General features: G+C 38.8%; 1 protein-coding gene and 1 non-coding gene across 4 annotated transcripts; one reads left to right on the top strand and one right to left on the bottom strand.

Annotated features, from left to right (window-relative positions):
- Positions 1 to 42718: 42718 nt before the first annotated feature.
- Positions 42719 to 70213, bottom strand: LOC145785506 (jouberin-like). 3 transcript variants are annotated; one of them, XM_082597157.1, is made up of 32 exons: positions 70107 to 70213; positions 69452 to 69518; positions 68408 to 68447; positions 67667 to 67824; positions 66672 to 67277; positions 66025 to 66228; positions 65544 to 65653; positions 65100 to 65204; positions 63952 to 64186; positions 63062 to 63314; positions 62550 to 62648; positions 61889 to 62089; positions 60732 to 60884; positions 59896 to 60028; positions 59318 to 59441; positions 58701 to 58807; positions 57873 to 57986; positions 57385 to 57491; positions 57107 to 57225; positions 56778 to 56908; positions 56481 to 56621; positions 56007 to 56084; positions 55474 to 55550; positions 55267 to 55368; positions 53134 to 53268; positions 52733 to 52859; positions 52441 to 52562; positions 51821 to 51986; positions 51394 to 51488; positions 45225 to 45319; positions 44411 to 44616; positions 42719 to 44186 (listed from the first exon to the last, which is right to left on the bottom strand). In XM_082597157.1, the coding sequence occupies exons 1-32, from the start codon at positions 70114 to 70116 to the stop codon at positions 43687 to 43689; spliced, it is 4920 nt and encodes a 1639-aa protein (XP_082453283.1). In that variant the 5' UTR covers positions 70117 to 70213; the 3' UTR covers positions 42719 to 43686. The 3 variants fall into 3 exon arrangements, with proteins under 3 accessions (XP_082453283.1, XP_082453284.1, XP_082453285.1); XM_082597158.1 differs by lacking the exon at positions 55267 to 55368; XM_082597159.1 differs by lacking the exon at positions 66672 to 67277.
- Trnad-guc (transfer RNA aspartic acid (anticodon GUC)) lies at positions 48266 to 48337 on the top strand. The gene has a single exon. It is a non-coding gene; the product is annotated as a tRNA-Asp (tRNA).
- Positions 70214 to 72089: the final 1876 nt, after the last annotated feature.

The raw sequence follows: 72089 nt of genomic DNA, 5'->3' as shown, positions 1-72089 counted from the left end.
CCAAGAAAATGGCGATACTTGGTTGGTTTGGTTTTGATTCTTCATCCTCGGACTGACAAAGTCTCTGAAAGTTTTTTCTTGGCAGTATCGCATAATTGCAGAGGCTTTGAACTACTGACGTTGGGCCGGTTACCAAGATTGGCAGAGTGAAGTTTTCGATTGTCCGAGTGTTGTTGTCGTGTGCATTGTTCCATCACGTAAATGCCGCTGAACGAAGAGCAGTCCTCAAAATGCGTTGGTCAAGCGCACACCCAGAGAGTCGAACCAGCGCCGCTTGATCTTCTGCGGTTGCTAGCACAACTTCTTGTTATCTTATCAAGCCTCTATTGCCATTGCGGTAACCAAATGTTTGGGGTAGTGGAGAAATAGGTCTGGTCACAGTTTTATTCAAACGCCATGTTTTGCTTTCTGGTTGCTGCAAAGCATCAATAAAGAAGGGTAGATATGTTTGTCGTATTATGCTTGCAAGAGACATTTTTTTTCTTTGCCCGTATGTTGGCCAATTCTTGTTGGCTAAGATAAAACTTTTCTACATCAATAAACAAAATCCAGAGAAATAAAACAACTTTCTAATGTCTTCGTCCATTGATGACTATTAGAGGGTGGGGGTGGATGCAAAGAATACCCAGTGACGTGGGGAGAGGTTTGTATTAGAAGCTGGTAGAGAAACTAAACTAGTCGCTTTTATTCTTAAAAACAATTGGTAAAATAAGATTTATCTATGACCCACACAAACTAGACGAAAAGTAAAGAAGATTTAACAAGGTTTAAAAAATGTAAAAGCAACTTCACATTGGAACGGCAACCGTGACTTTGGAAAGACGTCTGCTGATGTATAGAGTATCTGAGTATAATATTTTCATCCATTGACAGTCAGCTTGCGAGCAAACTTTTTTCAGCTCCTGTTTCTAATCTTTGCGTATGTCATGAAAAAGCGGTCCGTTGTTTACTTTAATTCGATCGGATCAGTGAATGCCAAATCAAAGCATTTGTCTTTTTATCAAATTGATGAAAAAATAGAATGAAGGGAAGCCTTTCGTTTTAACTCGCCGACACCATTTTTTAACAAGCAAAAACGAACTTTTTCTTTCGTTCATTGCCCCTTCTTATTTTCACATTGCTTTGAGCACCGAAAAAAATTCCAGGTTCTTAAACAAATGCACTTCTTGACTAGATTTTAAATCATGTTTAAAAAATACAATTTGGTCTGTGACAACTAAATTGTTTTCACAAATTTCAAAATTTATGACACGTATCTCAAGAAATAGGAAAATCGTAAACTTGGGCTACAACGGGTTTCAAGGCATGGTTTATAGAAAAGATTTAGAACATTAATTATTCTGTGTCTAAAAGTCGTTTTAACCTATGCTTGAAACGCATTCTTTTGAGGTATCAGGAATTTGCTTTACTGGGAAATGTAGTTTGCTTTTGAATATACAAATAAAGCATGTTAGTTGAGGAAGTGTTTGGCTTCCGTGCAAATATTGACGCTGCTTCACCTTTGATCTAACGTGATTTCCCGTTTTGATGTTCCTACGCATTTTCTTCTTGTGCAAATTATTTCTCTTCAAAATTGATGTTCGGTATACAGTGAAATTCACAAGCTGATGGAATTAACACAAACCTACTGCGTTGAACACAACCTCTTAGTGTTGGAGTCAAAGCTATGCTTTTAACCCTATTTTGAATATCGATGTCAAGTGAATAATGAACTATTGAAATGTCCATTGTCCAAACCAGAAACGTGTCGGAACAAAAACATGTTGTGATACAAAATTCTATTCCTTCAATTTTGTTTTGAACTTTGCTTTTCAGTAAGAAATTCCATGTGAATCTACCCAAATAACATTTGCTTTAAATTTTGGAAATTGAATGAGAAAATTTTGAAAATTGAATTTGCTTAAAATTGTATTGCAAGGTATACGGTACGTGCATTGGTTTGGGTCATGGTATTACTGTGGAAATGTTACCATGACACTGTTAAATTACTATATTGGGATGCTCTGAAGGAAAATATTATTAGTATCTGAACGCAAACCCTTGCAATGTTAGGCGCAATGTTTGTGGACCTCACCCTGATTTCACCAACAGGAAGTATTCATAAAGAGAGTCTTTAGACATGAATTCAATTTCTCTTATCATGCATTTTTTTGCTGCAGTTATGAAGTCAAATATATCCTCTAACTCTGTAATTTTTGACCCCGCTGTGTGGACATTTTCCAAGCTTCAATTCACAGCTTTGCTTTTTAATTGAGAAATAATTGATGCAAGAAAACTCAGCATTTTGAATGACTCTTCTCAGAAGCAAATGAAAAGAATTAATTAAATTCCAGAATTTAATTTTCATCAAATCAGAGCATATCCATTCACATCATTTCACTCTAGTGGATACAAGACAATGCGGAAAAGGATCAACGTAATTTCCGCCTTTGATTATTATTCAAGCGGAATATATTCTGACGGATAAGCTGCAATTTCATTGATTGATTCAAATAAATCTCGATAGGGCAAAAGCTTCTTACATCCACCTCGGTGAGCGGCAGTACTGTATTCTTGCCAATAAGATCCCAGTCAGAACATTTGCATATTACATCGTTTTAACGTCGCCAGAAGAAATGTTTCGAAGGTTTGAGCTATGTTTAAATGATTATATCCTGCTCACTTGCAATGCTGATATTGTTGGCTAAGAGTTTTCGTGAACGAAATTTCGCGAAAGTTGACGAAACGAAATTGTGTTTTCTGGGGAAAATCAAGACAAATCATTTTGTGTCAGGACGGATGTGTCAATCTTTTTTACATTCATTCAACGTCTACTGACGTTAAATTAATGCAAAATAGACTAACTAATTTGCTGGCTGGATGGTATAAAAACAGGCACATAATTCCTCATCCCATCGTCGAAGCAACTGCAATATTTCTGTCGAAATTTTTTGCTAGATAAAAGCTTGAAGGCAAATGAAACCTTTGTACCTTATTTAGCAATAACAATGCAGCCTAGATAGCAAAAGTTTTATATTTTTGCATTACTTCAACGTCCAGCAATGTTAACATAGAATGTTTATTCATCGGGAGATGCCTTGTCCATTCCTTGGGGTGTTTTTTGAAGATAAAGTTTATCGGTTTGTCTAATGTACAAAGAGTCAATCGAACGTTGCACATGTACGGTTGGACAGTGCAAGGCAGCAATTCAATCGTTTTTGCATTGATATAACTTCAGCAGACGTTAAATCAATGTAAAAATGGCAGATTTGCTGTCTAGGATGTTAAAGCTATTGTTAGATGCAGCTTCGAATTCTCTGCTATCACATCAGTCCTTTTTGCGTTAGTGTACCATCTGTAGAGGTGAATTTAACGTGAAGAGAATGACTTTATTGGCTGGGTAACATCTTGATTGATCTTACACGTCGCCGGTTATCGAGTGAATTTCAGATTCCAGCCACAAGATAAGAACTCATTGACAGACATTGTACCACACACATGATCACATGACGCGAATTTCGGTGCCACTCAAATGGGTCAGTTCTTCCAACAATTTAACGTTAAAATACAAAACAAAAGCAAAACCTGGTAGGCCTACTGCTATTTTGCATTCATCAAATGCTGGCATTTGCACAACAATCTAACCTCTTAGTGTAATTTATTAAGAATCGATTTCGCTACAGTAATAGCATCTTCAGCTTATTCAAATTAAGCGAAACTTGAAAAGTATTGTAGAGATTCACCATGCTTGTCAAAATTAAACAATTCCTGTGACACGATAATTGTATATATGTTTATATACAGTAGATATACAGTAGACCTGTGTTTGTGGTGAATGTCAAACAGCACAGCGGTCAGTGATTTTCAACCGGGGTTCCGCGGAGCACTGGTGTTCCGTGAAAGCTCATCAGGTGTTCCGCAAGAAATTCATTAGTTTGACTAGTGTTCTATGGAACACAGGTCGAAAATCAAAATCACAAGAGCTTAGGATTTGTCTTTCTGCAATTTCTGCCCGAATATTAATTAGTGAACATCCAAACAGGCCCAGTTGTCACACTGACAAAAACTAAAAGTAAATGAATTGACGTTGTGTTGTTTATTTTATTGCATCATTACAAAATTTGGTTTGTTGTTCCGTAAGATTATTTTATTGCAGAGTGTTCCGTGACTCAAATAAGGTTGAGAAACAATGTCATAAATCACTGTCCAGTGTTTCGACCTGCAGAACATGTGGATCTCATAGACCCTGATATGAAGACATTGCACTGGTTGCAACAATTGGGAGATGTTGCCTGAATTACTGCCTCATAAACAAGAAGAAGACGACACAGCAGACATAACAAACAAATTTTCTTTTCCAGCATCATTGAACTTCTTTGCCCAGCTAGCAATATGTTACTATTTTAGATTGATACAACGTTAGCAAACGTTGTAAATTGCAGAAACATCAAATCATTGCTAAAAGAATCCATTTTGAAAGTTGCTTGAGAACTGATCTGTAAGACTAAAGTACAAAAACGTAATCACTGGACGCAAATGATTCCAGCTTCTCTCTAGCAGCCACTTCGGCTGGGATTGTTGATTTGAACGTTTTATTTTTGCGCGTAAAACAGATTTTCAAAGTTTGCAACAGGTGATGGATTGCAAAGTTAGATCTTCATTTGCTTTTATTGCTATTCTACAATGACGTGATTAAATTGACTTGAATTGACACCATTTTTTGCAAGACATACAACTGAGTCGTTTGTATCCAGCATTCCCGTAAGGTTGGCCTCTCTCTGAAGATATCGATTTTTTTATTTATAGATTTGCAGCAGTCACAAACGAAGACGATACCATAAGTTAAAATCACCACGAAAGAAATTAAACTTTTAAGTTCAAGGCGTTGCAACTACAACCCGGTGCCTGCGGAAGTTGTCTTACCACCATGAAAGTTGCGCTATGCGATCGTTTTAACAACATGTCAAATAAATATCTTGCGGCTTTGCCAATCATTTTTTCCCACAAGCTCTGAGACGTGACGTCATATGGCTTCTTGGCAGCATTCTTTCGCGTATTGAGCGATTTCTTGGTTCCGTCTGCAATAAAATGGCTTTTAAGCTCGCAAAAGTTGATATTTTTGCATCGTTTTTACGTCAAGTGACATTTAAATGTTGTAACGCGGCAATTCTGTAACCTGGGAGTGAGATTTCTTCTTAGCGGGGAGCCCGAAGTATTTTGTTTTCCAGAACTGTTCTATAGTTGGTAAGTAAGGCAATTTTTCAATAAACTTATATCAGACTACATAAAAGTGATGATAGATTTCTGATATTGTTGGCTGTTTTTAGATTTCGTTCACATTAAACAAAAGTTTAGATTTTAAACTTGAAAAGTGCCTGTCAACAAACTTCGAGCTAACATAAGTTTTAGTAAATTAAAAGTCACTAAACTTTTCAGAAAAGTCTGGTTGCTTTTCTCTGAAATCCGATCTTAAGTAAGGCGGCTATTATTTTGGAAGGAATTCTTCAACTTTTGTATGTTTATGTCTTGCTACGTATTAAGTTGTACAAGCTGCGGGATTAAACCTATCACAGACAATCACTTTCAAGTGCAATTTCAAGTAGTTTAATCCAAAAAAAACCCAATAAAGTCTAAACGATATTTGTAAAAGCAAGCCTTGACTAGCCCATAAAATCTTAATGATATTTTCATACATAGATATTAATATTTTGTCTTATAAAACAGCAGAGAATTTGTTTTGTTTCAGCGTTTATAAGACAATTTTCGCTTGACTGAATTTTTAAGTAGTGAGATACAGGGCACAGGCCTAGACTTGCCATACATTGAGCTTTGCTCTTAAGGAGATGCCAGCTTCTTTTGCAATCCAATTTTGACTTTGTTTATGATTAAATTTTGCTGTGGACATTTTAATGATAATGTAAGGGTTTATTCTCGGCCACATAGCAGCGTACACCAGGGAAGGTCGTTGGGAGGATAATTTGGGCTCCGTACTAACGAGACCTTAGAACCCCAAATTAAAACACTTCCAAGAAAAACCCACTATATCCAAAAAAAATCGCGACGGCTTCTTCAAGTACCCGCCCCTTGGAAAGGTTACAAACCTTAAAATCGTCCCAGGTAGGAACCAAAAGCACCCCCTGGACCTCTTTGTCAACGCTATTCTTTACGCACGGTCTTGCATTCAGAAGGTTAGAGAAGATATGACCCAATCAAGTTTCAGACAAGTACGTTGCTGCCATTGTCAAGTAATCCTACCGGTTCTTGAATTTTAAAGCCCCATACAAGCACACGCATATAACCCAAAGTTTGCCTCCTCCAATGTTGTTTTGCCGCTAGGACTTCGTATGGGTAAAGAAGAAAACACACGATCGATTGCATTGGCAGGGAAGGCTTTCTTTCTGCAATGGCCTGCAATTGGCGATAAATGATGATGGTGCTGGGGAAATAAATGATCCGCCCCTCTACTGCAGCCAATCAAGCTATGTTTAATTGAAGAATAGGACAACGCCCACTTTTGTTTCATGACTTACGATCGTTGCGAGTCTTGTATTTGACTTGGGTTGGGGTAAAATGTAGGTGATTTAAAATGCAACAGAATTAGTCATGGATTACTTTTAAGAAGTTGATTATTTCTGCCTTTTTGTTAAATAGGTTAGGAAAGTGCCACTTTTTTAACCTGCCCACTCAAATGACAAAGTCCTTTACTTCTACATCGTCACCATGTCGTATGACCGATGCTTATCCAACAACTTCTAAGTTGTATCCCAATTAAAAAAAATATGCAAAACCGGAAAACTGGTGTTTTACTCATCGTTGGTAAACTCAGTTAATGAAAACCACCACTTCAACGTTAAAACAATACGAAAAGGCAATTTTGTCAACCATAAAGAATGAAAGAAACCGAGGAGATTATTTAAAGTCCACAGCAGCTTTGCTCACTTCTGACAGCAAAGTGGCGAACCGGTTACCAGCTAATGTTTTTCGACCTCTTTTGCTCAAGGCTGTGGCCGATCTTTTTGCGTCTTTTTAACGTAAAAATTATAGTTTATGATGTCAGTGGCATAGCAAAGTGATGACATAACCCTCTTGTGGTTAGTTTCATTGAACTTGATGGCTCCTATGCTTCGAAAACAAACAATGATATCACGTTATCTGATGTTAGATCAATGTGTGCGGCCCACTGGCAAATGCTTTATATCTCTTGTGTTTTTTGTCATCGATGAAATTGCGAAAACTTTCCCAAATCATTGTTTGAATGTCATGGGAGGAAATTCTCTTTGCCGGTTTGTGACGTCATAAGTCATCTCTGGAGACCGTCATGTTGTATTTGCTTCTTCAAGTCATTTGAGAAGAATTTTGTTTTCAGTTTAAGTCGTTGATTTGAATTAACGAGGTTGCACTAACCGGCGAGGTCATTTGTGAGCTGGAAGCCCCTTATGAGATTCTAATGAATTCAACTGCACCTAAAAATTAATTTTGATAAACTTTCTTCTGAGGCAACTTGACGACGGCAGTGACGTTCGCTTGACGCCAGTTCGAAGCCCACCAAGAGCACACAGCGGTGTTTTGTCAACTTTTTCAACCAGAAAATCAGATTTTGTTTCAGTGATTCAATGTCTGCAGACGTCATTTCAATGCGAGAAAAGATTGATTTGCAGTCTGAGTTGTGCTGACATACTTGAAAGTTGCATTTGAAACCAAAATGATGGCCTCGAACTACTTCACTGCAGACGTTGAATCAATGTAAAAACGACTGATATGCCGTATAGATAGGTTAACGTGAACTTCGTGAACGAAGAAGCTTCAAGATCAAGCGGCGCTGGTTCGACTCTCGGGGTGTGCGCTTGAGCAACGCATTTCAGGACTGCTCTCCATTCAGCGGCACCTAATAGATAGAATAAATCCCCGGCAATAACACTTCAACAATCGGAAACTTCACTCTGTCAATCTCAGTAACTGGGTCTGTGTCAAGAGCCTTTACGAGTATGTGAAACTACCAGGAATAACCTATCAAGGTTTGTCAGTCCGAGGATAAAGATTCAAAACCAACCAAACCAAAGTGTCGTCTAGCTCGGCGTCATTGTCTTCATTGTCACTCGATCTAATTTTTTGATTAACAGTCATGCTCTTGGATACGACTCACACACACACACACACACAAACACACACACACACACACACACAAACAAATCTTGGTGAATTACAAACAACAAACCAAACTTTCTGTTATTTCAATCAATATATTCACAGTGTTTTTTCAAATCTGACGTTTTGTGATCTTCGCACTTTTACACTACATTCTTTAATTTTGCCTGACACATAAGTTTGACATTTATTACTCTACTTTCCCTTGGCTTAAAGTGCTTAAACTCAGCTCAAGATAATTTGTTATTCTGGTTTTAGTAACAAGATGTTTATTTTGTTGTATTTGCTTGTAGCTTAACTTGGTCATTAAATGGGATGTGTTGATGTGGCTTCACTGGTGTGACACAGACCGTAAATAATTGTTACAGTTTTCTGGCTTCTTCAAGTAACGCTGACTTTCTTTGTCACACAGTTATTATGTCTGACGTGTTTGAAACATAAGTTGAAACTGTTTTCTAGCTGCTAAGAGAAATCAGTCTTTTCGTTGACTTAACGCCTGAACAATTTGCATCAGAGGAACCAACTTCTTCTTTATCTACACTTGAGCTGCATCCAAAGTGATGCAAAGTTTTGTACATTTTTGGGAATTAGTAATTTTAGAAAGTTTAATTAATATTTCTTGTATTCCGTTGATAACTACGGGCCGTGCTGCCACAAAATGTTGGTAAAAATGATGATAATAATAACATTACTGGGGCGATCGCCCCCACCCCCTAAAGCACTGAAAAGTAACTTTATTTACGGTGTATTTGCAAGGTCGGATTAATGTAAACCTAGACATTAATCTGTTTTGTTGAAATGGCCCCCTCCGGCTACTAGATGAATCCGCTCCTGGTGTGTTTTCATATAAAGCTGCATCCACCGCAGATATGCGTTGCCCTCATTGCTTTCCAGGGCATGTACTTTAAGAACTTTTACAACAGACAAAACGGTATATATGGTACAATAATGAAATAGAAACTTCCGTCATAAAGCTGGTAGTAATCGACCTGACACCTTGAGGTGGCCTCAGGACTGTTGAGAGATAATTTGGGCCGGGTACTAATGAGACTCTCAGACTCTAGATCAAGGCACTTCTAGAAAATAATACGTGATGCTTTTTAAAGCTCCTGGAGCCTTTGGAAAGTTTACTGGTCCAAAAAATAATCCAGGCCTCGGGTCCCAAAGTATCTCCTTGACCTCTGTCAACGTCACTGGGTAGCCTCGTCTACTTTTATCAACAGTACGCAAGAAATTGAAAGGTTGCCCGACAAACAATCGCATTCTGCATTTTGAAACTTTATGAAATATTTTGAGCGGAAGAAGTCTTACTCTTGATGACGCAGTTGTAGATGTTGCCGGTCATTTTCTTTGGTGGTAAACACATGTTCAGGTTCATGTTCTGTTACTGCACAAAAATATTCAAAATCAGCTGTATTAGGACAACACAAAATACTTCGCTATTTCACCGGGAATGAAAGAAAACACGACTGAAGACTATTGAGTTAAAATAAAGAAAATTGTGATAATACTTTTGTTTTAAACACTTGTAATGTTGCACTTAAAGTTTTGTTTCTTGATCATTTTTTAATGTGTTACTTGTAAACTTATTTACCTATATTGCTCTGGTTTGGCATCTAAATCGGCTTCGTACCTGTTTTTGAAAATGAAATATTAAAACGTTTGCTACTACGTAAATCAACATAAAAATTACATCAACATGAAAAAATTTAGTTGGCAATGGTCCGTGAAGGTGTTGAAGGCAAGTGTTGTGCTAATTTCCCTTAATGGGTCATGTAGTTGAAGTCACCCAAGAGGCTCTGTTTGTTCGTACTGCGTGTGGCCTCAAAAAAAGGAAGACAATTTCTCCGTTTTTGTGGTAGTTGAATGAATAACAAACGAGTTTTCGTTTTTGTGCTATGAATCAACAATGCAAAAAGCCATTTTCGCTTCGGCAACGAATAGCAACTTTAGCCATGACAGGAGAACAAATATGATAAACTTTAAAATAGACGACAGGAGAATTTGAGTTTCGCTAAATATTTTGTAAATTTTTCTGGAAACTCTATCTTGGCCAGCAATATTGCGTGCAAGGTAAACTGGTTTGCAAGTAAGTAAACCTAAAGAAATGGGAGTCATTTCATTTAATGATAAAATTTGTACAAAACTGTATGATCAACTAACTTTTAAAAACCACTTCTTTTAAAACATGTTAAGATTCGGCTTGTATTTCCGCATATTGTAGCCTATGAATTTATTTGAAGAAAACCTTAAACTCAAGAATCTTTGGGAGATTTTCCTTCAGTTCTCACCAAAAGTTACAAAACAAACACCTTTTGTTTCTCGGCAGCCGATTTGTAGCAAGAATAAACAGCGATAGACACCGTGTTTCGCCCATGAGACTGGGCTCGTCAGTATCGCACCGTATTCTTGCTACAAGGGTATTCGACCGCCGCTTTACCAGTTCGTTTAACTCTTTTATTTAACTCGTTTAACTCTACTGGTGAGTGTTCAGCCTTGTGCTGATAGCCGGGAAGAACGCCCCTCTCTTCACAAAGACCTTTTATTAAAATAACAAAATATTGTTTCTTTGCCTGATCCGCAGTCTTTTGCTGATGTCCTACACTGGATTTTGGTCTGTCTAGTCAAGAGGTTTACTCTGGGTCCGAATACCAAGTCTCATTTCCACAACTTCTAAGAGCAGGAGTTGATGTCCAAAGATGACGAAAGGAAGATGTTCCCTGGAAGATATGCTGCGGCCACAAGAGCATGCAGACAAGTTTATAGCAATGTTGTCAGGTAGTAGGATAAAATTCTAATCAAAAAAAGGACTATTCCTAAACAAAAGATTTTTTAGCTTATTGAAAAGTATTTACGAAAGTAGGGGTGCCCAGATTTTGTAGGCAAGGGTTCCATTTCGCTACTTAGGCTACTGGTCTTAGCGGGTTGCATTACATTTTCAATTTTTTTTTCTTAAAATTTGACTTTTAAGACTCTATTGGAGATCTCAAACAGAGCTGCATAAATTTTTTCCCAGTTGCATATGATGTGAGGGCCTCACTTTGACTGAAGTATTTCTACCATTGGGAGTATTTACCGTGAAGAATTTGGATCGTGTGAAATTTGTACACGGAGAATTTTCGCTTGGAAAATGTTTGCCTACAATCCTTATTACCGATACACTACTCAACACCTGGCCAAACATCTCTAGGCGGAGTCGCTGTCACTACTCAAGGGTGGTAGAATGCAGAGCCTCGCGATCCTCGAATGGGCGCAGAAAAAGATAAAGGTTAATGTCATTTTTTGCAAGTATTTTTGGGGGCCTATTTTTCCTTGTAAGAAAAATAAATTTATTGGCTTATTTGCCCTCTGTAGTTCAATTGTGCTACACAGTGCTATACTGAAAGCCATCGGTGTGAAGAGAAATTGCTTCCTTTTTCGTGAGGGACTTCTTCAAAGTTCAGCACAGAAGATGGAAAGCCAGGCAGAGGTATTTTTGTTTGGCGCTGCAATGATGTTGCATTTGTAAAAAAAGCTTTCAAGTACAAGACAAATTTACAATGTTAGATGACAAAAATTTAACGTACTAATGGCAGTCTGGGTGGCTGTTTCAGACCAGTCTGGTGGTTTAAAGTCCAAATTGCAGCAGCTGCAGTGTTTGCAACACTCCTTCTACGTCGTGTTTTTCAATCGTCAATGAATTAATGGCTTCATCCGTTGTCGTTTGAGAAGATTTTTATGTTATAAAGTTAAATACATTTCATTGCTTTTTTTGCATGCAAAAAATGACATTTAGGAAACAGGAAATTTGTTTCTTAGCCAAGGTCGTTGGTTATCTTTTAAACCATCCATTAAACAAGCAATAAAAAGACTAAAACTCGTTTCACCTCCAATACAATATAAATAAACGTTTCCCCAGGAGTGCGCGTGTCGCGGTCACAGGAGTCCACGGACATTCTGAGAGCAATGGCACATTTGCGTCCACAACCCAAACATCTGATTTAACAATTGTAAGATCGAGACGCGATCTTTGTGATTGAGAAGCGAGAAAGTCTGATCAAGTTGCGCTGACTGGTGATATCCTGTTGAACTTGAATTCTTGGCTTTATCGCTTTGATATTTATTGCATTGTGTTAGACGCTAGCCGCATTTGCTTCATTGCGGTTTTTTTTATGGGCATAAAAAAATTGCTGGATTTACGTTGTTAAAATGTTGCATGCAGAAAATATGCGCAGAATACGTGATCGCTTTTCCAATTTGTGTAAATTTATAAGGAGTTGTCGGCTCTTTGAACCACTTTGATCTTTGAATATTTTTAGGAAGCCCCAATTGTTCAAGTACACTTTGAATCACTTGTTCAATATTTGACGAATGTGCTCAACAATTACAATTATATCTCGCTGTACAAAGCAATACACCGACCCCAGCCTGCCAAATAAGTGATGTTAGCATTCATTCAGCACAAACTACACATATTCCAATGCAAATATGCTTTTTGCATGCCGAGCAATCTAACTTGTTTATGGAGAACGATAAGGTTTCCCAATTTAAGGAATTCAATGTATCCTAACGTTGTTTCAAAGATCTTGTCGACCATGTCCGTTTACAAAGGTCATTTAATTCCAGAACAAGTTGAAAGGTTAAATATCTATTCTTTGTACAAAATTGACAGGAAATTGTTGGCTAAATGTAGTACGCAGCCTACTTTCTTCATGTATGTCCTCACCAATCAGTTTAATCTATTTTCAATTAATTTGACATGTGACAGCATCACATTGAACGTCAATGCAACCAAAGCCAGACAGAAAACATTGATTTCAAGTCTGCAGATGTTGAATAAACATTAAAAAGACGAAACTTGTTCCCAAACGTTGTCCAGAACACAAAACAAGAGAAAATATCACAAACCCAAAAGTATCTCACAAATTGCAAAATCACAAATTGCAAAAAGCAGGGACATATTTAATCTACCGAGATGTCCATTTGATGCCATATCTTATCTGGTCAGTGCTTCTTCCTCTTTGTTTGAGGTTCTGGGGCCGAGGGTCTATTGTTTTACCACCCCAGCTTTACGATGTTCTCGGACTGCACTGGAAGGCTACTAGAGAGCAGCCAGTCTTTGGTTTCAACATCCGAGACACGCAGACCTGTGCTGGATTTGTGGAGTGAGTCGTCGAAAAAAACTTCGAGCAATGCGACCAAACTTCGAAACTCAGTAAAGCCGATCAAGTCATATTAAACTAAAGATGGTCTTTTCTAACCTCTTCTTTCATTGCTATTTGATTACAAACATTGAATGCCTCTTGTAAGAAAAGTTTTCAGTTTTTTTTTCCTTTTTTTGCTATTTGTAACAATTTGTGCTGATATTGTTCTCTTGCATGGTTTCTAAAATTGGAAAAAGCAAATCTGTTTTCCATGGGAGTGTTCTTCTAAACGGGCAAATATTTTTTGTTTATAGGAGAAGTTTCAGATGGGAAAGAATGGAAGAAGTCGTTTTCAGTAGAGAACTAATTCTTGGTGGAGGAGTTATTTTTGATAAAAGAGCTATTTGGAATAGGAGATAATTTAAGGAGAAGGGTTTGTATTAAATGGAGGATTACATCGAGATAAAGATGGAAAAGGTCTTTTTAAATGGAAAGGTTGTTTTTGATAGAGGAATGGTTTCGAATCAGAAATCATTCCAAATGGAAGAGGGGTCGTTTTGCAAAGTTGTGTGTTGAAAAAGCCAAGATGAAGTTTTGTGAAGAGTGAAATGTGAAAGATCACAACTAAGATGGGTCACTCTTAGGGATGTTGTAGTGGAATAATTTAAAACATTTGCAATTCACAGTGTTCTCGTTCATGGACACTCTTTCAAAACCACTTGTTTAATTTCTTATACAAACTGTGCTTTTGGTTCCAACTACCGCAATAAATTTTCCCTACGATGTTGAAATTTTTACAAATGGGTTACTTTACGTATTTCTATTTTTTGTGGTATTTTGGCTTTTGTAACAATAGAAGATATTTTTGTAGTTTACTTCAAAAATCTGACAATTAAGAATAGTTTTGAGAATTATTTACAAAATCTACAAAACATATGGTCACAACTAGACAGGAAATGACTGCAGGAATTGCATTTGCGTGTAAGAAAATTTTCCTCTCACGTTTCAGCTTTAGCTTGGAGAGACACAACAGAAACTGCATCGGTAGAACACGTTGGCTGAATCATTTACACACATCCCGCACACATCATTTCTTTTTTGTTATAGGCTACTTTTTATTTGGGAAACATAAACTTACGAAATTTTTAAATTTAAGAAAACGTAAGAGGCAATGTTAGCGTACATGGTTTTACCATCTAAACAAAAACGATTGAAAGGAAATTTATTATACCTGAATTTAACAAGTGGTAAACGTAAATGAGAAAGCTTAAAATACTTGAAGTTAAATAAATTAAAATACGTTTTTACAAAATTTTCCTGATTGTCTCGTGGCATAATGAAGTCGCAGTAATGTCACGCTACAATCGCTGCATTTTGCATCACCATGAAATATTAATGAGATTGGCCATTGTTCTACACTTCAACTGTAAGTATATGACAAGGAATTGCATTACTTCTATGGTTTTCGCAGAAATTGCATTCGCAGTTAGGTCACGAAGAGAAAATCACTAATTTCATAAAATTTAAACGAATATATTTTTTATTCAGCATTAACCATTTGAGGTTGATGAAAAGAAAGGCCACGGCTTTCTCATTGGAAATATAGCTGACTAAGACACACAGAAGGGTTTGTGCTACCTCTCAGCCACATAAAGCTTCCTTACTTTATATTGAATGAATGTGAAACCTCAAATCCTTGAAATGTGATGTCACAATTTGCGGTAACCTGACACTATTCCGGCTTTGCAATTATGAATTGGTCCATGGAATGGTTCCCAACCCACGCAGCATAATTTGATCATTGCCTTTCCACGAATTGTTCCACCGTTTTGTTTCATACACACAACAAAGTCTCTCTGTGGCTGTCATATTCTTAATGCAGTACAATTAATTTTTCATGCATTGATGTTACATTTTGTATGCTTCAGATTTACATAGGTTTGGTTTGAATCCATCGCTTCTTTTAACTTCCTACTTGTCAGAAGCCCATATGATCACCGTTGTCGATTGCATCTCGATTTGTCATGGAGATCTACTGCAATGGCATTTTCATCGTTGCGCGACTGACTTAGCGGAGTTTATCACGTTTGTGGTGGCGTGATTGGAGCATTTGTTTACAGTTCAACTTTTTTTAACTTGCCATCAGGTTGTTGTTCAGTCGTCCCATATGCTCAGATCGAAAAATAATTATGAGGACTGGAATTGCTATGAGGACCAACACGTATGTGCTTTTGTATGATTGCAAAATATTAAACGGCTCTTGTTTGATAAGCTATACCAGTAGCGTTGACAGGGGAGTTCAGGGGTACTTTTGGACTCGGACCAGAATAATGTTAGGGGTTCGTCATATGTCCAAGGGGCCCAAAAATTGAAAAAATTACCGCGTATTCTTTAGCTGTAGTGCGCTTTCCTTAAAAGAGTGTGATTTTGGGGCAGAGGATCACATTGGTACCGGGCCCAAATAATTAGCTCTTCAACTGCCCTGTGCTGTACACATACATTTTTCAACAATAGTTGCAACTTTCATCTGATGAATGCAAAAGTGAAAGCAGAAACATACAAGTTGTTTTATTGCTTCACTGACGTTTCGCGCACCATGACAATGCGCATCCTCAGAGCGAATAACATACAAAAGATGAGGTGAAGTGAAGAAATAAAACAACAACAACTTGTATGTTTCTGTTTTTACTTTCGCATTCATCAGATGAAAATTGCAACTACTTACTGCTAAAAAAGATTAATCCCGATGACCACCCAAACTTTTCAGTATTCATAGACACACACACCAACACACACACACACACTCACATACACTTTAACGGACTCCTGTAAATCACTGGACTAAAGTGATTGCATGAAATGTTTTTGTGAAAGAAACGATTGATTTGTTTTTCTTTCTGCCTGTCAATCATCGGAGATCTCATCAATGAATCCGATTTTGAAACTGGTTTCAGTTCCTTTGGTTTACAAAGGCGAATATGAGAAGCATCATGCAACAGGAAATAGGCTACTTCGCTATGTGATCCTTAATTAAAGTCTATCTCTATAGTTTGGATTGGAATATTTCTAAATATAGCCGACAATATTTTTAATGCAGCTTTTGAAACAAATGTTAACTAAACAACCATGTTTGAATTTCGGCGTCGTAGTTGTACTGTAGTTGTGGTAATGATAGTCTGCTATGGTTTTTGTCACTCTGCAGCAGTTGGATCTATTTAGAAAGTAAATCTTTCTTCTATTGTTGTGTTATTTTCATCAGGTTATTACTTCTATTCTTCCTTATTATTATGCATGAAAAGGCACAACTCGTACACGCACTACCATGTAGCCCATTACAACTTCTGATAGGGCATGTCCCGACTAGGGAATGGAACCAACAACCAACGCTTATCAGAAGCAAAGTTACAAACCACCGTTAGCTGTTCAGGCGGAGTTGTAGCATTTGTAAAGCACGGCGAGTCATTTTTGATGGCAATAATAGAGAGAACATAGTATTTCCAGACAGCAAAATTCGTCCTTTTTACATTGATTCAACGTCTGCACACTTTGAATCAATGTAGGCCTAAAAATGACGGATTTTGATGTCTGGTATCAGCGTAGCGTTGCTCGGTCAATGAAGCTGGCCAACTTGACCATTAAGTTTCATTGATGAACCCTGACAGAGAGTTTGAATCGTCACTTTTACGTGCCCAAATTAGAGTAAAGCGTAGACTGCTGGGTTTGTGTCCTCAATATGAGTTTCTTCTTCACCAAGAACATGGTTTACATTACATCAAATATGGTTACTATTCACTAAAAACCTCTACAGCTTGTTTCACCCTAAAAGAGGGATCATCAGGAGGTCCTTATTCAAACAAGGACCTCCTGATGATCCCCTTTTAGAGTGAAACAGGCTGTAGAGGTTTAAAAGGTCTGAATTTAAGGGGGGCAGAGGGTGCCCCGCGCCCCCCTGTTGAACGGCCCTCCGACGTGGAAAAAATGTGATTTTGTGTTATTATTATTTATTTTTTTTCTTTCAGCCTTTAAAGTTTCTGCAAAATGCTGGGCAGTGCTGGATTAATGCTACTGTAGACGTAGAGGTGGTTTTTCGCACCATCGACACGAAAAATTTTTTTACACGGGCGTCTCCCGATCTAAAAGTGCTCCGGGCCCCCCATCAGCTAAATTCGGCCTAAAATTTTTAGTGAATAGTAACTGTATTTGATAAAATTCACTCTGCTTGGAATTTTGCTTGGCATTGAGCACTTTTTGTAGTATTAATAGTATTTATTGCTTTACATTATAAATGCAACGATGTCACTTTTAACCTAATTATTGAGGTAGAACGTAGCTGACAAAATAAAGCAAAATAATTTGATTTGGTTGAAACAAGTTTACAAAAAGACTTAATTTGAAATAACCAAGAAGCGAATTTGAGTTTGTTTCAAAATACTGTCCCCGATACTGCCGAACACTTTGAACTGCAATAAGCTTTCTAGTGAATTTCCAGAAATGTATTTAGATTTATTGTGCATATGCCACTACTTTTTGCACTTACATGAAAGCACTATTACACAAAAAAAAGTAAAACAAATACACGGTTCTATTTCTAAATGAAGATGATAAATTACATGAGACAAAAGTGGGCACGTTTTCTAAGAACAGAAACAAAAGTAAGCCTATGCTTTTTAGATGTTGGCCTATAAAAATAAAATAGAAATACATCTCAAACAATAAAGCTGTTAAGCATTAGAAACTGGCAACCCTGAAAGCAAATAAATATCGCCGTCTGCGTTGAGAATGGTGCATCTTTTCTGTTTCACAAACCACCACAGACGGTAGAAAAACATTTTCACTGAGTAGGTGTGAACATACAAGCGTCTTATTCCCACGTTCCTACAGCCAAGATTCTCATTCCTAACCTCAATGCTGCAGCCAAAGCTATGGTCACGCGTGAATGGCTTGTTTATTCGGCAACAATAAAGTGTTTTGTTAAACAACAATGCTGTGATTGAATGATGCTACTGAGTTTTTTAAAAAGGGATATTTTAGTCGCCACACGCCCACACCTTTGACAAGTGTCACCGATGGACATTGATGAAATTAGGTTATGTACAACAATATGCACTTGGCCTACGGTGCAAGTATTTTGCAATATGATTCAATAAAACTATGTAACAAAAAGGATTGTTTGAATAATGTAAGTTTTTAAACTTTACTACTGTTTTTCAGTTTTGAAACTTTTTACAATTGCTTGTGAATTGCTATATCACTTTTCTCAACGCTGTCAGTTCAGTTTAGCCGTTTATTTCACTCAGACAAGTGTTAGGTTAACAAGATTTTGCCAGTTCAAAGGGTTAAGAACACATCTTACTAGCCTGGTTAGGTATATTTTTACTATTTACAGTCTTACCTTACATAACAATGTGTTTGCGCGGGATCTCTGCATTGTTTTCACTACTACGGATTTAACAAGACACGAAATGCGATATCTGCTCAGATTTAATGTTTTATGATGAAACAATTAAAAAGAAAAGCGAGGTTCTTATTTGTCCATTTAAAAACTTCAACGAGTTTTGCACAAAAGCAGCATCTCGCTTTCCCATTATGAGAAAGTGTCTTCCCGAATGGCACTTGTCACTCCATTGTTATGACTTCAATTCAAACCAAACACTGAGTATAAAACCGTTGATTTCATCAAAAACAACAACAGATACGGCGGGAACAGACCGACTAATAAATTTTGAGACTTTTTGCATAAAATTTACGTTTTGCAACGGTAAATTAAAAGCAAACATTCTCACAGTTTTTTTAAAATGGTCTGACCCCTTATTGAAACTTGAGACCGTAACCCAAGGCTCAGAGCTTTTCCGTCTGAACTCTTCAGTATAAAATACTCACTGCATTCAATGTCCCTTTACACTTGCCAATGTCTTTGCATTTCAAACTGCGATGATGTTAGATTAGTGACTGATTACTGATTACAGTTGCACAGTGTTGCCATACTGACACGTCAAACTATAGTAAAAATAACAACATCTATGAATACTAGCTTTGACAGGGGTCCAGGGGTTAGTTTGGTCTCAGGCCTTGGATCTTACTGGACTTCGAGAACTTTTGAAAGGCCAGAGATTAAACAATAACCCCAGAAAACATTTCGACCATCTCCTCCCGAGTGGAAGTATCCTGAATGCATTACATTTTTTCAATGTGGTCTTATTTTTACCAAAGAGGCCCAGATTTTCACCTGAATTATGAAGACTTTCTATTGACGCTATTTTACACCCAAGTGGCGTGAAATAAATTATTATTATTATCATTACCAGGACGAGCCAATAATCGTATATTTCAGAAAGAAATTCGTAGAAAAGCAAGCTTCTAGAAACATAGAATTGGTTCAATTAGGTGCTACGGTTCTCATCCTGGGCGGAAGCCAAAATACGATACTTCCTAATTCTTATATCCAAAATATTTAACACATATTTTAAAGCATGCGGTAGGCTACGCTCAAGTTGAAGAAAGCCTGAAGAATTTAAATTTATTTTTGCAAATTTAAATTCCACTCATGACTACGAAAGAAGCGATGACAAACTTCAAAAGTTGATGTACCTGCGTAATTGCCATGCGATTTTAAAATAATTAATATGACTTTATTAGTTTTATTTTCTTTATCTTTCTATCAAACTTCTCCAGCAAAGTAATTACAAATCGTCCTGGTTACTTTCATTTATTTCGTCCCTGAGTAAGCAATGGTTGAAAGAACGATTCGGCATTGAGCAGTACTTCGTTTGTTTTATATGAAATGTAAATACCATTGAAAATCAAACTTAGCTGTAATTAATAACCTCCTGAGCGAGTTCGCAGTCAGAAATCTGTCTTTCTTACGTTGATTCGAAATTTATAGACGTTGAAGAAATGAAATCGATTTAAAAAAACGGTTTTTCTACCAAAGACAGGTCAATGTCACAACCAGGCGATACCGGGTTCTCACCTGACTGGTTCTTTTGGCGCCAATTTCGCAGTGCTTTGGCGCCGCAAACGGATAAACATAACAAATAGCATTGGCTCCAATGACAAACCGTTTTTATAAAAATAAATCAAATCGCAGACTGTGTTTTGTGGTGCGCATATTTTCAATGCTAACTAAGGCTGTAAGGCAATCTGTTGTGGAATTGTTATTAACTTCTTTGGCAAAAGCAGCTAACTTTCTCCAAATACATTAACATTCTTCTTTCCATGCCCGGAGTGACAATACTGATGTCAGAATGACGTAATGGTTTAAACCATCATCCAGACAATGCATTCCGATTGTTTTGCGTTGGATCTACGTCTGTTGACGCTCAATTTACTCTAAGTTCAATAAACTGGTTTGTTGACGGGTAAAGTCTTTGCTCTTGACATTTGATAGCGAAAAGAAAAGTCAATTTGCAAGGCGATAAAATCACTGTTTTACGTGCGTCAGATGTTTGCTTCTATTGATTACTGTCCGAATCGTTATGAAGATAAGAAGGTTCTAGGTTGAATTGTTTGCCTTGATATTGATATTGAATGCTGACTTTACAGAAGAAATAACAGAAATTCTTGCCTTGAAAGCATTGATTCAATTAAAGTTCTCAATCAATCTTCTTGTGCGAAAAACATTCTTTATATGAATGAAGCAACCGAATAGTAGTCAAGGACTGCGATGCAGTGCACGGTGCGTATGGGTTCGATTCCAGACCAAATCATATCAAAGAATTTAAAAATAAAACTGACGACGTTCTTGTTTGCTCAAAGCAGCAAAGATAAGTTGAAAGCAGTGCTATTGACAGGGGGTTTAGGGGGTTCAGGGGGTACATTTCGACGGCCTGGGAACTTGAAACAACTACTGCGTATTCATTGGATATAGTGCGTTTTTCTTAGAAATGTCTTGATTTGGGACCCAAAGATCCCATCGGTACCGGGCCCAAACTATCCTCGCAACTGCCCTGGGTGGAAAGTAATGTACCTACGTCATTGGTACCTACGTCATCGGTATGGCAATAACGTAAGAAATGTGGTGATAGACAATCATTATAGCGTTCTGTTACAAAGCTATGGAACACCCCTCCTAAGGCAACAAATCACTTTTCTTTTGTATGCAAACGTTGAATCGATGCAATAAAAGGCTGGTTTGATTGTTGTGGTTACATTTGTTTGACAGACATAAGAATCCATCTATTTTTAGAAACGGGCCAAAATCTAATACATTTTTTGAACAATTTAATGTTAGACTTAGAGTAAACTAACACATACAGTCAACTTTTTTTTTGTTGCTTGTCCTTGCTTTTCGCAGTGCACATTAGCTACCAGAAATATAAACACATTCTTGCATTATTACAGCAAATTCAGATTTCTCGGATTTTACTTCATATTGCTTTGATGTACCTGTTTGGTGTTAGTTGAACTTGGCAGACGCAGTGAGTGGGTACTTTCCAGTACCGCAATTGAAACCACAAATGCGCCACTAGACGTCATAGATCAGGTCCAATTATTTCATGCTTTGCCATGAAATGACGTCATCATCTTTGCTCTTTCTTGGCAGAAAACCTTTTTGATGATAATTCAATTTTTATTTTTTGAAAACGCACGCTACAGGTAGACTTTTTTTCCCAGTACAGTATCCGTATTGCTTTATGTCGCGAGACAAACCAAAACTGTTTTCCTCTTTTGCTGCAGGCTTACTAATGACTGTCTGCAGACGTTGAATCAATGCAAATGTGAAGGATTTTGTTGTCTGGGAAGTTCAAAACTTGATGAGATTGCAAAGTGACAGTTATGATCACGCGTGCAGGGTTACGACAATGTTCCGATGATTCTATTTGAATAAGCTGAAGATGCTATTACTGTAGCGAAATCGATTCTTATCAAATTACACTGAGAGGTTAGATTGTTGTGCAAATGCCAGCATTTGATGAATGCAAAATAGCAGTGCCATGTTCCAGAGAGGATTGTTATTTGTTTGTTACAAAAAGAGGAACTCATTTTGTACTTGATGAGGTAAGTGAAGTCCAAAAGCATTACCTCATGCCTCTCATGAAAGCAAAGACACCACTTCACAGATAGACCAAGGTATGAAACAGTAAGAAGAACTTTTATGGATGATAAATATTTATCACATAAATATACGCGATATTCCGCGGTTTGGTCTTCCGCTTTATAGCCGACGAAATTAACTACAGCAAGAATGCCAATAATCCCATGATCAACTTTACCGAGAAATTGCGCTCAAAATATCAACACGAGTCCTTTCATCTCTCATTTTGATCAGGCAATTGTTTTCCCCGGCACGAAAAATTCGCCTTTTTTGCAATTGGGTAAACGTTTACAGACGTTGAATCCATATAAAAAGATGTATTTTGCTGGCTGGGTGATGTGTCATGTCTGCGTGTGGCAGCGATTACGTAGGCGCTTCTATCGATTATATTGACAGACATTTACACACCAAATTTTTTTGCTCTGACTGTTCTGCTGTTTTGCATCAAGTATTAGACCAATGTCGGTGAACTGGTTTAAAATTAAGTAAACGTGATTATAACGGACTTGATTTTTTATTGATGGTATACTATACAGTGATAGTAATGGGTTGAAATTAGGGATTTGTCCGAATTAAGTCAACCCAATTTTACCCTGTCGAACATCGGTAATTTAAAGCAACCCAATTTTACATCTCGTTTGTCACTTGCAGAATATGTTTTCTAGTTTTTAAAGCGATTACATGAATCAAACTGCCAATAAGCCGATATAAGTTTCACCACTAATACCTGCTGATTGACTTTCACTCACTTAGGGAAAATGATGCCTTCAAGCAGCGACTATGCATTTGGAGAGTATGCAGTTAAAAAATCGTAATGCAAGTTTTCTTGTTTAGAGTTTGTGTGAAAAGAGCTTTTTTTTTAAAGGTTATTTAGTTTCTTTTACAAGGAAGTTCAGTATTTCGAAGAAAACAAAACAGTTGTATCTACGACAAAAATACATCTCCAATCTTAAAACGAATCAAGTTGTTTTTAGGACAATTGTGTAATTATATTAGGACAAGGTGATATTTTAATATTACGTAATGTCAATCTTTAACTGTTTCTAATCACAACACATTTCTTACATTTGTACACACGTTGCAAAATTTGTTGATTTGAAACGCTGCAATGCGATGTCATGTTTTTTAAATTGCATTTTTGTGATTTTAATTCTTCTTACGAAATTACTCTTTGACTTGATTTGACCTTAGCTTTCAGGCATTTAAACTTCACCAAAACGATGAGCCGGTTCAAAGCCAGAATGGTTAGCAATCACCTCCGGGTCTGGTAAGCTTCAGTAGTTCAAATCTAAACATGGTACGAGTTCAAAAATATACAGTCGCTAAAGTAATTGAACAGCGACAAAAAATAAACACTCTGGTCAAGTCACATTGTAATTAAAACTTTTTCAGCATATTTTGATTGCGGTCACTGGCACGCCAAGTGCAGCTTGTTCTAAAACACTATTTCATTTCTATTAGTAAGGTATGGAATATAAAGAGATCTTTAAGAGTGTGCAAGTATCCACCGGTTCGACACCGCTCAAGAGCATGTGGCTATGTGTTTGGCAAGATACTTAAACGCACTTTGTCGATTGCGGAGTGGCACCGCTTCGACTATAACCCTGAGTTTCTTTTATGTATAAACAGTATACTGCTCTAGAGAGAAATGCCTTGTCAAATGCCTTCTCAGGGCTACAGCCTGTTGAACTAAACTACGTATCCGAACAATTTGCGAAGAACCGTTTTATTCGATCAAAATAAGTCATATCCAGAGTTTGGATCCTAAGTCAAAATTTGCAGACCATTGTTTATATCAACTTTAGCTTACGATTTTACCAACTTTACCAGAAACTGTGCACAATCAATAGCCGAGTTATTGCTATACAAGCATATCATTGCAATTGGTGGTTGATTTTGAATCTGTATCCTCGGACTGACAAAGCCTTTGATAAGTTATTCCTGGTAACTTCGCATACTTATAGAGGCTCTTGACGCAGGGCCGGTTACCGAGATTGACAGAGTGAAGTTTTTTCGATTGATGTAGTGTTGTTGGCGGGAAATTATTCCATCGACAAGTTGCCGCTGAATGAAGAGTAGTCCTTAGAATGCGTTGCTCAAGCACACACCCCGAGAGTCGAACCAGCGCCGTGTGATCTTGAGCCGGGCGCGTAACCACTGAGCTAACAGCGCGGACAATTCTTTGCAATATCAATTGAAAATAACTTTGACCGAACTATGTTTGAACTTTTGCTATTATGGTTTTTAATCATAACTTTTCATAAATTTACATCATTTTTTTTTCGATTTTTGGATCAAGATTCTTTCAGCAAACTTTTATATCAATTCTGTACAACCAGGTTTTTTATTCTAGGAGAATCAAATCGCTTTTATACTCAGATACTGTAGATTGAAAATGATTAAATTTCCGATTTTCATGGATGACAAAAACAAAACAGCAAGTAACCTAATGTTTTGTTTGTCAGAAGATTTTTGCAAAAATGCAACAAACAGTTGTGACGTCACAGATATTTTTCAAAGAGCAGTGGCAATAAAATTAGGAGTCGTATACAACGACATCAAAAAGCACAAACAGAGGTTCACCAAGCAAGGAGTCGACAAATGGCGCCACCTGTTGGAAATCAATAAACTGAAATAGTCCACCAAGTTATTGCGTTATAGTCGTTCAATTACCTACGACAATTGCTTAAAAATTGTTATCTCTCCATTAGCAAAGTCTAAAAGAAAGAATACGTGTCTACTAAGACCATGGAAGTCTCATCAATGTCATATATTTTGCAATATTTTTCCCTACGAAGCATGTGATAGATTTGCAAACTTACATTGAGTTTTAAAAAGATATCTTGGTAGATCTGCAGTTGACAGATGCGCAGCGCGTTATCAGCAGAACTTTGACCTCTGCAATTACTGGCATTAAAAACGCAACAAAATGTTAATGTGGTTTTATCGTTTTTACAGTGTCATGTTCTTTAAAGCGTAAATAAGAAACCCTAACCCCTGTTTGCTTAGACATAATTTTTTGGCTGTGAGCTTTAAAATATTTTTTTTGTCTGCCTGTCGGTCAGTCAACAAAAGTGTAGTTTTTGCAGAGACTCTCCAGTTCTTTTAGTAACTGACCAAGTAGCGTCTCACAAATAATCTAAATTATTTCACTGATGGTTAGACAGCAGTGATTAAACCCTGTCTCAAACGTAATCCAACACTTTACAATTGGGTAAAGTTACAGTCTTTTTAGTCCCACTGTAGGTTTTGCCGATACAAAAGAGCCATTTTTCTCCATCTTTTCAACAATCCAGCGATAAGAGCTTTATTAAATCAGAGTATTTTCCTTTCTTTAAACTCTGGTCCTAAAACTTTTATCTATTGGAACAATCACACAAAAACCGATGAAAGGAACGTGCTGCCCTGCTCTAACTGTAAAGAACTAGTTTTCGTGTTTCTAACGTGTTTTTGTTTAGACGTTACTGATGATTTCTTGGCTTCTTGTGATAGCTTCTGTTGATGAGACAAAGCGATCGATTAAATTACCTGAGCTCAGTTTTATAGACAATTCTTCACTTTCAACCCAGTTGTTTTGTAAATTTTGAACTACAAGCATTACGAAACAAACCCAACGCTAATTCAGTCGTTCAATGATCCTGTTCATACCCCACCTTTGATAAGCAAATATGTCGGACTGCTTGATACAAAAATCTTTCGAAAACATATTAAATTGCTGAATTATTTAGTTTTTTCGTTTCATGCAAAAAAACGAAATTAAAATAAAAAAACATGTCTTCGTTTTGTTTTATTTTTTTTTAAATAAACGAAATTTCTTTTAGTCGTTGACTCGAAACTAAAGTAGGCCTAAAGTACACTAAAATCTCCGAAGAGAGCGCATTGCAATTTAAACGAGATGGTCTTGAGCAATGTTTTTAGAAGAGTTACCGTAGCTTGCCCACTATTCAGGCTTCAGAGTGCGGGCAATAAAAAATATGTTTAATTTTGTCTTGAACGAAAAGCCAAAACTTCCAAGAAATTAAATTGGCAACATTGTCATCAGCGCGGTCAGTTTAAGCAAACCTGCAACGTGTGAGCTAATCTAATTTTGGCACACAATTTCGAAAAGGTTTTATGATAAATTTTGCCTTTATGTTAAAAAATTGTTCTTTTGATCACTTTCATTTGAAGTTAGATAGTTCATAACTTGTCTTACTTGTTAGTTTTTCTATTTTACACTTTTTGTTTTATTGGGCATCTGAGGCACTAAATCATACGAAATGCACAATTGGTTTTATTTGTTATTTCAAGTTTGTAATACAACTTTGGTAGAGAGGTCTTCTTGCGTTTGAGGCCGCCACAGATCACGTTGTTACATCCAAACGCAGCAGCCAATGGATTGTGTGTTCATCGAGCGTTGTGAGGTCCACATATCTGTCCTGGGGTCGATATACAGGACCTTCATAATTTGAAATTACCTCAGACCAAAGCTCCATCAGACCAGTTTGATAAAATTCCGATGTGTAGCCTGTAAGTGGGGTCAAGAAAACAACTTAGTCCGTTGCTGCTTTGACAGTGCAGAACCAGAAACCAACTTAAAATCAATACCAGTTACCTTATATTGCAAGTAAAATTCCAGGATCTATATCAGAAATTACAGTATTGCACAAAATCATAAGCTTGCAATTAAGCTCTTTTAAAGTTGGTTATATTTAAAATAAATGCTATATTTATTAATGAATAATTGTAGTCACAAAAGAATTAAATGTCTCTTGTTCTTGTGAGAGTTCTACTTCTCGGGTTGCTTGATACATTGTTTGTCAAGCCTGCGTAACAATAGGGATCCTGTTACAAAAAGATCACAACTGTCTTGAGGCTAAATCATTTTTCTGTCTGTGAAATGTGAGTTGCTCAAAATTATTTTGCTTTTACTTACTATTTGAAAATGTTAAAGGGAAGACATACATCTTCGCATAGCTTTAAGTGGTCAACATATCATATGTTAAAAGGGCATTGTTTGGAAATAAGTTATTCTCAAGAACACTGGTAGTGAGTTACTTCTGTTGCTTTTTTATACCCTAGCCCGTGGAAGACTTAAGGTTTTCATTGAAAAGCTAAATGGTAAAATGAATCATATGTTTTTGTCTCCCTTGCTTACTCTTTCAAATCGTATATGACTGCGATTAATTCTCATCAGTCGAAAAGTTACTAATTGCCCATCAAAGATATTTACCGTGTCAGCTAGATGAATCACAACTGCAAAGACTAGAGAATGAACCATTTGTTATGGTTCTCATTGCTATTGTTTTGCTTTGATGGCCTAGTAATTGAGCAAACATTTTTAACACTGATTTCAATGGGCATTTGGTTGATTTATCTTGATATTGACGGAAGTCAGACGGCTAATAGATAACTTGTTATCTGGTTCACTAGCCCACGACTAACCTCGGATAAAGACCAGATTTTCCTGGGGAATTTTCAGTTGATATCAACATTTTTCTCTGTGTCGGTCGAGATGTGATATTCAAAGACTCGAACATTCTTGTCTGCATTAAAGGATCAAAATTTCATAATTCACAGCTTCAAAACGTAATACAGTGTACTTACATGGATGACACTAAAAGTCTAAATCTAAAACAAGACCCACCTATTGGGAGCCGCCACTCAGTTGTATGTGGCCGCGGAAAGCATCAGCAAACAAGTAGGAATATTCAAAACTACTTTTTTGCGAACTTAAAAAGCATGAAGGCACTTACGCTTCGTTTTGATTAGTTTAAACAATTTGAAGATTTTTCGGTGCATGAGCTAGAGCGTGAAGGCAAATTGCAATAAATGCTTGAATTTTTAGAAGAATCTGCTTTGAGTGACAGTTGTGACAAAGCATCTGACCAAACCTCTGCAAATTGTTAGTTTGACGGCCATGGCCATGGAAAGGATAATTTGGGTTCGGTACCAAAGATATCCTCGAGATTAAAATCAAGACACTTCTAAGAAAAACGCACTATAGCCTATCCAACCATGTCTGATCCAAAGAGTACAGAGCGGTTACTTTGGGTTCCTGGACCCCTAAAATCATTTCGAGTCTTGATTTAAAAGTACCTCCTGGACTCTCCCATCAACGCTGCTCCCAACAGCCACGCAGAGCACACTTCTGTATCTTCGCAAGACAATTATAAAAAGTTTAGTCATCTCAATATCAGCTGATGATGACCATTCATATCTGCTGCAGCAGCATCACATTGTAGGCTGCTTATATACAATTCTAGGCTATGGTAGGATAACACAATGAAATAAAAATTATTTAAACTATTAAAATTATTCATATTATTGGTACACTGACAGAATTTGCAATACATTCTTTAATTGTGAAAGTGCATTGCGGAAAAAGAAAACAGTAGGGGATTTAAATCAATGAACAACAAATGATGTTGGTCATGATATGCATGTGAGCCTTGGCTTCAATGATCTCCAGCTCTAATGGCAGATGAAGCTTTGTATTCAAGTGTTTCCTCGCAGAAATGAAACAAAAGGATAAAGGGGAGTAACTGATATGCTTCAACAATGCATGAAGAAGAGTGTGAAACATCAATTTATGCGATTTAAGTTTGCCGCTTGGGAATAATTGCTTTGTCTCGCACAGTTCAGACACCGCCGTTTCTCAAGAGTAGAATCGCTGACGTAAGCAAGCGGCCAAATTGGCTAATCTGGCAACATCAGCACTTCCTTGCCGCATTGAAGAATGCCAAGATGCATTAAAGTTACTTTTTCTCTTCAAATCTTTGCCAACAGATCTTCATTAATGATTTATCCGACTTAAACTTTTCTCATCGGAATAAACACATGTCAAGACCAAAGGCGGCACGTAAGCTGTTCAAACTGGCTTGACGCGGCACTGAGGTGGGTTTGCACGTCTGCTTTATGGAACTTTACGGTGAATTAATGTAAGGTTTATTTCTAAAGGAAATGTATATTCAAGCAGCACTGGTTTGTTATTGACAGGCGATGTTGAAAACGAATAGAAAAAAAATTAGCGTTATTTGCAGACGACACCAGGGACTTGCAGAAAACCTATTCCCGGCGCCACCTTGGATGGCAAAGATGCTTCCCACAAACTTAATCGACCTTACACTAAGGGTTTACAATGCCTGTAATGTTTAGTTTAGCTGATAGACTTTAATAGGCCGTAAGGTCAGACCCCTACGTCATGCTACGGAAACTTATTTCTCGTCACGCCTTGCTTATCTGGATTTTTAAACATTGCAGTTCGCTGACCACCTATAGCCAAATATACGTGATTCTTTTTTGTTTTTTAAACGTCAAGCGAAGTTGCATTTGTCTGTGCGCTATCTTAAAACAAAAAGACCGTCGAACTTTTGTTGAAGTAAACTACATTAAGCACTGCGTTTGCGCTTCATTAGATAACGCTGTAATGGCACAAAAAGAAATTATTAAGTGTCTTATCATGCACTTACTAATTTGTCATCAATTCACTGGCATGACACCAGAAGCCAGATCTTTAAAAAAGAGATTTTATCTTGACAAACAAATTGATCCTTCTGGGTCGTAACTATGAGTGCGCTGCTAACCTGCTGACCGAGTCACCACATGATCAGCTGATTTCACTGTAGAGAGAAGGATGACCAACAAACTCAATTGTACCAAAAAGAGAAGGTTTTATCTAAACACATCTATCGGATTGGCCTATAAAGCAACCGAAGAATCCACAAAGGATACGAACTGATTTATATTGGTTCAACAAGTAAAAACAAAAACATCAGCAACCTCTCAGCAGGCACATGTACAATTGTACATGTAGTTCTGCACAAGTGAAAGCTGAAAACTTTATTCCAACTCATAAAGCGGAGTTTCAAAGTCATGTAATTTTTACTTTACATCAAATATAGTTACTATTCACTAAAAATCTCTACAGCCTGTTTCACCCTAAAAGGGGGATCATCAGAACGTCCTTATTCAAACAGAATTAATCATCATTATCATTCTAATGTGTCTATTAGTGTCTTGCCAAAAATGCAATCACATTAAGATTCTATTTGAATATGGACCTTCTGAAGATCCCCCTTTTAGGGTGAAACAAGCTGTAGAGGTGTTTAATGAATAGTAACTATATTTGATGTAATTCGCCTTGCTTGGCTTTTTGTTTGGCATTGAGCACTTTTTATTGTATCAATAGTATTTATTGTTCAATTTTCACTTTATGTACAGGTACATGCTACATTGCTGATCTTTTTGTTTTCACTTGTTAAAACTAATTAAGTCATGAAAGAACTTTAATGGTTCGGCGCTAATCGAGAGTATGTTATTGTGTCATTGGCAAGACACTAATAGACACATGAGAATGATTATGATGATTAACTTCTTTGGCTTCATGTCCACTTTATTTGCATGGTCAAGCTACGACAAGACTGGATGGGACAAAAGAACTCATTGACGGGGGAGTCCATCTGAACAATCAAGTCCAGGACTTTTACAATCTACATCTTAAAATATCGGTTTCTGACTACTGCTGACGTTGAATCAATGTAAACATATTACTGATCTACTGATTGGAACTTGTCACCCATACCAAAAATAAACCATTGTTTAGATCAGTTGTTCTTGACCTTTTGCCTTCTCGGCACCACCTTGAAATTACAAACCAGTTCTCGCACCCTCTCCTAGGATTGGCTGAAAAGTAATAGTCGCCTACAGTTCGAAACTTTTGTTGAAACCTGGTAAAACAACTTTGCTTCTTACGTCATATTATAACAAACCTTGATAATTCAGCATGTCCGCACAGCCAGGAACAGGTCTCTCACCCCTTAGTGGAGCGTGCACCCCTGGTTTAGATTGATTTAACGTCTGCAGACTTAAATCAATGTAAAAGTCTGGAACATCAACTTTAACTCAATGGTCTTTTCTTGTTCCTTCTGAAAGTCGTTCAAGTAAAAAAGCACAAGAAACGCTTATGTTCAATTTGAAAATTGACGTATTACACATAAACACACAAAATTGGTCAACAAACTACGAGCAAGGGTCAATACAGGAAAAGATTTTACAAAGTTACATAACACGTACTGCACGCAGTTGCATCATCACTCGCTATGAGGTAAAGAAGTTGCAAAGTTACATAACTCACAGTACACACAGTTGCATCATCACTCGCTATAAGGAAAAGCTTGATCGATAAAGGATCAAGATATAAAAAAAACACAATAAACATCGAAAAGGTTAAAGCGTCTTGTTGTTATAAGATTGAGTGGATAGAACAAACCACATGATCTCATTTGATCAAAAATTTTGAGTTTGAACTTTATAGACGCATATAAAGTTCGCAATTTATGTTGAACAACAACGAAACACTCCAGGAATATTTTACTTCGCAATTTCCCTAAACATTTTAAAATGACGCCAGAGAAGAATCACAGAACCCTAACAAGAGCAATGCATGACAAACATCCAACTCTAAAGCCTTTCCCACCATGCTCGTAAATGTATTAACAGGAAAAATTTATTAATAGAAGGAAATTAGCAATAAGTTTATTATAAGTTGGCTACTAGTGGCAACGCCACCGTTAGCTTGTGGTACGATTTTAGAAGTATACACTTTGTTATGGTTTGAGCATTTCGACGTGAGGCAGTTACGCAGGGCTGCCAAGTTCGAATAGAGCTTCGTCTGTTAAACCATAGACATACGAAGTCGCGTAACATAATCAGTAGTACTACAGTATATCACAGTAACAGTTATGCTATTCAGCATCGTATGCTCATGGTTCAGCATGTCGATAAAGTTTGATAACATATCTTCCCCAGATGGACTGCAAAACAGAAATCCATTCTAAACTTTTAACCGGGCACTTTAAATATTTGAAGAAGCTGAAATGATTGTTGGTAAAGTTTAAGTGAGTTTACCTGCATAATCGGTTTGTGTTTGTGGTTGGCAACAGCTAAAGTAAGCAAGTATCTATTTGTGATTTTTGCGGTTTGTATTATAAACCTTAAATCTTTTTGCACAATATACAAACGCATGTTAAGACAAGTTTAATCTGCAATACCGCAAGTTTACTTCGGTTCATATTAGTTAAATCACCCAGATTATGACCGACTTTGCGGCTACCTTTCATCAAACGTACACGAAAGAGCCGTACGGATAATGCAACCACTTTAAAATTCGATCAATATGACTAAAACGTTTTATAGCAATGTTTTTGTGAGAATGTTAAATGAATTATTTTGTTGGGCATTTTACATCAAACCAGGCAGTAATTGCAAACTTCATGTAACTTCCAAATGATTTTGTAGCTTAAAGGGATCTTCTTCATAAGGTATTTCTATTGTAATTCGAACATCTGCTGAACAATCCCTTTAATTTGACAACCAAGAATTACCAAAATTTCGCTTGATGTGCTTATTTGTACATTATTAGAAGAAATCTAACATCCCAAATGCATTTTGAGGCTATGAATAATACATTTTCGTACTCCGTCGATCCTTGAAAAATAATAATCAAACAAGCTAGCTATTTGGTGCTCGCTTTCTTAGTGTTTATTTTCTACACTAACGAAGAACTCGTAGATGACTTTCCTGGCAGTTACGTCCGACCGAAATATAAATAGTGGCACACTGAGAAGTTGGTTTGAAACTCCATAAATATTTCAAGAAAAGTCGTTTGTCATCAATTAGTATCGATCGTTTAAGAATCACTACTTGAGGAGCCCGGCTGAGCATTTTGATTAGTGAAAGTGAGCATGTGACCAGTCTCTATGACAGGGACGGCTACGGAGGGGCTTGAGAGGGGCAATCGCATCCCAAAATTTTATCTTGCTCACCCCCAAAAAAAGTTTTTACGTTATTACAACGTTTTAATACCAATATAATTCATGTTAAATGACGTTTTCCTTCCCAATAGTTGCTTTGCCTCCTAAAATGTTACTCCTAACAATGTCACTGCTTTATAAATTTGATATATTTTGTTATTGAAGGGGCATTCCTGCATTTGATCGCTTTTAAAAGAAACTCTGTTCTCCATTTCTTATTTTCCTGACTTTGAAATTTCATTGTTTTAAAGGAAGGAAGTCGTTCATCCGATGTGAATTAATTAGGAAATTATTTTTTCCGCAAGTTGACCTTCTGCATTGATGAACTAACGACAACGTTTACACCGACACAGCGTCTATTAATGATGGTTCAACGTCAAAATAGAAACTTTCTGGAAGTTCTTGTAACCTGTTTTACCTTAGATTCTCACAGTTGCTTCTCAAAATTGGTTTTTAAAGCTGTTTCGTTTACAAACAAAATCCTTTCCAACCTGACAATCTCTTCCCAGGCAGCAGCGTTGTAAATGGATGGAAACGTTTAACTGGTGTTCTGAAATCATTCGTCGGACACTCTTCAAGCGCATGTTGCCGTGACTTCACAAGATTCTTGATGATATGTGTGGCTGTGTCTGTGGTAAGGCACTTATTGAAAAGCATGAATGTGGGCACAAAATTGGCTTCCGTGCCTTCTCGACCACTTAATATAATTTTAACCAACTAGGCATCGTTCTAAATATGGCACTAATGGTATTTCAGAAGGTAGACCCTTAGCACAAGTATAAATTAATTTAGTAGTCTGCAATAAACAGAAACATAAAATAAAGAAGAAACAACCCTTGTTTCACCAAGCTTTTGTGCAGCCGATGATTTTCCAGTTTTTGGTTGGCAACATCGTTGATGGTGGACAAAAAAAGAAGCTTTCATTTTTATTTCGTTAAATTTATCGAAATCTTCATTCACCAGGCAAAGCTTGAACACGGCTAGAAAGTAGACGTGTGCGTAGGGTCATTCTGTGCTTACGATTACCAAACATTTTACACCTGATACTTCAACCTTTGACTCTTCAACTAACAGAAGATGAGCCATGAAGCATTACCTGGTACAGTACTTCCTTTGCTTTGTACTTTTAATAAAACATTAAACATCCAGTCAGCAAATCAGTTTTTTTTCCCATTAATTCAAATTGATTTGCGGGCTGGGTAGCTCGTATGATGGCGTCGAACAGGGCATGCAGTGCCATCATTGTTGCGTATTCGTCTTCGTTCGTTGAAAGCGACAAAGCGAATTATGTTTGAATTTCGATGACAAGGTTTAATTTTGAAATCATGGCTCCCACAGATTCAAACTGCTACCAAGCGATTTGTTGAAGTCGCGTGTTGCAGAGAATCAGGCTCATTAATCTGGGAGCTTAATGTCTCGTCGTCCATCTTTGCTTCCACTGCACTGCTCTATGACGCAGTTCAGGTCCCAAGCCAATCAATCAGGCCATATGGAACATTGTTTCACGCAACGGGGTAGTGTTACAGCAGTTTTTCAACCTTGGAAAAGAAAATAATGTGATGCATTTGCATCGTTTTAACATTTAGTAGATTAGAATTAACGTACCCTTGATTTGATTTATGTAGCTCGCAAGCCCTTGGCAGTCGTTTCGACTAGTTCAGGAAATCGGAAGTGTCGGATTTTCGTCATTTATTTCAATCATTTTTCAATGCAACACATCAAGTTACTCAAATTGCAAGTTGTCAACTACGGTGGCAGTTTTGGTTCAAGGCACGGTATCGAAAAATTGGAGCTGAAAATTTGAAGTTCATCTCCTGAATTACAAGATGCCAAATAAAAGCTGGTAAGGTTGAATGTTGGAACAATTTCTCTTATTCTTTTTCCACAAACCAAGCACAAGTTGCGCAATGCCATGCCTACCGTGCTTATGTGCCAATGACCAATGTGCCTACTGAGCTTATGTGCCTTGTGTCTGCCGACTAGTAGCAGTTTCAATGGCACATTGGCATTGTCTTTCATGTTGAGACCGTTCTGAAGGTGTTGCGGTCAGGCTATTCAAATATGTCTTGTTCGCCTTTTGACGGTTCTCTGCCTTCGTCGTCGACCCATGCTGCACCATGATTATGACGTATATTATTGTCACCATGATGATGAGAAATGAGGAAAAGCTCGTATTTTACAAATAGCTGTTGAGTTTAGATTTCATGATCAGAGAATGGGTGTCTGTGCCTACCGACAAGCAGGCGTATACACAGTAGCGTTGACCGGGAGTCTAGGGGGAACTTTTTTACCAGGGCCCAGAATACTTTTAGGGGCCCGTAGCCTTTCCAAGGGGCCTAAGAACTTGAAGATACCACCGTGTATTTATTTGATATATTGCGTTTTTCTTAAAAACTGTCTTAATTTTTGGACCGAGAATCGCATTATCACCAGACCCAAATTTTCCTACCAACAGCCCTGCGTATACATATTTGGATTGATTTTTTTAGACTTGGTCAGGCCTTCCACATTCAACTGCAGCAAGGTGATGCCTTCCCATACGACAACTGAAGTTGCCCGCCCTGAACAGCTATTTGACATGAAGGGAGCATGCTCTGGGTCGGCATCACTCTGTACAGGACGGAGTTGCATAGAGCTCTGTAAGCTACAATTGCTGTCTCGATTTGTTGTCATTCGCTATATTGCAAGAATCAATTACCAGGGCTCGCCACTAGGATGAAACGTTGCAAGGAAAAAAACTTAAAAAAATGAAGCAGGGTGTACAAAGAAAGTATATTTCAACGGTCTGAATAAGTGTGTGACAACATAACAGCCAAAACCAAGGATTTTGTATGGGTATTGAATGACAGAGAAGTTTCGAAGACCATGATCGCCTACATCCGCGTAAGATGAGGCATAACATAATATTGCGTTCTTTTATATGACCTTGAATCCATCGCAACGCCGTATCTATGCATTGCTATTTGCGCTTTACAAAGCAGACCTTGTCAGCGCAGCCATATAAAGGCGCAGACAAATATATAATTTCCCTGAATCAATTCATTTGCTGAGTGCTACTTCAATAAGATTTCACTACTCCTGTACTTTGAAAAGTCTTTAGGATGACCCTACAGTGCATTGAACTTATGGCCACCGATTCAAAGGTAAACTTCACTAAAAGTGGCGTGTTATGCGCAATCCAAAGGGTCCTAGATGTCCTAAATGACGAGATCAAAGTCTGTGGCTGCTATCCATTAGCCTCTCGGCATAGTTCGGAGCACCGCCAACGTGGGATGGTAAAAGGGTAACCCTCTGTTTCAAAGCGTCAAACGCTTTGCAATAAATCTGTAACCGAAGTTTTTCCTTCAAAGTTAGCAAAATTCGGGTTTGGTGATTCATTGCTCATAGAAGACTAGTGCACCCTAGCGGCATGAATCAATCAACAGGAAGACTTTTCACCCCCAGACCTCAAAATCCGTTATTTTTACATTGATTCAACGTCTACAGACGATGAGTCAATGCAAAAATGACTGATTTTGCTGTCTGGGCCAGAACACAGCTTTCAAGCCATCAAACCAGTTATATTTTACATTGAATTAACGTCTGTAGACGTTATTATAAAGACTGTCCTGAATATTTGGTTTGGTTGTTTATATTTAATTGAATTCTATCAGCTGATAACTTTTAGCACAAGCAAGTTGAGGTTCACTTGAAGCAAATTACCAAAATCTGTTTACAATTTTTCAAATGTTATGTCTTGGAAATTTTTTCTCTCCAAAAATTCAAGAAATTTGAAGAAATTCTCTCAAGAAAACAATTCCCTGAAAATTGAAAGAGGCTTGTTCACCAGGCATTTAGTTAATTTAAAACAATTCTCTGTTTCCCACTAGCGTTTGTAAAACTTTAGAATTAGAGAATTATGGGATCGAATAAAATTTGGCTGCATGAAAGTTTTTATATTTGATTTAAGATTGATTTGAGATGAAGACAATGTGATTGTTGGAACCAGTTGAAACAATTGTTGAAACTGGGCTTGTGATTAGTTTCTGCATTTTCACATTATTTTTTGCATTCAGAGAGACTATTGTTTTTAAATTAAAAAAATTGTAAACCACATTTTCCTTGAAACAAAGTTCATATAAGCTTATAACAAAAAAGAGAAAAAAAATCTTCTGGCAAGAATCAAATCCACAACACCATATCAACCAACAGCAAAAGCAAGTCAACGCACAATTTAACAACTACTTGAAAAGATGCAATAACTGTTTCTTAAATTTTCAACAGCCAAAACCAAAAGGACATACCAAAATTTTAAGGTTTTGTTTGTCTTCAAGAAAATTATCAAAATATTTGCAGTTTTTGTTAAACTCGTTGACAAAACTCGAGTTGTGAGAGAAAGCATTTAAAAGACATTGTCTGTGTGCTTTTGCTTTTAAACGCAGCACCACAATAACCCGCAGCTTTGTGGAGGGATGGTTAGGAACTATGACTCTAGTGCTAGTACAGCTGAGTTCGATTCCAGGTCGGGCTTTTTCAAAAATTTTTAAAAACGGTACGAGCAAAGAACGATGTTAGAATAATGTATGGGCATGTGTGCCTGGTTTAAACAAGACAACTAGTTTTATTTGTTATTATTATTTTTCTCTTGAAATATGTCATCGTCCTGGTTTTTGTGTAGAAAGTCGTGTAGCTCATCTCATATAGACATATATCCTTTATAATCTTTAAATTTGTCAGCAGCAAAGCAATTTGCGATATTTTGACGCACAGAGATTTTTTCGATACGCTTTCACACGCTCGTGATGTGTTTACGTCTTCGCTGTCGAAGCCTTTAGCATTGCAGCCGCCTCCGCATCTATGACGTCATAAGGAACTTCATTCTACCCAAGAAGCCAGAAGGTCAAGTTTTCTCAGATCTACCGGCAGAGGCAAAGCTGCACATCTCAGAGAGAAAAATCCGTCATTTTTACATTGATTCAACGTCTACAGATGTTGAATCAATGTAAAAATGACGGATTTTTTTCTCTGGCTTACCCTAGTCACCGATCACATACCTAACCAACATTAGCCATAAAACAAGTTGCTCTTTCGTTTGACCTTGTTTCAGATATTTCTATATTTCATTTCTTTACGTCGTTTTAATGTTGAAAAACACGATAGTTGCATAAAAGTGTGGGAGGAATGTAAAAAAAATTCTGCACTGTCAATTTGTGGCTTTACATTATTCATACCTTCATGCTTTAGTGATTGTGTAACGTTTTGAACTTTTATGTTAAACAACCGTGACTAACGGTATAAATTTTGTTTACGAAGCTTCACTTCACTATCTTTGCAATGGTTTGAACTGAATGGCTATAGAGCCGAACTTCTGAACTATGTTCTCGCGTTTAGCGGCTCTCAATTTACCCAGTTTGGCTTTTGACATTCAACATATCGTTTGTTCCATCTTAGTTAGTGAATTTCCCCTTGGATTAACACAATTTATTCTCAATTGAGAGAAGCCTTGTTTCAAGGTTCGTATTTCATTTTATGGTACAAGACTACTGGGCCAGTTTCAACCATCACTGGTGCGTTTTTTTTTTGGTTTAAAATCGTTTAGTTAGCAGGACTACGACCGCATCTGTTTGCTCTGGATAGCGGTAACGTTGCCAGAAGGAGTGTCAATTCCAACCCACCCCTCTTCGAGACTTGTGCAACGTACGTTTCGATAAGTAAATGGTATAAAAGGTATGTGGACTTTGAATCAACGTTAAAAGATGTTCTTTGGTAAATGTTGCAAACCCTGCTGATTGCACCGATCCAGCAAAAAGACTTGAGCTTTCTGAAAAATATTATTGCAAACCGTACTAAAAGTGCGAAAACTGAAAGCTGTTTGTTTCGCCAGCCAGACATATCTGCTTTTATCAGAATGCCTATCTCGATCATGTAGCGCGTCCAGCAACTCTACGGGTTGATAGATGCTTGCATCGCAGCAATTTATGACTCAAGATAACATTTGCTACAGTCGATTTCAGCCTATCTCACTTTCATCCAGCAACTTTACGTTATGAAACCATAGTTTAACGTAAATAGACGTTGATATGTCACATAATTTGCATACAACTCATGGCGATGATGGAAGGTTGTTGTCTTCGCAAGCAAGTGCAGAGCCTTGAAATGGACACCAGTCAGGTATTTTAATTAGCCGGGAACATGACACTAAAACCCTTTTAACAATTCTGCTAATTAATTTTCTCTCGCCTCGTTACGCGAGCGATAGCGACTTTTATTTATGCTCTTGCGAATTGTAAGCGTTTACAATCAGTTCACAAACAAACCACAGAACGCAGCCACAAGTTCAACAAGTAAAAAGCGAAAAAAACTTTGCACCCGGCATTGAGGAAAACATATCAGATTACTTAAGTTACCCTTTATAACACATTCAAAAATTAATTATCAAGTTTTGTTAGATGTACAACAGAAACAAAAATTTGAAGAACTTCAGTTAGTGATTTTTCATGTTCGGTATAAACGGGAGTTGCTTCTCAGGAAATTGTTGCAAACCAAGATTCGATTTCTTTTATTCCACAAGGCCCATGCATCTTGTTCCGTACCTCATAGATGGGCAGTGAAAGATTACGTTATTTGTAGTTTGTTTCATTACGCCCCATTCGCAGTCTGACGACACTGCCGTTCGTCAGCTCAGTACTAAGTTTTTCTTTTGGTGCCGAAATGAACCTGTACCATCTGAGGCCGGCGATATTGTCCGAACTATAATAAAAGTATGCTCGGCTTGGGAATCTAACCCAAGTCGTCAAAACCAGTGTTGGGGGTAGCAACTGCTCTGCTGCTGCGTTGATAAAATATAAATAGCCTACATCGGTTATTTAGCTTTTGTACTGCAAATGCTGATTGTTTCGGTAGCTCTGCTGTGGATAATGAGCATCACATTCACAACGAGACAACATATTTTCTCTCCTTTACAAAAAAAAAATTAAAAATTTGCGCTGATTGTAAAATCTTCGGAGTGATTTGATCTGAAATCGGCCCAATGCTCAAAGAAATGGGCACTAACTAGTTTGTCATTAAGCTGGTGGCGAAGTTATAAAACTAAAAAAATGAAATCTTGCTAGAAAATCAATCTTTTTTTCATTAAATCAACGTCTGTAGACGCAGAATGAACAATGTAGAAGGTGATTGTTTCGATAGCAGAAACGTCGGTTTGGAATCTTTCCGCCGAATTGCTGGGAGCCTGATATGGAAAACCAGCTGATGAATTGTTTATTGCACTCAGCTCAAAGCAGGTCTTGATTAGATTATTGAACTCACCGAAAAGAACTCACCAGCTCAGTGGCCGAGTAATTGTCGCCTGCGTCTCTGGTGCTGGCAGATCTGAGATCGATTCCATGTCGGGTCAAACCGAAGACTTTACAAACGGTATCGATTGTGTTCTTTCTTGCATAACGCAGTGAGAATAAGCCGGGTAATAATGTGATGACACCGTTAACCTGAAGGATAATAAAAACGAGCCCTGTCGCTAAAAGACCTTAGATGCTGCAGAGCGTCAATAAATGAAACCATAACATTATTATTATCAGATCTTGATTCTGATTATTGGTGAGAAAAACTCAAGTTTAAATTTTCCGAGTTTAAATTTTAGGAAAAGTACTTCAGTTTTAGTCATATCCCACCCAGCGTATCAGTTCTTTTTTTATTGACGTTTGCAGATTTCTTGACTGGAATGACAAGTTCTACTGATGAACAGGTTTTATGCTTGTAGTCACAAAAGATGATATGGGAAAGCATACAGTAGAGCTCCAAATTGCCTTAGCTGCGATAAAGTAGAGGGTGAAATTAGTTTTTATGTAAATCTGGTCTTTAATTGTACTCTATTATAATGGACTTTCACAATTCAAGTCGGCAGAAAGATTTGAAAACGAAATAAAAAGATAAACATCCAAAGAAAACCGAGGTGAGTGATTTGATTTGATGCAGCCTAATTGTGATGATGGTTGACTTTGAGCACAAATCACTTTATTTCAGCAGCAGTGGCCGAGTGGTTAGCGCGTTGGGCTCGCATTCGAGAGCCTGCATGTTCGACTCCAGCCACCCGCACTTGCTGTTGTTTCTCTGGGCAAGAAACTTTACGATAATTGCCTCTACCTAGTGATCGATTTCGAGTAATGGGTAGTACCAAATTTAAGTCATAAGTAAAGTAGACAACCGGAAACAGACATTGCCGTCGGCTGCAGCGTGGGTTAGGTGTACGTCGGAAGGCGTACACCGATGCATAGCGCTCAAGTCCGCTTTCCCGCAATGCAGGATAAAGATAAACAAACAAACAATTTATTTCTTGTTCACCAAAACTTGGCTTTTTGATCATTTCAACGAATATCGAGGTTATTATAAACTTAGCAAAACGTAACGTAACAAAATGAAGTTTTATGACTAGACTAGATAGTTGACGTTTGCAGACGTTGAGGCAATGTAAAAAACAGTTGATTTGCGGTCTGGGTAGTTATGTAAAATGTGATTTTTAAAAGCTTCCATACTTTTGTTTTGTGTGATCTCTGTTTTGCCAACAAGTGATTCTAGCTCTTTTGCGCTACCCACTGATTGCTTTGAGACTGTGCTATCATGAAATAGTTGGGTATTGTCCCTGTTTAATGGGTTGAGCGAGGTCGTTGCAATTGTATTGAAACATTATTGTCACTTGTCAGTAAAGTTGAAAGTTTGTTGATGCTTCGTAGTGAAGTCAAGTAACTTAACATGTCGTTTTTCAGACGTTTGTTGTGGAAATGACTTGAAGTAATGTTGCTAATGTTTTCAAATTTAATGGATCACCTGTGGTTTATCCTTGAAGTGGTAACAATAGACCTACTTTGCGAAAGGGTATTTTAGGTATTCATAGAAATACTTCGGAAACGAACGATTTGTTAGAAAGTAGAACAAGTGTGACTGCGTTCCAGTGTTGGAATGTCACTGAACTTTTTTGTCGTATCCAGGCTTCCCCTTAACGCACCAGTGCTCTCATCACTCGGCCATGCAGCCAATCACTGAACTAGTTCAGCGTTTCTATTACTATTGACCAACAACACGCTTCACATTGAGCAAATTATTCCAAAGTCGAGATTAAGTATTTCCAAACTTTTATAGTCTTCGTAACTGTGATATGAAGGCAACGCAAAGCGCAACTCTAGAAAAAGTATGGAAATGGTAAGGAGTCTTTTGTTGTATTCTGTCTTTTTAAGGCGCTCGCTTTCCAATCATGCAATCCTGGTTCGACTCCCGGCTTAAGCTGGTTGTTGAAAATCACCGCTCACCTCTACCCAGGGTATAATGAATTGGGTGGGCGTAGTTGCTGAAGTAAAGGCGGTCGAGAGAAAGGAACTGGCCACCCTACCCTCCTTAGTATTGACGGTTTAGTATAATCAGAATCTTCTCTTCTCATCCCCGATGTTTGGATCAAGCATGGGACTCACCTTTACCTTTTTTTTAATGCAATGGCGTGCTTGTTGCACTTTTGACTGTCAAGTAGGTTGAACCAACGTGAGCTTGTGGAGCTAGAAGCGCTTAACTAAATTTTGATTGCTCGAGGAAAATGAGTTTTGGGTACGTCGTTAAAAGACTTCAATTAGTCTCTGCTCTTGTATTTGGAAGTGCGCGGGTATAGGCTACGAGACAAGTTAAGATTTACGATCTTTTATTGGTAAAAATTATAAAAAAATACCATCTATCAAGCACAGTACAAAAGGATATAAATTATAAAAAAATAAAAACAGGCACCCAGTCCATGGCGTTACCACGCAGGACATTGCTGCATTTGGCAACTGTGACGGAAAAGCGTAATGTAGTTGTAGCTACAGGTGAGGTACGGTGCACCTTTTGAAGTAACAATTCAGTGTATCAGTGGTTGGCAACATTTGTACAGTCATCAATCTTTTTTACAGAGCGGCCTTGAGTGAAAATTTTGCAAAATTGCTGTTCATGAAATGAATGCATTCAAAAAGTCCCATGAAACTTTTTTCAGATCGCTATGGGGTCCATGGAAGCCCCACGTGACCCCAGCCGGCTGAGACCACTGCAATGAACTGGGATGGGAACTTACTACGTAGGTGACATAACACTGCACTCCAATAGTCGCTACACTACAGCACTAACACTCCCAAAGGCCATAGCAATATCCAATCCCACAATTATAGTTTAGCTTTTGGGTGAAAGAGTTGCAGGCAACTAAATTAAGCAGCAGATGACACAACTTGGCAATTAGGAATCTCCACAGTCTAAAGATGGCCTAGTCCATCACGTCAGCTTCCTGGAATTGCTGTGTCAGTTAACGAAGCAATTCTTCATAAAGCAATCTCTCATCTTGCTTGAAACGTTTTGTAAACTTGTTTCAACGGTCCCCCCATTAGTTTACTCAAATAGAAAATACTGTAAAATGTTAGAAAAATATACAAGCGCGCGACAATGTGTAGCAAATATAATCACAGGAGTTGCTTATCTCACTGGAACGGAAGAGCTGTTGCAAAGTGTGCTGTGACGTGTGATTACGAATTGAGGAATCATGTTGGACTTTCTACATGCAAGCATTATAATGTAGGGATTGGAATCCATGGTCTCTTTCCATGTTTGTAAATCTAATCAAGGTTAGTTACAGCTCACTCTCGTCATCATAGGCGGGATTAGCCAAGCCAGCATCCCGGATACCGCTGTCAAGCTCAATCATTGGTATGACGTCATCTTGGCTGGGCGCTGTGACTTGGAGTTTCGGGTTGCGCCCTCTAGAGGAGCTCCTGTTGGCCCTGGCCCTCGACTTCTTCGGCTTGGACGCTGTTGAAGTCATGGAGGGGCCGAGAGCGGCCAAACGAGCTGGTCTGGGCCCCTCCGAAAAGCCAGGCCCCACTACCACGGAATCGCTGAAGGATGGTTGTTCCGCCATCTTGGCCTGCACAGCCTTCAACACCCCGAAGTGCTGTCGTGATGAAGCCGCTTCTGGAAGATGGCTTCCGCTTGTACTTTCCTTGACCGGATGTGACGTATCGTTGTCGCGTTCTTGGCGTGATGTCGCCACCTCACGCTCTGGGGCACCTTGAGATTTCAGTTGTCGTTTCCTTGGTTTTGGCGTGGACTCCACAACAGCGGCGGTGGTTTCTGCAATATCAAAGGATTACTTGAGTCAGCAATGGATGTTTGTGATAAATGGGTAAACGCAAACGGCTGAAATGTTGCCACCGTCCGGAGATGATACAGATGGCTTAAGGAAAAACATAAACAAAAGGAAACAATTTGTTGCTCATGCCTACAGACGGCTTCGCAGTGGAGGCGTTACGATGAGGTTTGTATCGCAACACGGACGTGAACAGTGCGCCCCATACCTGTAATGGTTTCATCCAGTTTCTCGTTGCTTGGCAACAGTGTGGGCAGCTTTCGGGCGGGCGAAGACTGATCCCGCTTCGAGGCTTGTGGTCGGGTGGGTCTCTTGACAACTGGGCTGGTGAATGACACGTTTCTGGTCTTCACAACGGGAATAGGGGGCTCGGGGCTTTTCTCATCCCTTTTCTCTCTTCTTCGTTGCCTAGAGCTGCCCAAGAATAAAATGACGTTGTTTCAATATAACGCGTAGCGGGAAAGAGCAAAAATCCAATAGCGTGCTCACTGGTGCGTTTATCACGAAAGTTAAACGGAAATACAACTCTATCGCACCCGCGTAAAATCAATAAATTGATAGATATTTTGTTCCAGCACAAAGATTTGTGTCATTGACGGCCACCGTTTCAAAACGATGGTTGGCAAGAAAGTTGAAGGCGGTGAAGCCGATTTGTCACATCGTTTCCACCGTTGCTTGCAGTTTTACCGAAACTTGTCATGAATATTTCACTTCCCCTCGAGGTGAAATAACGGATCATCCCAACGACGTTTACCGTGGAAACTTGTTTTGTGAAAAATTTCAATCAGGTTGTTAGAAACAGCCAAATGTGACAAACCAGACCGTATTAAGGCACTCATGCGTGACGTTATTATGAATGCAATTTCCTTTTTTACAACGAGTAAGGTTGACCCTGTTTTAGCAATGATTTCCATTTTTGTTTATATTTTCATTCATTTGTCCCAAACAGATCTTTGAAGATGTGAAGCAACTGACAAGTTACGACGAAAGGAAATTGTGTTTAGCTAAAAACTAGTACTAACCTGTTCGTACGGCCAACCCTCCTTCCCAAGTCGTCGTCCTCTGATTCGCTTTGTGAGTAAAAGTGGACTTTGCTTCCCATCTTCAAAGCGTGGACCTAATAACGTGATATAAGAGTTATCCTACTAGGTCCAGTCCTATTGTGTATAGTGGTTTGGTTTTGAATCTGTATCCTCGGTCTGAAAAAGCCTTGATTGGTTATTCCTGGTAGTTTCGCATAAGCTACTTGTAGAAGCTTTTGACGCAGGGCCGGTTACCGAGATTGGCAGAGTGAAGTTTTCCAATTGTTGAAGTGTTGTTGCTGGGGTATATTCCATTCACTAGGTGCCGCTGAATAGATAGCAGTCCTTAGAATGCGTTGCTCAAGCGTACACCCCGAGAGTCGAACCAGCGCCGCGTGATCTTGAGCCGGGCGCGTAACCACTGAGCTAACGGGGTGGACTAATGTCTCAATAGTGTATAACAGCGGACTAATAATGTACTGCAGATATCCCGTGGAATGTATGCTATTGGTTGGATCTTGCAAGCAGGGTCCGGAGGAAGATCTAGGCTCGGTACCAATGACATCTTCGGGATCTAAACGAAGAAACTTTTAAGAAAAAACGCAATGCATCCAGGGGCGAGTTTAACTGATGGGGAGCCCAGGGCACTTTTAGATTTGGGGGCCCCCGTGCTAAAAAGTTTTTCGCGCCGAGGGAGGGAAAAACTTTACATGGTAACTTGAAAGTCACCCACACCGTTGCGAATGCCTTTACGCCAAGCTCAGTCGCCACCTTGTGACTAAAAATTAACCTTGAAAGAAACAGGAGGCATTGTGCAGAAACTTCAAAGGCTGAGAGAAAATAATAATAACACTAAATCACATTTTTTTTACGTCGGGGGGCCTTTTGAAAGGGGGGCCCGGGGCAACTGCACCCTCTGCCCTCCTAAATCCGGACCTGAAGGCATCCAAAGAATACGAGGTGGTTTCTTCGTTCTTGGGCTCCTAAAATAATTCCGGACCCCCAAAAATACTCCCTGGACCCGCTATTAACACTCCTGCTGGTTACATAGGCGTAGCCAGGGGGGGGGGCAAAAGGGGCCATGGCCCCCCCAAATTTTCAAAGTTTGGATTCCGAAGTTGTGCCCTTTGTTGAAAATATAATAAAATTTGTAGAAATTTATATCGTTTTACAAGACATCTGGCTATTAACACCTCCTAGGACTTGTTTTAGACACACAGACAGACACCAATAACTTTTGCAAATCTTAAATCGCGCAAAGTTTACGCGATTTACGCTTTTACTAATCTATGGAAGCAAGTTCAGAATCGCTTACTCTCTTGGGTTTTTGTGTAGTTTTTGAGTAGGCTAGCTGAGTTTTTAGTGTTCTCTAATTTTCGCCGCAGTTTTTGCCCGTTTGTGTGTAATAGCTACCTTTAATAAGTTAATGGCTGTTTATCTGCTAATAAAATTCATACAAATATTACCCTAAAAGTGTTTCCAGAAAGCGCTATAATCCAATATTTGAGTGTAATTTTGCAAAATTTTTTCAGGGGGAACATGCCCCCGGACCCCCCTAGAATACGCGTGCCTTCGGCACGCTCTAACCCCCCACCAGTTTTATTGCTTCCCTTGCTCAACCCACCAGGATACGCCACTGCACATCAGATGACGATGTCAAACACTTTCTCGTTCTCTTCAATTCATCAAATATTTGGCCCTCCTCAAAAATTTTTTCTGGCTACGCCACTGGCTGGTTATTAACACTCCTTTTCCACTTTTACACGGAACCAAACAAATTAAAATCAGTTTCTAAAATTCGCTTTGTAAAGTTGGAAAACTTGATTTCTTGGAGTTGGTTGGGTATCAACAGTATCATAGCCGATGCGGCCTTTGATGAACTAGATGCTCAGTTCGTAAATTTTTCCAGTGTTCCCTTTGTCGCGCAGTGTCCCAAAGTGTTCTTGGTTGGCTGATTGATGTATTGAAATTAGATATAAATGTTGTTCTTTGTCTGCCACGAGCACGTTTCCCGAGAAGGCGGCGGCTTAGACAGAGATTTTCGAAATCTTCTTTTCTGATAATGTGACCGAGAAATTTGAGTTGCCTTTGAGTTATGTTGTTCAATAGTTCCTTATCTTGATGTACCTGGTTTAAAACTTCTGCATTTGTGATGTGATCAGTATATGAAATCCTGAGCATTCTTCTGTAAAACCACATTTCAGCTGCTTCAATGTTACGCCTAGTTTCTGTGTTGAAGGTCCATGTTTCACAACCGTACTGGAGAACAGACCACACTAACACTTTGAGAAGTATAAAAGGTTGGGTAATATAAGGTTGGTTGGGTATAAAAGGTTGGGTATAAAAGGTTGGGTAAAAGGTTAAAAGGTTAATATAAAAGGTTAATAAAAGGTTGGGTATAAAAAAGTTTAAAACGAAGGCTCTCGACATGCATGCATGCATGCTGCCAGAAATTATGAAATCATTTCAATTTCTTTGTAACGTATATTTGACGTTGAGTAATACTTTTTTGTTGTCTTACGTTCATTAAATTAAACATGGGGTGTTTGTATCAGTGTATGCTGTTTAGCAAAACTAACAATACAAAAAATATTTGTCGTGAAAAAAAAGAAGTTCAGATAGTTTTAGCTTGGCAAGATGCAGTTGAGCGTATTTCCAGCTTTGCTTCCTTTTGATACTAAGGAAAAGCTTTCTCATTAAGATGCTAGTGTCAGTTGATAGCGTTTGGTTTTAACAATGCTGCGGGTGAAGCCACAAGACCTAGGTATGCAAAGTAGAAAAACACAAATATTCCATGTTATTGGTTGGCGGTTTACTTTCAACACCTAATTAATGTAATGTCGATTCTTTCCCGATGAGAGGGAATGCCTGTTGTTAATTCGCGACCAATAGTATCTTGAAAGTATGTATGTGCTTACGTCGAATAGACGTTCGTAGATATCAATCTACTTACACCGCCATTATTTCAAGAAAGGGTTTCGGTTTCACTGCATCGACGCGTCAGTTTTAAAAGCGAGTGATTTGCCGTTGGTCTTCCGTAGTCCTCGTTAGTATAGTGGTGAGTATCCCCGCCTGTCACGCGGGAGACCGGGGTTCGATTCCCCGACGGGGAGGTTTTTTTTTAAACGGGAAACCGATTTCTTAGTTTTTATTTTTTTATTGGGTTAGGGGAGCTTTTTGGGTCAGGGTCAGTTTTTAGCTCCAAATTGAGCCAATTTCAAATACAGTGGCAAATTACTTCAATTTTAAAAATCAAAACTTGCACAAAATATGTAACCAACTCTTTCATTTTCACACGGATACTGTGGACAGTTGTTTTGATAGTGACAGAGTTTAACAAGTATATACAACTGTAACATGTTGATTTGAGCCAGTGGCGGATTCAGAACGTAATTTATGGGTGGGCCTAGGAAATATCTTGGTTGGCCTTCACCAATAATGCCACGGCGGGCCAGCATACAAAAACTTAGTGTTACCGAAGCTTCTACACAAAGCCGGAGTCTCCTAGGTTTCCAGTTAAGAAGTTGATTATGTCATCATAATCCGAACTGTCAATGAGTTGTCTTTGAAAAGACAAAAGTGTCAAGCTGTTAAGGTCTCCGGTCAGCATGGATGATCTCAAGCGCGTTTGGATCCTGTTTGTTGCGGAAAAAAGTCTCTCAATGCTGCAGGACGTAGAAGGCAGTGTTATGATGGTCCTTAAAACACTGTTCATGTGCGGAAAAATGTCAGCTGCGCAGCTGTCTAGTACCGTACTTGCATCAATGTAAGAAAGTTTTCCCGATCCATTCTCCGTCTGATGTGTTGAATGAATACAGCATGTTCAGCATCTGCGATCTCATTGCCATACAGTGCACACGGACCATTTAGAATGATTTTTTCGCCAAAAGTGGAAGATCCAGGTGCTCTCATTAATCCATAGGGCAGGGGTTCCCAACCTGGGGGCCATGGCCCACTAGTGGGCCATGAACCTTTTTCAAGAAGGCCATGGAAAAATTTAAAAGATAATAATTTTTTTTATTTATCATCTCTAAGTCCACTCCAACACTACATAACAAAAGAAATCAATTAAAATTTAATAAAAATACTACTGTAGTACATTTTGCCCAAATCTTCATGAAATAGTCTTTACCGGTTACTGTATAAACAAGTTTTTTAATTAAAATGACGTTTCTTAATTTTTTCAAAAGGTTGAAAAAAATAGGGGGGCATTGATTTTTCAAATTTTTAAAGGGGGGCCACGGTGTGAAAAAGGTTGGGAACCCCAGCCATAGAGGAAGGTGACCATAGCTGCGCAATTTTTAAGATTTTAATCAAAAACTGAAGCATGAGTAAAGTTAGCAAACAAACGTTATGATGTGGTTATAGTACAAGCATTTACCAACAAAAAACACTACAAAAAATCAAGTATTGCAGATAAACTGATAGGTGCTTTTGACGTTTTAAAACGGTGACTAAAATTGCACAACTATGGTCATGGGTGTCCAACTGTCTATAGTTGTGCACTCTGATTCCTTAATTGTGCAACGGTTTTGTGTATTAACTTTAATATTGCAGTAGAACGGAGTGCAGGCAATGCAAGCAATATGAAGCCCAAGCTCCACAAATAAGCTCACTTTCTTAGAGAACCAACATCTATTCAAAACGACAACTTATCTGATATCTCAAAAACCAGGGGAAAATGCAACAAACTAACATTTACAGCAACAGCTCGCAAACAATACGCACGAGAAATCTGTTACCTATTAGAAATTAGCACATTGCTTAGAGGCATCACATGAGGGATGTCATGCTTGATCAACCATGCATGAAATGGCACATGCACAACTATGGAACCTGCACAACTATGGTCACCTTCCCCTACGTGTCGTCCATAAAGCCGCAGTTTAACCAACGTTTAACTCCGTTATCTGCCTGTCAAGAATACAGTTCCACAGCGCCCTTAAATCCTCATTGCTCTTGACAGCCGACGTTTTTCCCAACGTTGTGGTGACAACAGACTTGTGAAACTTCGAAAGCAGCTTGCGTTCACGAGAAGCAACCACGCACGTCCCAGTTAGTTATCTCATGTTTTACCATCAGTTCTTCTGTAAGTTAGAGCACGTCACCAAAGTCACCCTTCGAATCCTCGCGGAAAGTTGCATATTATGTAGCTTTCATTGTTTCAATCAGTGATATACAACAGTCTGTCACTCAAAGTGTTGAGCTCTGCAGGCCCTTGGTGGCAAAATCGCTGTTTTCAAACAGTTTACAAGAAGTCACAAGCATGAAAACGAACTTTTGGGTTTGCATCTGCTGCAGGAGCTGTTCTGCTTCTATTTTCGTTTGTCTACTGGTTTCGGAAAAGCCAGCCAGAGCCTCCAGTAATACATCAAGCAACAGCAATATCTTATGCACTGACCCTGATTTTGAACTCCACCTGGTGTCACATGACCGCTCCAGCTCCATAGTCTGACAGTTGAGATGCATTTCCTTTTGTATCTCCATCAAGCGAGAGTGCCGGTGGGCCCGGTAAAAAAGCTATGTGTTTGATTTAGCACGATGCGAGTTGCAGTGTACATAGATGGCTTTTGGAAATGTTTCTTTCAAAATAACCTGAATTCCTCCCGTGTGCCCTGACAGGCTGACATGACCGATGCTCCATCGAAACAGAACCCGATACAGAGAGCAGGATCCAAGTCTAGTGGTTGAAGCACCTCCAGAATTTTCTCTGATAGGCTATTCCTTTAGCGGACAATTAAGTCTGCGGTCGCAACAAAGCCCACTGCCCGCTCTTTGATGACACCTCCGTGAAGGAATCGCACACACACGGCAACCAGCTCACGCATAGCTAAGTCTTTATACTCATTAATATGTTTTTTTTTTTCATGAAACTGATTTTGGGTGGGCCCACTGTCAATCTGGGTGGGCCTGTACCAATCAGGCCCACCTGGTAGATCCGCCCCTGATTTGAGCAGCCAGAAAATTTAAATTATTCCAATCTGATTAATCCTTTTATGAAACTGCTCTGATCAACACCATGAAGTTGCTCAAAATATATTATTTGTATCTAATTTGATCTTCTATGGAACTGTCCAAATCTAACTAATTTAGTTTCATACAACTGTAACTCGTTGATTGGGACGCCAGAAACATGACTTGTTATGTTGAAAAAGCATTCATCACTGACCATTTTTGGAGGTTCGCTTTGTGCACTTTCCGGCCGATCAGGTAAGGCCCCGAACAAGATATCTGGAGAGTCGTCAGCTTCTATCGTCTCTCCTTCTGAAAAATATATTTTAACGTCTGCACAAGTTCAATCAATGAAGTTGCCCAACCGCGAGACAGCAGAAGTGGCAGAAGAAATTAGTTGGCTATCACAAAACTGCTGGTTTGCTGATTTTGCAGCTTCAGAACAGGTCTATTCCTAGTTACTGCTGTGGATCTACTGGTCACATTTTTACGCCAAAAGTAAGCAGTAAGTTTTGCAAACCACCGAGAAGTCTACTCTTCTCTGGAACGCCGATCCACCAATGATAGTGAACTTCGTTTTGACTTGAGGATGCGACCTAGTAACGTTGCCTGAAAGCAGTCTGGGTCAACAACGCGATGCCCACCTTGCACAGCGACGTAATTGGTAGGGAAGTAGCCTTGCTGTCCATCAGACACTCGCTCCCCGAACCACCACGTCGGCCCGTCCATGTACAGCACCTTTATGACGTCATTGCGCATTAGGTTCAGCTCGTCAGACCGGTTGGCATGGTAACCGTACAAAGCGACCACCTGCAAACCAAAAGAGGTTTTCTGCTGTTTAAGACATTTCAGGGGAACATTCCAACTTCACTTTGCTGCAAGCGACGCCTTGCTGTTGCTGAAAACCTTCGACGTCAAATTGTGTAAAAATTTATAATCCCGTTGGCCTTTGGCGAATGAAACATCCCTCAGTGAGGTAACAATTACTATATGGCTGATGCGACACATTATCCGAATTCAGTTTTTCACGCTACCGAGGGAGGTATATTCTGTTGACTCTTCAAACTGACGATACAATTGAACCAGCAGATACAAACCCACGCAGTCAGAAAAGCGTGGTGGGGATAAGGCTCAGAGAGCGACGTGGCGCTATCTAACACTTGCACATCGATGCACACATTAACGCTACACTTAAAAATACTGGGCTTAGCTCAACTCATTGATTATTGAGTTTGCACAGGTTCCTGAAGACTCAACCACTCACCTTGCGATGAACCTTTGCTCCAGGGACTGACGACACTCGGAGTGATCTGTTGCCTGCATCATCGACTGAAAGCGTCACATCCGGACCGGCGCTGACGTCACTGCGATAGGGACTTCCCCCGACTGGAAATAAGGCTTTCAGTGATATACGTTCATGTTGTGGCTTCAGTGAACGAATTGTGTCTTTTTACGTTGAATAAATGTGTATAAAGACGTAACTTGGTCTCCTGAGTTGTAAAACTGTCAGAAAGTTCGGAAAGTATCGTTATTTTCAAGTGCAAAATCGTATATACCTGCAGTGAAAGTTGGTCTCCAATCTGTCTGCGCGTCAGGCTTAGGTTGGCCGGCAGCGAAATGTTGAGCGAGGACACGGGCTTCTGGGCTGGCGTGGGGGGACATAAAGGAAGGTTGCACCATGGACTGTAAAGGCAATGAAGTAATTATTACTACAAGGACGAATTGCGTTGTTGAAGTAATTATGTGTTTTAAAAACAAAAGACCGACAAAAAAATCCGATTCCATATTTCTTTTCAAGACCCACTCTGACTGCTCGTCGAACAGAGCGTTGGGGTTATTAGGGATCATTTTAGATGGGAATCAACCCACTGTCCTTCGATCAACATCGGGTTAAAGCTCCGAGCAGGCCTCAATCCTTGGTAGCTTGCCATAAGTGTGGAATGAAGGGTAGACTGACCTGAGTAGTGGAATCGAAGGTTGAACCCCACGTGGATAGGGTGTTGCTCGCCCCATAGGGTTCGGGTCTTCGGGGTGAGATGTACTCTCCGCCAGGTGGCGACATGGGGCGCCGTGGTGACGACATCGGTGATCCCTGAACGCGGAAATGAATTATTACAAACAAAGTCATCGCTACCACCATGCTTTGAGCAAATCGCAGTCACCGTCACGGGGTAAAATATGATATAACCGGAAAGAGGCATTCTTGTTGTTACTGCACAGTGCACATCACTTAACACGATGCTGGAAGTGATAATAATAGCATTTATTTAGCGCCACATCCGCAGTGCAAACTATGCTCCTGGGCGCTGTACATGACGATGGTGATAAAATAATACGGTATAATCAATCATAAATGTTCAGAAAAATGACCAAAATTGAACTTCTATATATGTTTTTCAATCCGTTCAAAACATATGGTGCTCGTTTATCAACACCACATCGCATTATCGACTTGGGAGGTCAGTTGAAAGGATGCAAAAAGGCCATTTTTGTAGGCTGGGTAGGCAGACAATGATGACGGGGGTGCGAGGTGGTTTCAGCTTTCACCGACAACCAGCCAACACCCAGCTTCAACTGACATACCAGGCCCATCTTCAAAAATATTTCGAATCTAACACCAGCCGTCAGCCGAACAAGATTGAAGCAATTGAGCAAGTTAAAATTGAGCAAGATCTAACACCAGCCGAACAAGATTGAAGCAATTGAGCAAGTTGAAATTGAGCAAGTTGCAATTGAGCAAGTTGAAATATCAACCCAGTAGCTGCGCATAGCATCAAAACATACATAATATAAACCTTAGCATAATAACGTTAAATGATGGCCAAATTTATTATATCTATCAAAATTAAACGTAGAAAGAGCTAACTCAAATAGGCGATTTGGTCCTAAGACACTCCCTTGAATGTGCGACCGACCCAACAACGAGTAGTAATCGATAAGAAAACAAATCAATAGTTTTTTTAATTTAAAGTTTAAACCTTAAAGTCATTTGGCTACCGAATTGATCGAAGACCTAAGACTTCAGTCTATGATTAAAGAAAGTCACCTTTCCACCAAAATTGTAGAATTGAAAACATTTGATTTGTTTTCTTATTGGAATTAGTATTAATTTTTATTATTTTATGTGATTGGAAAGCTTCAGCCGCATTCTTGCAAGACACAACGTTAGATGGTTATATAATTATACGTTGTGAGATCGTCAAGTCACAAATTACTAACAGTTGCAAGGTATGGTTCAGTATTGGCAACTCAATCCACCAACAAGACTGGAGCTCATAACTGGTGGCACCCAAAGCAAATAAGGTTCAACTTACAACCAATATTTGTGTGGAAAATGAGTTGCAGCAATTAAACAATTACAAATGAATGAATGAATTCGAATGCAAAATACTTTCAAGTTTGCACAAAAAACTACAATTTTAAATAGCTTTGCCGCATACTATTGTGAGATTGTATCAAAAAGGTAAGCACTCTTTTGTGCAAATTATTCGAGAACAAAACAGTCCAGAAAACGCATTCAGTTAATGAATTAACGTCATACTTTTATTGCCCGAGCACAACCACTTATGCTGTTGGTTATTTCATATCCAAGCGAGCCAGAAACATGAATAAATAAAAGAAAAAGAGTTTGCAGCCAAGGTAAGGTAAGTTGTGCTGAAAATACAATCAACCTCGCTCAAGCGGACCGCGTCAAACAAAGCTAATTTGGTCCGATTAAGCTGGGATGACGGAGCATATGTCTTTTCTCAGATAAATGACATGTAATCAACTAAGAATATCTTTCCCCAGACAGCAAACCAAGCGTTTTTTGACATTGATTCAACGTCTGCAGACGTTGAATCAATGTAAAAAAACGTTTGGTTTGCTGGGTCGTTGCCACTGTGAGACATCGCTGGCAATACAGGAACTATAAGGAAAATCAGGTTGCGCCACCACGTGGTGGAATATTCATTCCATTCCCATCCATGCATTGGTCATGCGATTTGTTGTGTAATTATTTTCTATATTTTACGTAGTTCTAACGTTATCATGCGTAAGATTGGTGCCAGAAACTGATTATTTCGTGCAAAGAAGACATGCCGCCATTTACTCTGGACTTGTTCCCATCAGTGAAGGCACCAGCGGCCATAGCGATCGTGACCATCTTCCGAGCAGCGAACCAGTTGTCGATCCTGTCCGGTTGTGCGTCAGGCTGTGCATTATTGCGTCATGAGATATCATAGAACAACGTCGTTTCATGTTGAAACTTATTCACAAAACATTATAATTAACGTCAAATCAACGTAAACTAACGTACCAAGACGGCATCCAACTGACGTTTGACCCTGTCGACTTTTGAACCCGTGTATGGAGCTCCCACTGCAGGCTGAGTCTCTGTTCTCGCCGAAGCAAATGAAACAAACAACATTCATTAACGTTTTTCTAACATTACTTAATGCAACAAAAACCGTTCTACATTTTTTTTCCGAGGTGTTAACCCCGGTATTAAAAACTAGCCTCTGAAAACTTGTGTAGATTGTCTTACTAACTACTTCTTCATACTGAGTGCTGGAACTAGAAACGCATCCTATGGAAATAGCAATAGACTACCAAATGTTATCAAACTTTCGTTATATTTGAACATTACGGTAATCGTATCGAAGATTTCAAACTTAAATTTCCCACCAAGAGTTTGCTCTGTAATCACGTTCACTCAAGTAATCAAATTCCAGACAGCAAATCAACTGTTTTTACATTGATTCAAAGTCATAAGACGTTGAATCAATGTAAAAAGCGGTTGATTTGCTGTCTGGGATACATCTAAACGATTGTCGCACAAATCTAACTTACCGAGGCCAGCGTCATCCTTGGCTGCCTTCTGTGAAGAACTACCAACAAACGAGATGACACCTCCAGACAGAGAAGTTGCTGCCACATGCAAACACAACAACAGTAACCGACTGAAAGAATGCCTGCTCTTCGGTAGAATGCCAGTGTGAAAAATGTTAGCTCCAGAAATGCACTAACACAACTACTGTGCACTGTAAGTGCAGCGTGTAGGACTGAATTAGCTCCACAAAAAAAGGAAAAATCTAATGCAACGTTATATCATGAAATTAAACTATCAATGTATTACTGTAGTTGCTTATCAACTACAACAAATCTCAACCTACTTCTGATGAGTGTAAGCTGTCAAACAAGAATTCACAAACTTGCTTTAACCGAAGTAAGCTACTAGACAAGGTAAAAAGACAAAAGATTGTTTGAATGTTGTAACCCCTTATTTCCAACACAGCTCAAAACTGAAATGCAACATTTCCATACCATCTTTGTCATATTTGAACAGTAACACAGGCATGTTGGGGGAAAAGCAACAAAACGCCACCAAGTGGTCATGGGGGTGGTAGGCGACATCTCGGACTGGATGGGCAAACCCAAGTTCATTGTAAATTGCAACCTGGTCGCCTGTAGGAGAGTAACAAACGTGTGATTAGAAAGAGCTTTCATATGTTTATTTGATCAACGCATAGTGACGTCATGCACAATTAATAAGGCCTTACATTAAGATGGCATTGGCTTATTCTCAAGAGATTGGTCATGAACGTCATCACAACAACGCACCTGACTCGGCGTTCCACACATACGCGCATCCATCCTCACTGCCGGAGAAAATAAATGACCCGCATGGTGTCAGTGCAGAGCGCATCAACTGACGGTGACTGACGGAGCCGGTGCAGTGGAGAAGAGAGTGGCTGTTAACATGACATGAAGATTTTATAAACAGATGAAGTTAAGTTCCAACATCACAAAGCTACAAATCGCACTGCGTAAAGTGCCACCAAAAAGCACTCAATGCATCAAAAACAAGCTTGCATATTATCGGCCAGTAACCAACTGCCACACTAGATGGCGTCACATTCGTCACATACGTCAATGACGTCACAACTCACATTCTGACGTCAAAGACCCTGACAACCGAGTCCCTGCAATGCAGGAGCAGCTTGTTGTTGCCCGGGTGGACTTGGACGCTGTTGATGCAAACACCGGTCAGTTCTTTCTCTACGAATTTCTGAAAAACAAAATGATGTTGAGAGTTTAGTTTGTCATAGAAACAATGTTCACTGATGGTAGATGGCAGCGCCGGGCCGCAAGAAAGGCAAGAAATCAGTCAATGTACGCAGCAAAATAAAAAATCGAACATTGGGATGTTACTTAAAAAGATACGTACGTTTTTTAAGCTCCACATTGTCTTGTTGTTCTTCCTCGCCTTTTCATGTGAGTGGCAGTTCCACGCCACGATCAACCCTCCACTGTCCACGCTGTACAGAGTTAGGCCTGGCAATTGTAAGGTGTGTTAGAGAGATACACTATAAAAGTTTAACTGTCACCTCTGCAAGGAATGCTTTGTTTTTTTATTTAGGGCATTTTTTCGAGCGTTTTCTACGCAAAGGTGTGGCAGCAATGAACCGCGTAAAACTTATGGCAGCTCGCAATAGCAGCAATACATAGACTTTTATATTTTTGTCTGTCTTGCAATTATGAAGCCTAGATGGAATGTAAAAAGGGCAATAAAATCTTTCCATCTGTAAATCATTGCATCTTTTCACAGCAGAAAATAAATATTACAGACAAACACCTTATCATTCTTACGTTGCAGAACGCTAGCGTTGGCAAAACACTCTTCAGAAGGGTACGATCCCGCCACACCCCACTTACCACTGTGGTCGAAAGCCATGGAGTTGACAAAGGCTTTGTGGGCGTCCAGCTCTTGCAGCATCTGCGCGGTTGCAGTGGCGATGCTCCACACGCGAATCACTGAATCGTAGCCACCTGCGGATGACACACCTGCTTTATGACGTCATCAATCACAACACGAACACCAGCCACTGACGTCATCAATCGATAAGTCATTTTGGCCGTCTATGGTGGTTAAATATGTCAAGGTGAGCCAATAACAACAAGTCATCAATAAAACCGTGCAAGGATGTAATTGTTTCATATAAAAGACAACTAAGAAAAGATCTTGTATATCCGTGATATGTATACAACAAATAATTACACAATACACATACATATTGCTTTGTGGCATGAAAAAGACATTAAATTATACAATGTTATCATACATGCATTTTTTTTTATGCAAAACAAGATTGTCAGAGGCTGTTGGCCCGCGGGAACTTCCACATTATCAAATTTGGCCGCCTGGGAAAACGTTCGGACACCCCTGGCTTATTGTGTCTCCTTAATTCCACGTTAATCCTTGATGTTGTTGGCAAACTGCATATTACAAATTCATGGAATTCCAGTTGGCAAAACATAAGTTTTTGTTTCAATAATTCAACGCCTGCGTGTAATGAAACCAATGACTGGCTACTCTATAATAGCTTTCCTGTGTAGTGTGGGAACATCGTGAATCTGGAATGGTAAAAAGATTGACCCTTGAGGCTCACAAGACGAAGAAAACGCTTGCAGACGCCGAATTAATGTAAAGAAGCAAAGTTGTTTGCTGTGCTGTCGAATCTCTTTTAACGATTAGTTGCTTACCTGTGGCCACAATGTATTGGGCGGTTGGGTGGAAAACCCCCGTGTAAACGTAAGCGGGGTGAGGGAGAGTGTGGGTCGCTTTGCTCTTGTCGTTCAAGTTCCAAACTCTGATGAAACAAGACGGGTTTAGAGTTATATGCGATGGTAATGACCGGTAGGAAGACCCAGCGGATAAGGCATTCGCATTCCACTCATGCATTCCTGGTTCGACTCCCGGCTTAAACTGATTGTTGACAAACACGGCTCACTTCTATTCAGGGTGTGATAAATTGGGTGGGCGTAATTGCTGAAGGTAAGGTGGCCGAGAGAAAGGGACTGGCCACCCTACTCTCGAAGACTTAGAGTAATAATAACCTTCTTCTCATTCCCTTACTCAACAACTGAGTATGGGCCTCACTTCACAATGGTGATGATAATAATGTGATCGCCAGATACGCATTATATTGGTGGGGTCTATTCGAATAGAATCCCAGCCAGCAAAGCAACCGTTTTTACATTGCTTTTTACATTACATTGCTTTAAAAGTCCGTAGACGTTGAATCAATGTAATAAACGATTGTTTTACCGTCTGGGGTGAAGAGGGTGGCTTAACAATCAAAGGCTACGTCATCACTTACTGCGCTGTGCCATCTCCAGATGACGTCACAACTTTTTCGTCGTCGTTTGACCACCGGATGTCGTACACGAGTTGTTGGTGGCCAATCAGCACCCCCATTTCCTCCCCATAAGGAATCCCGTACACTGGAAATATGGCAGAGATTTTAATTGTATGGCGAGGAAAAAGTTTTTCAAGCTCGAAGCAGTAGCAGCAGCCAAATAATGAAATGAGCTAAATGTTGCTGATTGAGCTTTGTAACGTTTTCTGTTTGCATTCGTTTACTTGAACTATAAGAAATGTCTCAAACTAAAATGATCCTCTTCAAAAAGGAACGCAAAAATAATTGTTATTTGACGTTCAAAAAAGGAAAATCATAACATATTTGATGCATTGATAATGAACAACTAAATTGCACATCTCTTACACATGCATTTAAAATGCAAGTAACATCAAAATGGATATTTTCTATTGAATCAAATGTATAAAAATCTGCATCATATTCATAGCTAACATAATTGCTACTTCTAGCATCGATTCAACATGGCTTTCAATGCACAAAAAACCAATCCTAGCAGCTGGATGGGATTAGCAACTCACATAGAACGGGAAAGCCTGTGCCATGCTTGCAAGCCAAAGCCAGTCTCCTTCCATTGTTGGAGAACCTGATGGTGAAAGCTCCATCCGATCCCGACCACAGCCGCATTGAAACAATGTTAGGAATCTTGCAGGTCTGCAACAACATAGAAGTAGGTTGCAGAAATGCGATTAATTAATTCTTATTATTAAAGAAAACACAACTAGAAATGTGATAAATAAATAATGCAGAAATGTGATTAATTTGAGGAATACTATAACGCGTCACGTATAAGAACTTCGGACAAGCAGAAACATTTCTCAAAATTTTTTTTTTAAAGTTCATAAGTAACGTTTTGGTTGAATTAAAGTTAGCAGCACAAAGACTTATTTCATAACAACCATTGTAAATTTCCTGCTCTGACAAAGTACCAAAGTTGACTTTGCACTGGCGTCAGTTTAACAAGCAAACACAATTCATTCGTAACTTACAATTAATCAAAACTTTTTTTCAGAACTGACATTTTTTGAAATATTTTTGTAATTATTAGTGTTACATCTTCTGTTGAAATGCAACTTCTCAAAATACAATTAACCGCATCATGGCACTAGTGATCGCAACGGAAGAAGGAATAGATCTTTGCTTTGAACCACCATTACATTTATTTTAGTGCTCTCAGTTATCAAAAAAAAATCTGAAATTTGCTGTAAAATTGTCTAAAAAAATAGAATCCATAATAAATTGTCCAGTACGGTATAGACATGATTGGCGCATTCGCTGATCCAGAAAACCAACTTTTTCTTTATAGATTCTCATAAAATTGTTCAGTCAAGAACTGAAAATTGTGAATGTAGCTCACCTGGCCTGGTATTCTGCTCCATTTGGGGGCGCTTTGATCTGACGTGGCCCGTTTTGAACCGTCGGCAAACTCTAAGGTTTGATGGAGCTGTTTGAAAGTTTGGATACCACACTCTGGTTGAGTGGCGAACATCGATCTGGAAGCTGGGTTCATCTTGAATACGAGTGAGTTTATTACCTCAAGAATAAGGTTCAAACAAACGCAAAACAACAAAATGTCGCATCCAGGCTTACGTCAAGTGTGTGAAGATTGAGATTAAGTGGACGGGAAGGCAAGGATACCATTCAGGTTTACCATGAAATATTTTGCTAACGTGAAGTCTTAAGCTCTCTCTAGGTTTCGAGCCGGCTACTTCTGTTTGTTTGTCGTATCCAGGCATACGCCCGGTGATTGAAGATCCAATCTTCGTGACCACCTTCAGGCATGCTTTTACGTGTCTTACCAAAGACACAGCCGCATGCTCTTGAGCGGTGACGAACCAGCGCCCTTTCGAACGTCGTTCCAGGGCTCTCATCACTCGGCAATGCAGCCCACGAGGCTACAAACACTTTCAACACTCAGTCGACTTATCGTTTGCATGAGCAGCGATAAACACTTATAGAGCCTACGTCAGTGACGGGTTCACGTCTTTTAGATGCAGACAGTTAGGTGCCTGCCAAATAAGCGCGTGCACTGGAAAAATACTGAAAGTTTAATAGCAAGGCCATGCTTCCAGAGATCTGTTCAATGGACTGCTGTTGTATGGCGGCAGTCCAACTGACAAACTTCATCATTAGCTAAAAAGATAAAATCTGCAACTATATGCATACCTTGTGTTTGGGGTATTGATTTTTTTCACATTGAATCAAAAATACACAGTACATTGCGTTAAACAAGTTCAAAAAAACAAAATAAACAACGTCCAGTTCACAAAACGGCGATGGAGTATTGCTTACAATATTACAATAAACTAGACTTTGATGGATGATAGTGTCATATCCACCTTGAAAGGAGTTTAAAATGTAGATTTGTATTTTTTGTATTTATATTTGTATTTCTACTTTTACATAGATTCCTTTGCAGATGAACAGAAAAGTTCCAATGGAATTCTTGCATCAATCTTATAGCCTCCAATACAAGTTTTTGAACAAATAAAACACGATTTTTGTCGCTCTTACCGCTTCTGGCCGATGAACAGCTTTCAAAGTGACGTATAAAGTTGACTGGTATGCCTGCCTCACGTGATCACGCCACCAGAAGAAAGCGGGCTCTGATTGGCCGGTTGCATCAGCTGATGTTGTTGCTAGGTTGCGTGGAGGGTGATAAAGTTGCAGACGAACTTTACGGCCTGTGTTTGGCTTTCCATTGGCGCCGACAAGCTAAAGAGTAGATTTTAAAACCATTGGATGCAGTAAGTGGCTATTTTATGTGCTAGAGCAGGGTTACTCAACTAATGTTAACAAAGGTCCAGTGTGACAAGTTGAATATTTTTAGCGGTTCGGTAAATAAGTTATTTCCCACGCAACCACGAAAGTTAAATTATTTGTACCAAACCACTTTTTTAGGTAAAATGTAACTCGAATTGGATTTCTGAGAAAGTGTTGGGAAGTCTGGAAAACGAAGCACCTCAGCAACTAGGATCATTAAAGTAAAAATTGCTTCCTCCCAGTAGAAATCTGTTTAAAGAAGCCCTGAAACATGGCAATGAGATTCTTCCAAAAGCTCAAGGTTCACCATCAACACTCAGAAGGTCCGGATTCGGACCGCGGTCCGCCAGTTGAGTTTCCCTGTGCTAGAGAGTATGAAATCTATCCCATCAAACAATGTATCCCATCTCACCTTAAGAAAGGCCCATGCCACAGTGAGCCAACCTTTATCCACATCATCCTTCCCACTTCGTAGGTTGTTAGCTTTCGCCATGCTGACAAAGTCGCGGATCTGCATTGGAATAAAGTGGTCTTGTAGGTTTTAAGCGGACATGATTTCATCACCCCACAACATCCCAGAGCCTCAGAATATAGTGGCTTTGAACCAACGGGACCCGAACATTACACAATGAAAGTGACGCGCCCCTATATGCAAGCAACACTGAACAATGCTGTATAATGTTGCCGAACAAGGACCGTATGGTTTGAAGGGAAGCAATATATCCACACAACCGCCAGTTTGACAGCAGCAACCGTTTTGTTAGTAAAAAAATAAACCGTAGAAATCAGATGAACCTTCAACGCAAAATTGTACGGTAATTGTTTTAGTTGAAATTACGCCATCATGCTAAGAGCTTTGTTTTAACCAAATTCAATTCATTTCAAAGACCCAAAAGAGAAAAATAAAAGGCTTTTAAAACTTACCACAAAGAAAAGCATCGGGCTAGGAGCAAGCATGTTCAACTCAATCGGAGGAGCTTGCGGATCAGATGTGTCCGCTGGAGGAAGTTGCAAATTCTTTACTTCCACCATGCTACTGAAGGACTCGTTGAAGATCAACGTTTCCTCCCATCTCGGAAGGACGCTCTGATTGGCTCGAAAGTCAAAAGGCTGTGTCATGATTGGCAGAACGCTCGTGACGTTCTCACCCTCGTAATATGACGTCACTCGCCTTGAGCTGAGAAATGAAATTATGACAAAACAGCGTTGTTCGTTGTGGTACAACTATACACAGGTCAACATGAAGTATCTCTCGACCTCGTTATTGTCACTGATCTCGTTCAAAAAAGTACGGTAGCAAGCCTTCACAACTCTAAATTTTGCAACATTACTAGGAATGTACCAACCTCAGTGGTTGAAATTTAATACCTTTTCTTAAAACAAACACGTTTACTGACACTCCGCAAAGTTTTCTATGAATCAGTTTGGAATCCCGTGAACAGGATGGACAGCAATGCAATGAGAGGTTGTCAAACAGCTGCCACTATTTGGTCACGTTGTCTTAGATATGCAGACCTTCTGTGATGTTCTATTTCACTGCTCTGCGTTCTTTGGCGCCCGGTTTCAGAAGGGTAAAGGTTCCATTTTCAAGTTAAGCGCAGTTGAGTGGTAGATCCCGAGGCAGGAAGAATAAAATTTTATTGAACGCCATAAACGTTTTGTTTATGGCGTTCAATGAAATCCAAATTTATTCGAACCGTTCTTCAACCATGAAAACGATTGTTTATTTGCTTTTCAATATTACAATTTGACAAAGTTTCGACAAAAACGCATTTCATTCCATTTGAGTGGCTAGCTAGACCGTATCCGCTCACCTGCTGGTCTTTGCCAAATAGTTACCGGTGGCTGCATCCACGACGGACACTCTTACCACCGGATGCGACATGTACTTTAAATCTGCCCGCAAGTGGTCGCTGTGGTGCACAGTGACCCCTAAAACCCGGTCATCTTCCTGGGGGGCTTCTTCTTGTTCCTCAATCTGGCTTTCTTCCCCCACAACCATAGTGTTTGACTCATCTACGGCTTCGGACTCTGGAAGCTTTCTTGATGCTGACAAAATTATTTAGGTGTTCAGTACAATTCAAATGTGCTATCTAAAGTATTCTTGGCATGGGCCACATTTTACTATCTATGAGTCACAGCGAAGAGCATAATACTTTCAATAATTTTCGTTTTAAAGTTTAGAAAATTTCAAACTATAGTGAAAATAGGCCCGGGTTGGGGTCACACAAATTGTTCACACTTGCCGCACTTTAAAAACCCTTGTTTCAGAATGTTTTTAAAATTTACGAATGTAGCTGTGGTATATATGCTATACTTTACATTTATCGCGCGTATGCATTGCTCTGTACTAACCAAAACAATCTAAAACACTACAATCTCAACACAGCTGAGGACACTACCAGTACGGCTAATTCTTTTCCTTTCCGAAGAGCTAATTACATTTTATTGAGTATGTGCTATTCGGTAAGACTTATTGGGGGCTTAAAACATACAGCCTATCTACCAAGTCGAAGTAGAGCACTCAATGCACCAAGCCAGTGGGTCTTGATACTTGAATGCGAGGCAGATGAGGTTTAAGACATTGAACAAACAAAACACCCTGTGCTTTTGCAAAATGTGAACTGATAAATAATGAGGTACGGGTACGTTATAGAAAAGATACGACCTGCAAAGAAACTATTTCACACGTTATAAACCATAGTAGTCGTTGCGTTGACGTTAGAGCATGGCAAATGTAACGAAAGTGGCGTGTCATACATAACGCATCCCTTTACAATGTGAACTCAATCATTGGAAATAGAGCGTAGGTGTTTCACAGCATTGTGTGAATCTAAGGATGGGAGCAAATACATACGTTAGATGTAATTACTAATTAACACGTTGTTGAAATCTGACTACGCTAGATGATGGGGACAACAGTAAAGAAATACAATTAATATGTATGGTCTGTAAAAACTACCTTTTCGCCTCCTCCTCCTCCGGGAAAGTCTTGGTGGCTCCTCAGGGTCTTCCACACGAGACGTGTCTCTCTTTTTAGGAGTTCGAGTCTTTCGAGGTCTTGGGACTGCATTGAAAAGAGATCAATATCAGGCAAAGTTTAAACCTTGCAACGCTGTGAACGTTTAAGATGCTGAAGAATATATGACTCTATGTACTTGTTTGGTACGATATATACTTGAGAATGAATTTCAAGTCTCTGTTACAGTTTAAAAAAAACAGTCACTCTGTGTAATTTGTGTATTCTATCAGATGATAGTTACTGCAGTGATGTGGAAGAAACCCGCGGCGCTTAGATGGAACACAACAACCAAAAGATCTTTATTTAAGGCAGTAAAGAATTGCTGCTTAGTGCTAACTGCTTATCTAAGAAAATTGATTTTATATCGTTAGTTTTCTACTGCACCTGGAGGAGCCAAGGATGGTTCTTCATCGGATAGCCTTGACGTGGATGGCTGCTCTTCTTGATCCTCCGGTGATTTCAGGTCTTTCCCGACCTCTTTTTCAATGAATGATCTGAAGATGAAGACATTTACGAAGTTGAAACAATTTTAAATGTGGATGGTTGATGAACAAAATACAGTTGATTTAAGCTTATTTTATAGGACTCCTCCAAATACTCAAGGGCGAAAATACCAAATCAAACAAAAGCGTCAACTTACGCTGACGACAAAATAAGCTTTTCATCAGTACTCTTTCAGAATGGGCGAGCAGTTAGTGGAACGACTCTCACGAGCGCTTGTGTCAGAACATGCACCGTTCATGAGTGGCAGCTATACAACCATACGTCTTCGTGGTCGTGTCGATATTTTACTGTTGGCCTAGGTTAAGACAATAATGAAAGTCGGCACAAACAAAGCTTAATATGGTAAAAGCTAATATCTCACGTCTCCTGATTGATATCTGGTTGCTCGGGTTGCGTAGCTTCATCTTCAGTGGTAAGCTGCTCATCTTGTTTCTTATTGAAACGGAAACCTCTCCACTTTCGTTTTTTAGCAGGAGCAGAGACAACAGGTTGTTGGTCAACGACAACAGGTTTCCCTTCTTCTTCTTCAACCTTTTCAGTGTTGACAAGCTTCACATTTTCAGAGCTAAACATACAATGTAATTTCAAAAGGTTCTTCTTCCAATACAAGATCATTAGTCTCATGGCATTCGGTCAGTAAAAGGATAACATTTAACCGCGATAAAAAAAATATGAACAAACTAGAATTCAAGAGCTGCACCCAGTTAACAATTAAAGAGCCCCTTCTGCATTTTTACAACTCACTGTATTATTTAACTATTTTCAAGAAATCACAGAGTATCTAAAACCAATGTTTGTACTGCTGGTAGCAACTTTAGTGCATGATAATCTATTGCAATTATTTTGCCAGTTGGGAAGAAACACAAAAGTTTGGCAGGCAATAATATGCTTTACTGCAATACCAAGTAAAATAACTTCCGAAGTAACAGAAATATTAATCTCAAAGCATTTAGAATGAAAAAAATTTAAAGGTTACAACAAAGAAATGTAATGATCAACCTATCCTACCTGGTCATTGCTACTTGAGCCTGGGACTCAGTGTCATCACAGTCCTGTTCTGAGATTATCCCGTGCATGGTACAAGAACTTGCACGCCACAAAGTCTCAAATCTTTGATCGGAGTCATTTCCTTGCAATGTTCTGTCAATGCTATTGTTAGCTGTCACACCAACATCAGCAGCTTTGTAAAAGCTGGATTGGCTACCACGTATTTCCTGAGTGCACTTCTGTGATAATTTGGAGTCTGTTATTGGCTCTGATTCTTTATTATCTATTGCTTGACCTGTAAACTCGCTCTGTTCCCCTTTGCTTGGTTTTCCATTTGAGACACAGCTGCTGGTAGCGTCATTGATCTTATTATATTTTTGTAACTTTTCTTTTTTATTCAATTTTTTGTGCTTGTCACCAAAGTTAGCTTTGTAAAATCTTTTTAAAATGCTACTAGTTGCACGGTTGAAAGTTGCATCTGAAAATATTTTTTCAGGTAAAAGTGTCTTGCTATCTCTTTTGTCATCATGGCATACAGTCACATCGCTTGACCATGCAACTTGCTGCCTGGTATTGCCACTTCTGCTTTCACGTAAAACTGCATCCCTGCTTTCGTCTGTTGAACACCTGCACTGAAAGAAACATTTGTATAAAAAACAGTGTTGTAGAAATCCTGTTTAGACCACCATTCTGCTTTTTATTGGTTTTTATAGCACTGACTGACACATAATAGCATTCTTGATAAACACTTTTGTCCCATACTATGCCTATGTAGTTGTACATCAAACGTAGAAAAAACACAAAAAATTCTTGCACAGTCTAAAGAAACATGTATCACAACGCTACCCAGAAAAAAGCTGCATTTATATAATTGTAATGAGATGTCAGGTTATTTCATTTGATTGCACAATCTGTAGGGCAGGCCTACCTGTGTGTCTGATTTACCATGGCTTTGAAATGCAGACTTTATAGTTTATATGAAACATTATTTTCAGTCAAATTATCACATGCCATACCTCTGATTTTCTTTATCATCCTCATCCGTGATTCCATTGTTATCTTTTTCCCTTTTCTTGTTTTTACTATTTTTCCTCACATCCTCTTCTTCACCATTAAACGTATTACTTTCAAGAAGAGGGTCATCTTTGGTCAGGCTTCGTTCAAGCTCCTCCACCTATGCAATAAGTGATTGAAAAAAAAACATTATTGGTAAAGTAAAGAAGCAATCAAGAAAACACTACCCTGACTTTTCAGGATGTTGATAAAACTTTTAAACCACCAACACAGCTAAAGTGAACCAGTTTGACATTACAAAGCTTGTGCTGTAAACGATGTTGTTATAAAATCAATGGAACACCTGCGCAGGAACACAAGTCAATTGCATTTACATTTAGAGTTGAACCATAACGAGATACCAAGCTTTTACTGTAAAAAAAATAACCACGTACGCAACCAAATAAACAGCAGCTTGAAAATTAACTTTTTGTGTAAAAATGTTGCATGTCTTATCAATATGACTAAACCGGTGTGAACTTGTTTTCTGTATCAAGGTAATGCTCGCCAAATAATATTTTTGCATCAGAACAAAATCTTCTAAAATGAAGTTATTGTCAGTGAATAAAAAGGCGTTGTAAAATATAAACATAAAAACATAGATCTATGAAATAATGTCAATTTAAACTCAATTGAAACAAATGTATGATGGTATATTTTGATACTCTACTTTATATAATATATATCTTAATGTAGCTAAGTACCTGACTTTCTGCAGAATCTTTTGAAGTTGTACCTTGTTCACTAAAGAAAAAAAAGTTTTACTGAATGGCTCAATAGTTTGCCAGGGTCTGTCAGTTTACTAGTGTCAAACAATATCTAGTGATATTCAGTCACATCAGTTTATTTACCAAAAACACAGATAGAGCAACATATTCTTTGTTTATAGTGACAACTCAAATATGACAGTAATGTTATGTTATATAATCTTAGCATCCCTGGCTGGTTACAGCAGTCAGCAAGACAAGCGTATAGTGAGCTGTCACCCAGAAAACCAATTTTAAACTACAAAGTAAGTCATCAAAATCTGCTACCCAGACAGAAAATCAGTTTTTTTTAAACTGATTCAATGTCTGCACTCTGCAGATCTGATTAGGTGTGGGTGACAATGGAAAAGCTGAGATCAGCTTGGAGTTGTCATGAGATAAAGAAGACAGCGTTGGTATGGACAATGCAACGCATTGAAGAAGTCGCGTGGTCAAGAAATTAACTTTTTTAACGTCCAAGAGAATAACCCTCGGGCCTCGAGGACATCCTAAGAAGCGTTGGCTATACTATGATTACTACGCTGTAGAAGATCTGCGGTTGGTAGATCCACAGATCTTTTCTTGGTGGACCCTTGGGACTGATGGCATTAAGAAATGCTATTTAACAGAATAGAAGATTGTTGGCCACCAACCCTTGCAATACAGGGAACAGGAGATGTTAAATCATACAGATGGATGGAGATACAAAACATCAAGTATAATACTTTTTTTAGATCCCCGTATGATGAAAGCGTCATATTGTGTTCTTTCATTGTCAGTTATATGAAAAAAGATTAAAGAAAACAAAATGGTTTGATTATTTAACAAATGTAAACAACATTACTTTTAAGTTATGCTTGAAGGGGGGGGGGGGGGAGAACTGGGCGGTGATTTCAATGGGGTACTAATGTCAAGGAAAAAGGTCAAGAACAATCAATATATAAATGATAAAATACTAAGCAGATTAGAATATCAAACATGATTCTTATTATGCTAACTTACAAATCTTTCGACTTTCTTTTGAGAAGATTTCCAAAAAAACCTTTTGCTTGTTCTCGAACAGATTTTTCTGCAAGAATTAATTTCTAATGAGATACAAAACAAGCCAACATATCTTGTAGTAAAATAATATTTTATATAGATATGTAAAAGCAGCATTTTTATAATTTAAATATGTGAGCTATGTATTTATGTTTCCAAAATCACAACCAAGTTAACAACCAGCCTACTAGTTGTAACTACTTGCAGATAGCTAATTAACACCATGTACGGTATTTAACACGTAGAGGTAACGGTCCATAAAGGGTTAAATAAATACAGCATGTCACCACTATTTTTTGTACAGTTGACTGTAAAAATATGTGTCTATGTTTGCAATACACACTATGAATAAAAAATTATAAAATAAAATACATACGGTATGGCATTCACACTTCACAGCCTAGTTCACTGTGAAGACAAAGAGTAAGCATAAGCTATGTTTAGCTTAGCCAAGCCTAAACAATTAGCCATAATCACAGTCAATTTCATTGGACGTTTGTTAGGATACCGATACTACATGAAATACATAACATAAACATAGATTGATACACTTTTTTTAGTAAAAACTTGGTTTAAACTTAGCTCAAACTTAGAAGAATTACCAAAACACACTAACCTGCAGGCATATTACGAAGTTATAAAGTATTCACCAAATGTTCACATTTTACTGACAGTAACTAATGTAGATTTTAAATCATACGTTTTATTATCCTAGAAATAATTTCTACAAACAAGAGGCATGTAAGTCCAAGCAAGCACTTCTACATCCAACACTAGAAACATTTTTGCATTATTAAATGGACAAAACAAAGTAATCTGCAGCAGTGGCCGAGTGGTTAGCGCGTTGGGCTCGCAGTCGAGAGCCTGCATGTTCGATTCCAGCCACCCGCACTTGCTGTTGTTTCTTTGAGCAAGAAACTTTACGATAATTGCCTCTACCCAGTGATCAAATTCGAGTAATGGGTAGTACCGTACCAAATTTAAATCATCAGTAGAGTAGACAACCGGAAACAGACATTGTCATCGGCTGCAGCGTGGGTCAGGTGTACGTCGGAAGGCGTACACCGATGCATAGCGCTCAAGTCCGCTTTCCCGCAATGCAGGATAAAGATATGAAAAAACAAAACAAACACAAAATGACACTTAATGGTGAGCCAAATAAGGGGAGCAGCTGACTCGAAGACTCTATGTCACTTCGCTGCTTCTTGTCATCTGTTGTATCACATCTGTAAGCGCAGCGTACTGTATGTTATTGCAATGGGCGCAAATAAAAGCATGGTTATGTTTATTCACCAACAAAACAAATGTGATAACTAAACTAGATACCTATTTCCAATGTCAAGTAATAACTATTTCTGCAATGTGATACCTTATAAAGGAAGGACAGGAATGCCTTTAGCTTAGTAAAGGCATGAACATTGACAGAAAGTACCATAACCTGTTTGATGTTCAATCACATAAAATTTGAAATCAAACTATGCCAAAATTTAAAATAGCTTCACACTTTGGTTGTTATTTACTTTTAAAACGCTCTGACGCGCTACAAGTGGAAACAATTTCAAGTTGCATTTATTCAAGGACCAAATCAAACATAATTATTTTTTTTTCATATTTTTATCCTGCATTGCGGGAAAGCGGACTTGAGCGCTATGCAGTACACCTCCTTACCCACGCTGCAGCTGACGGCAATGTCTGTTTCCGGTTGTCTACTATATTTATGACTTAAATTTGGTACTACCCATTACTCGAAATCGATCACTGGGTAGAGGCAATTTTCTTAATGTTTCTTGCCAAGAGAAACAACAGCAAGTGCGGGTGGCTGGAGTCGAACAACTAGTTTGACCCTTGACAACTAGTTTTACCCTAAAAGGGGGATCATCAGAAGGTATTTTAATATATTATCGTATTAATATTATTTATTTATTATTATCAGTCTATTTGAATAAGGCATTTTGTCCGACAAACTAAAAATTGCTAAAGTTATATTAGTTTATAAGTGCGGTAAAAAACAAGATGTAACTAACTATCTACCTATTTCGTTGTTATCGTGTTTCTCTAAAGTATTCGAAAAGCTAATAGGCCTATTTAAACGGATTTCCTGTTTTATCGATAAAAATTCTGTAGGCTACTCATTCATACGCAATATTCCGTGCTAATCGCTCTACAACACACGCGCCTCTCTCAATATCATCAGCACTTCCTACGATCAAATGAAAACCAATAATTTTACAGGGCTTGCTCGTTGCTCACAGACGTCTGTGGGCTTGCTTTCTTGGATCTAAAAAAGGTTTTTGATACTGTTTGCCATAAACGACTCTTGTGCAAACTTGATCACTATGTTATCCGGGGAGTAGCAAACGACCTTGTCTCATCCTATTTGAATGACCGTCAACAATATGCTGAGATTAACAACTACTGTTCCACTCGTCAGTTTATTGAGTTTGGCGTTTCGCAGGGATCTACCCTAGGCCCATTGCTTTTCTAGTTACCGTATATTTAAATGGTTTGTCCAATAGCATCCTATCAATTCAATACCAAGATTGTTTTCCGATTTTCCGATGACACGTGTCTCATTGTCCAAGCCGAAAACTTAAATTTG

This window comes from Aplidium turbinatum, chromosome 16 (genome assembly GCF_918807975.1).
Source record: "Aplidium turbinatum chromosome 16, kaAplTurb1.1, whole genome shotgun sequence".
NCBI lineage: Eukaryota > Metazoa > Chordata > Ascidiacea > Aplousobranchia > Polyclinidae > Aplidium > Aplidium turbinatum.
This window is presented reverse-complemented; position numbering and strand designations above follow the sequence as displayed.

Excerpts from the sequence above, each read along its gene's own strand:
- LOC145785506 (XM_082597157.1), bottom strand. Across the intron at positions 58,808-59,317 it reads TCTGGAGATGGCACAGCGCA|AGTTTGGAACTTGAACGACA; the intron begins GTAAGTGATGAC and ends TTGTTTCATCAG. Across the intron at positions 45,320-51,393 it reads AAAGCGAACCTCCAAAAATG|GTCCACGCTTTGAAGATGGG; the intron begins GTCAGTGATGAA and ends TCACGTTATTAG.